Here is a 65892-nt window from a genome sequence, read left to right on the forward strand (position 1 = left end):
GTTCCACCGACCAGAGAAGGCAGCAAGGAGCGGGTGTGGGGACCAAGAGGTGGGGGCTGGGCCTCAGTTGCAGGAGCTAAGGAGGGGCGGGGGCGTTAGCCGCCGCTGGGGCTGACCTGGCTCTGCCTCTGGCACAGCGAGCCCAGCCCTGGCTGGACAAGGTGGCAGCTATAGGCTGGGGCCAGGAAGGAAGGAGCTAGCTGGGCTCTTGGACCCTCCCTCCTCTGTCACCTGCCCCTTAGGCTGTGCTCCCCACAACCATTTAGGCCCCGAAGGGGAAGAGCCAGCTGTCTGGTAGGAGACCCTGACTGTCGGGGACCGCAGACATAGGGGCACAACGAAGGTCCCCCAGGCGTCACCTAGAGCTCTCCATGTGGCGCCCACCCTGGCAGGGCCTTAGATCAACTCAGGGGGGTCTCAGCATTTTCTCAATTCAAACAGAACAGTCCATAGGGTAGGAAAGATATTTCCTACAACTGAGTTGATCAGAAAGTTCTAGTTGACTGCAGGACTGAGCAGGATCAGCCGATGGCAGAGCTGCCGGGGACGTGCGCTCGGGAGAGGGAGAGGGCCTGGGCAGAGCTCAGAGGCTGGGGGTGCGGAACTCAAAACCGACTGCGGAGAGCCCAGAGGGCTGGAGCTGGGGCGCACGGTGGGGCCCTGCCGAGGGGCGGGCAGGGCCCGGTGCCAGCCCCGGCACCGACGGGACGCCCTCCTCCCTCCGCAGGGCGGGTGGATGCCGCCGCCAGCGAAGGAGGGCGGGCGCAAGGGCCCGCGGGAGCGAAGCGGGAAGAGCGCGCCAGGTGCTGCGCGGGGTGAGGAGTGCGCCAAGGGGGCGCCCGCGACAGAGCCCCCCAAGCCGGGCTGGGCCCTGACGCCGCAGGAACTGGCGGCCATGCCCCCTGCGCAGCGTCACCGCCATCTGCTCTTCGGCGACTTGCTGGAGGACGTGGGAGCGGCGGCCTCCACCTTCCCGTGCGGGTCGGTGGAGCCGGGGTACCGCATGCCCGACCCGCGCCCGTGGACGCAGTCGCTCGAGCTGCCCGCCGAGCGCCAGAACCGGCTTCTCGGCGTCCTTAAGGCAGCGGAGGCCCGCGGGCGAGTCCGCGCCCTGCGTCTGCGCTACACCCGCATGCGGGTGAGGCGAGGGGGTCGGAGGGCGGAGGGGGCGCACGGGGAGCGTGGAGCGGCGCCGGCCGGGGCGGGGCGGGGCGCGGCGCGCGCTCAGCTACCCGGGCCCGGCAGGCCGAGGAGATCGCGCTGCTCATCCAGCGGCAGAAGTCCGCGTGCGCCGCCATCCGGCTGGAGCTGTTCCTGCCGCCGCAGCTGAAGCCCACGCGGATCCCGGACCCCCTGGACCGCCAAGAGGTGCCGACAAGCCCCGGTAGGGGCGGGGAAAGGGGAGGGGCCCCGCCCGCCTCCGCACACGCCGGGCCCCAGCCTCTCTCCCCCGCAGCGGAGGCGCTTGGAGACCATCCTGGGGGAGAACGTGGATGGCACCATCTTCCCGCGGTGACGGCGACTCAGAGTGTGCGACGCGCCCCAGCCTCCCACATAAAGTGATAATTCTCCGAAGCCTCGCTGGTCTTTCTGCTGCCACTCCCCAGGACCCCCGAGGGAAGCGGGGAGTATGGACGCTGCCTCTCCCATGCACCTCACAGACATCAGGGTACAGAGTGGGGCCTCTCCCAAAAAAGTGGGGAGACGCAAGTGGGTGAGTGTGAAAGTAACAGGTCAGGGACACGCCTACCCCTAATTCCGACCTGCCCCCCACTGGCAACCTGGCGTTCTGTGGATCTATGGGAGGTCCCCAGTCTTGGGGAGGACGGAGAAAGAGCCTGTCTCAGCAAAAGTCACACCCCTAGAAGTAAGGGTAGCCTCAGGCTGCAGCGGTCCCGAGTGCAGGTCATCCCACCAGGGGGCCAGGGAGAGGGCCGTGCTGTGGGCAGCGGAAGTGACCTAAGCTGGCCTTTGAAGAGGCAGCAGCTGTGCCCAGAGGACCAAGAGACTGGGAAAGGGGAACCCCTGCTGCCCCCAGACAAAAAACCCACCCTCTGGCCTTCCTTTCCATCCTGAATAGCCTCCCGTGACCCCTTTAATGCCCACGCCACACCCCCACACCTCCCCCCACACACACACCCCACACACATTCACGCATGGAGTAGGAAAGGGAACCACCGCGTCCCATTCTGACAAACAGGCCCACGACCTACAAAATCCCTGGACTCTGAAAAGACCCGAGGTTTCTGGGCAGACCTTCCTTTTCTCCCCGACATGAGCTCTTTGCAGAAGCTGGGGCTTCCCTAGGCCCCGCTTCCTTTTCCTCCCTCCCAGCCTCCCGCCCAGCAGGCTGCACAGAAGCAGGAACTACAGGAACTCAGACAAACTGCTTCTCCTGCTAGGGGGCTCCAGCTGACTGCCTGGAGCCTGAGAGCAGATCTGGAAGGAGGGGCAGAGGTCAGAACTGGGGTCCAGAAGGGATCCTGTTCAATGGCAGCCAGTGTTTCTCCCCAACTCCGGCCAGGGGATGGAGCCCTGCGCACTCGCCCCTCAGCCAGCCCTTCTCCCCGTGCACCAGGCTATTGCTGCCCTTGGCCTTGACCCAAGCCCAGACTATACAGAGCTCAGAAGTCAGCTGACAAGGAGGGGACAGAGAGATGGCAGGAGGGGTTTCAGGAAGGGAAGGGTAGGGAGGAAGGAGGCCAGGGAGAAGGGGCTTGAGCAGGGGCAGACAGACAGGGAACGGAGGCAGTCTGTCCAGGAGTGGCAGCCACTCACACCCTGATGTGCTTGTGACATGTGATGACAGCCAGCCCTGGTGTCCTCTGGCCAAACTCCCTGCAGCCTGGACCCCAGGATTCTGTGTCTTGGGGATTGACTGAGTGCCTAGAATGAGTTCATCTACTGGGAGAATCACGTATTATTTCATCATTTCTCTGAGACTCCATTTCTTCATCTTTAAAATGAGGGTCTTGGTGCAGTGCCCCACAGCAGCAAGTGCTCCGAAGGGGACGGGTCACTCTGCATCAGACAGGCGAGAGGGAAAAGGGGCAGAGACAGGCACAGCAGAGAAGGCCAGCAAGACAGTGACCTCAGTGACTGCACCAGGGCAGGCCGGCGCTCGGGCCCTTTGATCCCCATGAAAAGGCGCGGCGGCGGCGGGGGGGTGGGGCGGGGCTCGATGTTCAGAGGAGGCTGGGGAATGGGGCCTGGAGGGACGCCTGCCTGTAGAAAGCTCTATGGGAAGGAAGGCATGTGGTCCAAAGCCCAATATATTGAGGGCTGTGAGGGGGCAGAGGGTCCTGGGTTCAAATCCCAGCTCCACCATCAACTGCCCAGCTCACCTGGCTCCACCCATGGACTTCAGGGATGCTGTGTGCCGAGAGGCAGAAGCCAGGGGAGTGGAGAGCAGGCCCAAGGGGCCAGAGGAGACGGGGGAATGATTGCAGGGTTGTAGAGTGACCCGAGGGGGCAGGGAGGGCACTGACCTTCACCCCCTGCCAGCTGCCCACAGCTGCATTTTCCCACAGCAGAGACAACAGGCCGGCTCAGCGGGGTCAGCCTGGTGGTGTGTGGCCTGGGCCAGGTGCTGGCCCATCTTCGTTGAGCTTCCCTGACCTCACCTGTGCCCACCTCTCAGGAGTGTTATGTGGGCTGAATAAGCAGCAGCCTGCCTCTCGTCCCTGTGGGCTTCCTGGCCCCTGCCTTTCCTTGCCTGGCCTGACAACATGGCAGTCACAGGGTTCTGCAGCCAGGCCTCTGGGTACAGCTTCGAGAGGCAGCCTGTCCTCCAGGGCCCTCTGACCTCTGACCTCCCCCTTCAGGCCCTTGCCCCCCTCAGCAGCGCAACACCCTCCCCTCCGCAGCCCTCCCCCCTCTCACCCAGGCCTTCCCTGCCTGCTCCCCACAACTCACTCTGCACCCCCAGCATCAGATCCAGGCTGATCTATGTTGCTGGCTTCTGGTCCCACTGCCTGGCCCACAGGGGCACCCAGATACTGATATTTGGTTCATTGAATGAGGAACACAAGTAGAATCTCCAGCTCCCTTTGCACCCCTCAGAGTTCTGTGAAGGTGTAAGGTGTGCACCTGACCTGTGCAATTGGAAGGCATTTTACGAACAGGATCCCGACACTGGGAACTATCCGGGTCGAGTGCTTGTGCTGGGGAGGACAGGAGCTGCACACAGCCAGGCCCCAGGAGGGCGGGGGACACGGATGCTCTGCAGACACTTCCAGAGCAGGGTCAGGGCCACCCTGACACTGGGCCAAAGCATGCTGCGATGAGAAGCCTAACCCACGTCTGTACCGAGTCATAAAGGATGAGAAGAGTCGGCCAAAGGGACAGGGCGTTCGTGGCAAAGGGGACAGTGTGGCCTTAAGCTTTAGGACATCTTGGGACACATGGGTCAGCAGGGACTCTGCCAGGCCCCACAGGAGACATTCAGCATGACTCCGGATGCAAGAAACTCCGGATGCAAGAACCCGCACCCCCAGTTCTCCCTAGCCCCGCAGCACAGGAATCTCCCCCTTCCTTGGGAACCCCCCCACAGCACGACAGGCGGCTCTTAACCCAGTTTTACAGACGAGGCTCACAGAGGCGAGGGGTAGGCCGGGCTGGTGTACCCGTCGATCGGTCCTTTCCAGCAGCCTCCTCTTTCCCAAGCTGGGCAAGCAGCATATGGGGCCCAGCTCTCGTGCCTCCACTGTAGTGGAAGTCCCACACGGATGGCAAGGCAGGAATGGCCCCGCTGAGCAGAGTCCGGGGCCACGGCCACACCCCCATCTACTACCGTGCAGCTCCGTCCGCCCGGGAGCCAGGGCTCCACTATGAGCACCTCAGCTCTCCGGGCCACCCCCAGGCGACTGTGGGGGCCGACGCGCGGGCGGGGCGGGTAGGGTGCGGAGCCGGCCGAGCGCGGGGCGGGGCGCGGCGGGCGGGGCGGGCCCGGCGCCTGCCGGCGCGAGGAAGTCCCGGCCCCTGGCTTTGGGGAAGTGCTGCCGAGGCGCCTGCGCACTGCGCCCCCGCGCCCCCTCCCCGACTGTCGGGCCGGACCTTGGAGCGCGCGGGCCGGCGGCGGCGCGAGTGGCTCGGGAGCGCGGCTGGTGAGTGCGCGCGCGCGGCGCCGGGGACAGCGGCCCTGCCCCTCCCGGCCCGGCCCCGGGGACCGTGCTGGGCGGGAGCTTCGGGAGCCGGCGCACGGGACTCGAACCCCAAGGGCTCCCGCCGCCAGGTCCACGTGGACCCTGGGCCGCAGTGGAACTGGAGCCCGCCCCCCGCGCGTGGGGGAGGGGGCGCTGCAGTCGGGTTCCCCTTTTTCTGGAGCTCAAAGCCTGGGGAAGTGATTGCTCAAAGGTGGGGGCCGGAAGAACCCAGGTTTCCGCGTCTCCCTCCCCCTCTCAGCCCGGTGAGGAGGGGCCGGGGCGGGACACCCTGTCCGCCCCCGCCCCCACCCCGCTGGATCTGGCAGCCACTCAGCCCTTCGAGCTGTAGGGGAGGCGCTGCGCCCCCCGGCCCCAGCCGATCGGGGGCTCCTGGCGCTAGCTAGCCTCCCTCCAGAGCGCCGCAGGAGTCCCTCCTGCCGTCTGACTTGAGTCCCTGCTGCTGCAGTGCACGCCCCTTCGGCAGCCAGGGTGGGGCCCAGACCCAACCTGGCCCCTCCTGCCCCCACCCCGCCTTTGGGTCGCTGGTGAGTAGGGAGCCTTGAGGTAGGGGTGGGGGCGTCAGAGGCTGGAGAAAGAGGCACCTGGAGGAGGACACAGGCTCCTCCAGACTGGACCCTAACATCAAAGAGAGGAGCGTGGTGGGTGGGCCACCACCACCATTTCAGAGGTGGGGAGCGCTGGCCTCCCTTGGAGGGGCCAGGCCAGGGCTCGCCCACCAGCCAGATGTGGAGGGTGGCAGATGGGAAAGGCCCTGGGTAAGAGCTAAGAACTGAGAATGGAGCCCCTTTTCAACCCCCCTCCCAAAGGTTATGACATTTTTTTCTGGGATTGTCACATTTTCTTATTCTTTTTTTGGACTGGGCAGGCTCTGGGACGTTCTTTTTCCTTCTGTGGAGCAAAGCGGCAGCCACTCCCAAGGGAGCCTCTATCCCCAGAGACCAGACGTGCCGCCTGTCCAGCCTCTCCCATCCCAGACTGGGGGGCCAAAGTCTGGGAGGCTGGGGAAGGGGGTCCCCAATGCCAGGATGACAAGCAGGAGGACCCTAGTTGAGACTCTGTATCCCCCAGGAGAGATGGGGGGGTTGCCTGGGGACATGGGTTGCCCCAGTTGACCTGAGAAGGGTACAGGAAGCCAGGTCCAGGGACAGGTGACCAGGTCCAGGGCCTGCAACTGGGAAAGAAGGGGCTGGCTCCCTGCTCTGCAGCAAATGCAGCCCCTAGCACCCCGGCCCTGCACCCCTAAACACATCCCCTCCTACAGCTCAGAGCTGGGGTGGAGATGGTAGCCCAGGAGGACAGTCGCAGGGGTGCTAGAGTGTGGGGGAGGACCCTGGGTGGGGACAGAGAGGAGGAAGAAGTGCTGCATGGGGAAGCCACAGACAGCCCCGTCTGGGTACAGCTACCAAACCTCAGGTTGCCACGCCCCTTCCTTTCCCTAGAAACTTGACCCCTGAAAGAAAGCCCAGCTGCAGGGCTACTTTCTGTCTCATCTACTTGCTAGGAGCCCATGGGACCCCCAGTCTCAGAGGAAGCTGGGCCGGTGGTGAGGGGCCAAGGTCCCGGGGGATGCTGCACCTGCTCCAGACTTGGGCCAGGGCAGTGGCCTCTGCATGCCCAGGCCTCAGGGGTACTGGGGGCCCTAAGAGTGCAGGACTCCAGCACTGTCTCCTCTAAGGGCCATTCACACACCGTCCCAGGAGGCCAAGAGAGGCCAACCAGCCAGAAACAAGCATTCAAAGGCCAGGAGCTAGGGGAGGCGTGGCAGGGGGGATGAAGATTGAGAAAATAAAGTAGAACCAAGTTGTGAGCTTCCTGGCCAGGGAGGAGGGTGGCAGATGAGGCGGGTGGCGGATGTGCACGGAGGCCCCTCCCTGCCCTGGGCAGAAGTGGGCGCAGGTGTTCACAACTGCCTCCGGGGCACTGATTGGCCCCCCTGTGCCATCGCCCAAGGAGACTTGGGATTCAAAGTGGTATCTTAGGTGGCACGAGGGCTACTCACAGCTTTAGTGCTCCTGGTGCACCTCCCCTGCAGACGGTGCAACCAAACGCTAGGAGGGACATGCACCACACCACACCCCCACTCAGGGACTCCGAGGCTTCGACTGGGGAGCAGGGTGCCCCCACCCACTGCCACCCCCACTTCCCTGGCTGGCGCACCCTGTGGAAGGGCCTTGGTTCCACAGCGGTTTCACAGCCTAGAGGCAGTGGGCAAGGAGGGAGGGAAGTCTTGGGTGGGAGGTAGCAGGACCAAAGAACCATGTTTGGGGGGCATGTCCCTCCTCGCGGGGGCCCTGCCCCCCTTCCCACACCCTCAGGAAGTCCAGCCTGAGTCCCACTTAAATCCTCACTGCTGCAGGTCTAGCCTGCTGCCCCTGGCTGAGACCTCTGGGACCCACAGACAGACCTGGACTCTTGGTGGGAAGCCACTCTGCCCACTCCCCACCCCAGACACCCTAGAAGCAAGTCTGGCCACCACCCGCACGCACCAGTTGGTAGCCCCAGACTCTCGGGGCCCCTTTGGGAGGGGCTGGGAGCCGGAAACCAAGAAAGAGGAACCCAGGCTTCCGGCTTCCCAGGGAGTGAGCGGATGGGGGTGTCTCGGAACCTCCTGTGGGGGCCTCATCTGGGGCCCAGCCTGGGAGGAGGGACCAGAAGCTGCTGCAGCTCCCTCCTTGATGATCCTGGACCCCCTCCCAGCCCTGCTGTAAGCTTGGGGTTGGGGTAGAAGCCCTAGGCAGAGCCGGGTCCAGAGACAGGAGCAGGCCCCGCTAGGGAGACACCCTCTCAGGACCCCTCCTAAGGGGCAGGCAGGGACTGGGGTTTCAGGTTCTCAGTCAGAACCTTGGCCCCTCTCCCCAGACCCCCAGGCTGTGGTGAGGGTCTGAGAGCTGGTACCACGGAGCCTGGGCAACCTCCTCCGCCCACCCATGCCCACCCCGCATGAGGCTGAGAAGCAGGTATGCCACCTCCCCTTCTGCCTCTGCTCCCCTGGGGGGTGGGGCAAGCTGAGGGGCCACAAGGAGCTGGGAGATCCCTGAACACCCGGGAGGCCAGGAGGGTCATATGCCTGGGAACAGGCCCACCCATGGGAAGGTGGGGGAGAGGTGGCGGGTCTGGTGGGTTCTGACCTGAAGGCTGAGGTAGCCCCATTTTTCCCCAGATCACAGGGCCAGAGGAGGCGGACCGGCCCCCTTCAATGTCCAGTCATGATGCAGCCTCTCCAGCGGCCCCCAGCCGCAACCCCTGCTGCCTGTGCTGGTGCTGCTGCTGTAGCTGCTCCTGGTGAGTAGGGCCTGGGGTGCCCAGCTGGCGAGGGGGTCGAGGGCGTGGGGCCAAGCAGGCCCAGGAGGGGACCCAGTGGTGGCTTCTGAGGCATCCCCACAGGCAGGATACCCCTGCCACCTCACAGCACTGTCCTGTCCAGGGTCTGTTGGGCCCTGGTGATGAGTGGCCGGTGCCTTGGCCCCAGGGGGCTTATGTATGGCTCTTGTACCTGTCTTGCCAAGGGTGTGTCCGTGTGCTGTGTACATGCATGTGCCCGTTCACGCGGCATGTGCTTATCCATGCTGCTGTGAGCCAGCCCAGGCTGGGCCCTAGGGGCCTGCACTGGAGTAAGACAGGCACAGGCCGGGTGCAGTGGCTCACACCTGTAGTCCCAGCACTTTGGGAGGGCGAGGCAGGTGGATCACCTGAGGCTGGGAGTTCGAGATCAGCCTGACCAACATGGAGAAACCCTGTCTCTACTAAAAATACAAAATTAGCCAGGCGTGGTGGCGCATGCCTATAATCCCAGCTACTCAGGAGGCCGAGGCAGGAGAATGGCTTGAACCTGGGAGGCAGAGGTTGCGGTGAGCCGAGATCATGCCTTTGCACTCCAGCCTGGGCAACAAGAGCAAAACTCCGTCTCAAAAAAAAAAGAAAGAAAGAAAGAAGAAAGAAAGAAAGAAAGGAAGGAAGGAAGGAAGGAAGGAAGGAAGGAAGGAAGGAAGGAAGGAAGGAAGGAAGAAGAAGAAAGGAAAGGAAGAAAGAAAGAAAGAGAAAGAAAGAAAGAAGAGAGAGAGAGAGAGAGAGAGAAAGAAAGAAAGAAAGAAAGAAAGAAAGAAAGAAAGAAAGAAAGAAAGAAAGAAAGAAAGAAAGAAAGAAAAGAAAGAAAGACAGGCACAGACCCCATAGACTGTGTGGGGTGGAGGGACGTTTGAGCAGAGACCGGAATAAGGGAACTGCTGGCCCTGGGGTGATGGCCGAGAGCTTCCCGGACAGCATGCGTGGGGGAAGAAGAGCATGGGGCGGTGGCCGGGGGGTCTCTGGGCATCCCTGTGAGGGTGGGAGTGGGGCTCCCAGATGGTAACAGATTTCCTAGGAGGGTAGGGGAGCTGGTGGATGTTTTCACGCCTTGCAGAAGCCTGGCCCTATGCAGCCTTCAGGCCCTGGCTGATGAGAGGGCAGCACTTCTGGACCCACGGTGGGCTCAGCGGACCCACGGGCAAGCTGGGGGTGGCCAGGGGGCAGTCAGGAAAGGGGGTGGGAGGAGCCCAGGGGCCTAGTTCTATCAGGACGTTTGGGTGCACGATGTCTGCCAGCCGTCCAAGTGCGCTAGAGAGAGGTCAGCTGGGTATGGATTTGGGTCCAGCACTGACAGGGTGCTAGGAGCCAAGGCAAAGAAGCTGCTTCCCTTGACAGAACCAGGAATCAGTCTCCAGGACCCCAAGGAGTGTGGACACATGGGTTTGGGGCTCTCACCTGTGTCAGCCGACGAGACACACTGCTGACGTGCCAGACCTGCAGCGTGTGGCCCCATCGGTGGGACAGGGACAGGCCAAGATCAGGCCCAGGAGCAGGGTGGCCCTGTTCCCAGGCACATGACCCTCCTGGCCTCCCAGGTGTTCAGGGATCTCCCAGCTACTTGTGGCCCCTCATCTTGCCTCACCCCATCTCCCCCAGGGGAGCAGAGGCAGAAGGGGAGGTGGCATACCTGCCTGTCAACCTCATGTGGGGTGGGCACGGGTGGGCAGAGGAGGTTGCCCAGTGGGCCAGGGATGGGGAGGAGCACCAGGAGCCAAAGGGTCCCTCCTGGAAGGCCAGACACTCGCGGACACTGGGTCACACTGCTGGAATGGAAGAGGGCAGAGTCTGTGGTCTGGGCACTGTGGCAGGGACAATAACCTGGACTGCAGATTCCGTGGGGAATTTGGGAGCGACTGACAGGGAGCATGGACACCCTTTCCCAGGAGAGTGTGGGAGGAGCCAGCTCCAGAGGCTGCCCTCCTGCAGTGGGTGCCCATGTGTGTCAGGTGCCTGCCCATGTGCTGAGGGCCTGTGTGGCCGTGGAGGCGTGTGTGCCCACAGCAGTGCTGCTTCCTCTCTGCCACTAGGAACCAAGAGCGGCGGCGAGCGTGGCAGGCCTCCCGGGAGAGCAAGCTGCAGCCCCTCCCCAGCTGTGAAGTATGGTGAGTCCAGCCGGCTGGTGTGTGCGTGTTGGGGGGCCCCAGTCCAGGAGACCCGGGCCTGACGTAGCCTGGCCCCAATGCCTGCAGTGCCACGCCAAGTCCTGAGGAGGTGCAGAGCTGGGCGCAGTCTTTTGACAAGCTGATGCACAGCCCAGCGGGACGCAGCGTGTTCCGGGCGTTCCTGCGGACAGAGTACAGCGAGGAGAACATGCTCTTCTGGCTGGCCTGCGAGGAGCTGAAGGCCGAGGCCAACCAGCATGTGGTAGACGAGAAGGCGAGGCTCATCTACGAGGACTACGTGTCCATCCTGTCCCCCAAGGAGGTGCGCCAGACACCAGAACGGGCAGGGGGCCGCCTGCTCCAGGCACCAGGTGGGGAAGGCAGCTCCCGAGCCCCCTGACCTCAGTGCCTTGTCCTACAGGTGAGCCTGGACTCCCGTGTGCGGGAGGGCATCAACAAGAAGATGCAGGAGCCGTCTGCACACACGTTCGACGACGCGCAGCTGCAGATCTACACGCTCATGCACCGGGACTCCTACCCACGCTTCCTCAGCTCTCCCACCTACCGTGCCCTGCTGCTGCAGGGACCCTCACAGTCCTCCTCCGAGGCCTAGGCCGCCCCCAGCAGCACAGACTCCGCCGCCTCCTATGGCCGACTCTGGGTTCCCTTCAGGTGTTGGTGTCGGCAGGGCTGTCGGGGCGCACGCCTGGCTGGCTGGAGTCCCCACCCGCGGAGACGGTCCTAGACCCAGTGAGGAGCGCTGTGTCTCCTGGCTCTGCCCACCCGTGGCCAAGCAGGAACTCCAGGTGCAGGGCGGGCCAGAAGCCCCCTCATCGGCCCGCAGATGGCTGGCCCGGTGCTCCTGGCTGGGGGCTCTTGCGTGGTGAGAGTAGGGGTCCCCCCAGGAGCCTCGCTGGGGCCTCCTCCCCAGGCAGCCGATGGGCCCCAGACAAGCCTTTGGTGGGGAACAGAACCTCCGCATCGTGTAGTTTTGTGACATAAGGAGACCTCCTACTTGAGCTGTCTGTACCCCAAAATCAAACCCAGAACCTCAGAACCAGATGTAGGACCTCAGAATCCTGCACTCAAGGTGGCAGGACCCAACTTCTGTTTTATATGTTCATGAACTTTAAACTTGGAAACATGTCCTTACTAGGTGTTTTATCAAAAAGAGGTTTTCATATTTATCTCTATCCCTAACCCCCCAAAAATAGGATGTCTTATTATTGAAGATATTTTTAAAGCAAAAGTCTCTACTCATTTTTGTGCAAGTCTGGGGAGAGACTGGAGAATGAGGAGTGGCCCCAGACTCAGGGCTGGGGAGAAGTGTGCTTGTCCCAGGGCAGGGGCTCCAGTGCCCCTTGGAGGGGAGACACAGCCGTGTGCTTGCCCTCTTCCCACGCCCTGGCCTCCACCAGACCCCTCCTCGGAACAGTGGTCCCAGTGGGTGGCTGTGCTTAACCCTGCCCAGGGCATGAGCTCCCGGCCTCGGCCTCAGCCTCCTTCGCTGAAAGTGGGGCCAGAACAGTGCGACCCACAGCACCTCAGAAGTCGAGAGGTAACAGGAAGTGCCACCCAGGCCCAGCTGGATGGGGTCCCCAGAGGCAGGCTGGCTGGGGCAGGAGGGGCCGCTTGGTGCCAGGCACAATGTCATCTTTACCATCTCACAGGCCCCATGAGTTGAGTGCTCACCAGCCCATCCCCTGCATTTCTGGGAAGTTAAGTAAGTTGAAGCTGAAATTGGCTCAGGGTCCTGAGACCACAACTCCCATAAGAACAGTGGAGGCAGCATGGGGACAAGCTTCCCTGAAGTGCCAGGACCTGGGTCCCGAGCTGCCCATGCCGAGGCAGTGGGGAGGACATTACCCTGCACAGGACGCACACAGACCCGCTCCCCAGCTGCCCTCACAGGCAGAGCCGCCCCAAGTGATCTCTGAAGGTCAGCCAAGCTCCTCTCCTGGGGCTGACCCACCAGGGCCAAACCCAAGCACTGCCCGACCCCAGGGAGGGGCCTTATCCACAGCAGCAGGAACGGGTCAAACATGGGGGACGGGTCCACCAGGAGTAACGGCTGAGGAGAACAAGATGGCAAAAAGAAACATTTAATAACGAGGGGGAAAGGGCAGAAAGGTGCAATCCAGGCAGGCAGGTTGAGGGCAGGACATGCCGCCTTCTAGGGTCTCTAGAGAAGCTGTGTCAACGGAGGACGTGGGCAGGGGAGGGCCCAAGGCTGCAGCACATCTACACGAGGGCTCAGCAGAACTGCGAGAAAGGGGGTGAGGCCTCCAGCCTTGTGGCCACATGAGATCCCCCAGAGTGGAAGGCCGCACAGGCTCACCCACGGCTGGGGTCTCCACCCACCATGCCCGAGACTCCCAGGAAGCTGGTTGGGCAGGACCATCCCCAGTTCACACCACAGACCCCACAGAAGCTGAGACACCCCACCTCCAGAGAACGGAGCTGGGGGGCGCAGCCTGAGCCCGCTCACCCACCTTCCAGCGGTTTCCACACTCATTGCAGACAACAAAGGTGGTCATGGGCTCGTCAGAGCTGCGGGTCTGCACCTGTAAAGAGGGCTGGGTGAGCCCAGGGTCACCTCCATACTCTGCTGCAGATGGTAACCCCTCAACACGGGCAGTGCTGGCCTCGCAGCCACTGAGCTCCCACAGGTGACCTGATCTGAGGCCGCCTCGTGACTCCAACCTTCCAGAGCTGAGCCTCCAGGGGAGGGAGACAGAGTCTATCGGGGCAGAGGCCCTTGTGTGGGCCTGAAGCAGCTCACATTGGCTGGGGACCAGCAGGACCCAGACTTGGCTGAGGGCAAGAGGGTCCCAATGGTGGGGGGAACTAGCAGGGGTCCCCAGTGCCTGTGGCTGCCGTCCGGAAGGCCCAAGGGTGAGCCTCCGGCCACAGGCAGAGCCTGTTCTGACCAGCGGCTGGGAGCAGGAGAGAGGCAGGCTCTGCGCAGACCCAGGCCCCACGCAGCCTTCGAGGGGAAGGAAGGGCTGTCCTTGCAGCCTCTCACGAGTCCCATCTGCCAGGCACAGCGGCTGCCTCGACACACTCCCCTCTTTTTTTTTTTTTTAAGACAGAGTCTCGCTCTGTCGCCCAGGCTGGAGTGCAGTGGCGCAATCTCAACTCACTGCAACCTCCACCTTCCGGGTTCAACCAATTCTCCTGCCTCAGCCTCCTGAGTAGCTGGGATTACAGGCATGCGCCACCACGCCCGGCTAATTTTTGTATTTTTAGTAGAGACGGGGTTTCACCATGTTAGTCAGGCTGGTCTCCAACTCCTGACCTCATGATCCGCCTGCCTCGGCCTCCCAAAGTGCTGGGATTACAGATGTGAGCCACTGCGCCCAGCCGCACTCCCCTCTTAACAGGGTCGCTGCCATCTCATGGGATCCACAGTCTCCCCAGCACACTCAGTGTCCACCTCCATGGCAGGGACTGACGGTCCTGCAGTCACTGCCAGGCAGCAGGCAGCACGGCCCTCCCACCGACGTCAACACCTCGAGGGCCCTCTGTTCAGGCTGGGCTGGGCCAGGCCAGGCCCTCTGACTTGAGTACCCGCAACAAGTGGGCCCCACCACCCAAGACGCTGCCTCCTGGGGCCCAGAGGTCCTGGGTAGAGGGGAGTGGTCCCTGAAGGTGGCCATAATGCCTTAGCCTGGTCAGGGACTGAGAGGCTGGGGAAATTCATGCAGCAGAGGCGGGAACAGGCATGGGCTCCAAGGAGGGGCACTGGATGCCCTGAAGACACCGGACCCGGAGGAGGGTGCCCAGTGGCCGCCCACCTGTGTGTAGGTGCAGTTCTTCTTCCTGCACTTGCCGCAGGTAAACAGGTCTGTCTGCGTGCCGCCAGTGCGCGCCATCTGGTGCTCTCGGATGGCCTCCTTGGTCATGGTCTTACGGATCTCCTTCAGCTCGTCACTGGCCATCTCCTGGAGCACGGGGCCAGTGGCTTAGCCCACCACTCCGAGGGAGCAACCCTCCAGCCCCTCCAACGGGGGCTCACCTCTGAGGTCATCACGGCAATCTGCTGGGGTGTTATGGCCCCACACAGCACATTCCGCCGCAGGTCAGGGTTCTTGGCATCCTTCAGGTTGGAGATACGACTCCGTACACGGTTCTTATACTTCATGTCTGTGTTTCCAACGTCCCGGAAGATGCGTGCAAGTGTTTTAAGGACCCACCTGAGGACAACGTCGCTGCCCTCCAGCTACCACCTGCCCCGCTGCGGGCCATGTTGGGGTGGGGGCTGGAAAGCTTCTGCCCACCCACACCTGGTGGAGAGGTGAAGGGCTGCAGGGCCAAGCCTGCCCCAGGCCCATTCCTGACTGAGACCCAGCTTCAGGCTACAGCCCCAGGGGACCTAGGCCCCACCAGCAGGCAGAATCAGCCCCCCAGCTGGTCCGGGGGCCCTCCTGGGGTGAGACAGCCTGACCACCCAGGCAGGTGACCACCCAGGCAGGTGACCCCTAGACAGCTGGGCAGTGGCATCCAGCAGCCACCAGAGGGCGCCAGGCCAGGCAGCCTCCTGACCACCAGAAACCCAGGCCCACAGCCCCTACCCAAAGGATATATTCCTCGATCTGAGCCGACAGGCGCTCGCAGTCCGCACCGATGGCCACGTGGTCACCTGCAAGAGGGAGCCCTGACTAGTTGCCCCAATGGTTTCTCCACCTGCCACCCCTTCTGCCTGCAAAACACCCTGGCAGCTTAGAGGGGACATCCGGGTCCCTGCAAGAGGCCCATGATCCAGGCACAGGCCCCACGCCCCTGCCAGGGCCACAGCAGTGGGCTGGGGGAGGACAGTCGCCCCTCTAGAAGCAGGCCTCCGTGGGCAGGCAGGGACCCAGGCCACCCTGTGAACCCCAGCGGGTGTCAGGAGCCAGGGCCGGCCGCACTCACGGTCCGTCTGCAGGGCCTCCGTGGGCAGGCAGGGACCCGGGCCACCCTGTGAACCCCAGCGGGTGTCAGGAGCCAGGGCCGGCCGCACTCACGGTCCGTCTGCAGGCCTCCGTGGGCAGGCAGGGACCCGGGCCACCCTGTGAACCCCAGCGGGTGTCAGGAGCCAGGGCCGGCCGCACTCACGGTCCGTCTGCAGGGCAGCAGCCAGCATCTCACGGCACTTGCTGCGTACGGCATCACAGGTGACAGGCACCGGCGGAAACGTGGTGATCCTCGGAGTCGACGGTGCCCTGGGCAGCTCTGGCCTCTTGCGGCTGCAGAGAGCCAGGGCCAGCTGGGTTCAGACTCAAGGCTGCAGGCACCCCAGCGAGACGGTGGTCCCAGAAGCAGCAGATGCCACAGCATCACCCCCTCCAAACCCTGCTCGTCCTACTCTGCCAGAGTCCAACAGTGGCCTGTGGCCCTGCCTATCTTGAGTCCAGCCCAGATGTCCATGGGGTGTGCCCAGCAGCCAGGAGGGAGGGGGCCGTGAGGTCCCCAGTGGGTCAGGGTGTACTCCCCAGGTGTGAACAGGATCCCAGACCCAGCAGTCAGCATCTGGGCAGCATCACCAGTCAATCAGAAGGAACCTGGCAGTTCCTGCCACCCCTGGGGTGCCCACCCACTGGGCCGCAACACAAATACTCTGCTGAGGGCAGCTGCAGCTGCTGCCTGGTCAGGGAGAGGGCGAGACCCACAGCTGTCTAGCGGTGAGACAAGGCGGGGCCACCCAAGGCCAGGTTCTGCTGTCACAGATGACCCCCTGGGCACGTACGGAATGGGACAAGGATGCCCCTCAGGGCTGGACCCCAACATGGGGCTGCCCAACGACCAGGCTGCATCCACCTAGCCCTCCCCTCATCCCCTCTGTGGAAGTTGGCAGAAGCAGGCAGCTTCCTGGAGGAAAACCAACTTGCAAAGGTGTCCGTGAGCTCCTGGTGGCCCAGTCACCACAACCCAGTGTGGTCAAGGGCAATGCCATCTCTCCGCTATAGCCTGCCACAATAAGCACCCCCAGCTCCCAGCTGCAGGCCACAGAGCCCTCATCGGCCCCTGGCAGCGGTGACCACACGTGCACATGCAGGGCAGGAGAGGGGAGCTGGGCCCCCACCTTTGGTTCTGGGCAGAATTTTGCCAGAAGGAGGGGCCCTCGTTGAGTGAGGCTGAGGGGGAAGCAAGAACCAGACCCAGCAGGGGGCCTTGGGGGAAGAGGCCAGGGGGCTCCCACAGGCCCACTCAGGGTATACAGCAGCTCTTGGCAGAGGAAGAGGCCAAGGTGGCTGGCTAACAGCCAGGTGGACACAGACCCACATCTCAAGTGGTCAGTGCAGGCAGGACACACCACAAGGCCAGGGTCCAGCATGAGGCTGACTGACTCTGTGTAGGGCCTCAAAGCAGTGCCTAGGCACACGGAGACTGGCACCCTTTCTCTGGCAAGGAAACAGGCTGGGAAGCAGGAGTGTGTGCACCTGCCTTCCAGGTGTGCTACCTGGGATCCGGGGCCTCTGAGGCATCCCTTGAGGACGTGGGCAGAGGCGTGCCCCTCCCCCGCTCCCTGGCTTTGGCATCGGAAGCATCTGCAGGAAAGATCGGGGATGGGCTGATCAGGGGGAGGCAGAGAAGGGAGGGGCGCAGACCACCACCAAGGTACAGCCTCAGCCCGACCACCAACACGGACCCAGCCCCAGCCCCCAGCCCCCCACCCAGCCAGAGGAGCCAGGGGCCAGGAGGCTGCCCAGCCTCTGTGAACAGGTCCTCACCCTCCCCAGCAACCTGTCTGTCTCTGCAGTCCCAAGGCTGCCTCCCCAGAACCCTTTCCTGTACAAGCACCCACTCACAGAGACCACCTCTGGGGCCTCTCTGGGGCCCACCCTCCTGCCTGTCCTGGCCAGAGAGAACAAGCATGTCCCCAAGAAGGCTCTTCCTGAAAGCCCAGAGCCAGGCCCAAGGGCTGGGGACCAGAACATGCTTGTGCCATGCACGGCCTGAGGGCCACACAGGGCTGGAGAAAGACTGTTTCACAAGGGTGTGGACAGAGCTAGGAGGGCTGCCTCCATCCCAGACAGCAGCATCTTTGCAACCCCAGTCACCCCACTGTCTCCAGGAAGAGGCAGCCTTCAGCTCAGTCCAGCCCAGCCCAGCCCTTCCCTTCCCTGGCAGGGGGCTGCCCCTCTGTTCCCTGAGTAGCTGGGGCGGCCCGCCTTCTCCTCCCGCTTCCCCTCTCTCGGCACTTCCCAGCCTCCTGGCCATGACCTTCCCCTCTGTGTGACCTCCCCACTCACCCCAGTCTCTCAGTGCTGTCAGTTCAAGTCCTGGCCTCAACTCTTCTCTCCTCGTTCTACCTGGAACCCTGCCCCCAGCACACACCCTGGCCTCCTAGGCCACAGCTCCCAGCCAATGCTGACAGGCAGCCACTGATCCACTGCCAGCCCCAAGCTGGGCGCTTCATGGTCTGGGTTTGCCACTGCCCGACTCCCAAGTGACCTGGTTCAGAGTGGGCACTGCCAGCACCCTACACTGTGCTGACCAGCAAGAGGCAGCACTTCTCGGACCCCTGCCCCAGCACTCAGTGGGCACTGCCTGAGCCGCACCCAGGAGCTTCTTCCAGGACTTGATGAGGGACTTGGCCAGTGCAATGACCTCCTCGTCCGAGCTCTGCTTCCGAAGGGCGTTGACAGACATCCCGACTCGGGTGGACTACAAGGCAAGTGGTCTGCGTCGGGGGGAGGCAGGGGCCCACCCTAGAGGTCAGATCCTCCTGGCCCACCCTTAGTGGTTCCCACAGGACAGGAGCCTGGGACCTGCCAGGGAGGTGGATGCCTCTCCCAATGGCGACTGTCCCATCTGGAACCAGGAGCCTCAGCCACGGAGGACAAGATGGGTTATCCTCAGACCCCCTCCCTGTCCCACTGAGCCCAGAGAAAGGCAGAGACCCTCTCCTCAGGAACAGGCATTTGTGCCAACTAAGGCCCGGTGGGGAGGGTGGGGAAGCCCTGCCAGGTGCCCTCAGAACTGCCATCCCCTGGGCTGCACCCAGGAGCTGTCCTGGACCTGGGGCAGGTAGGGACCTACCTGGAGCAGGTGCAGCGTGATAGGCATGGCCTTCAGCTCCCGCAGCAGATCCATGGCTCCCTCCTGGAAGGACAAGGAGGACCTTCATAAAGGACTTTAGATCTCAACGGACAATATCACCTCCTTCTGCCTACTGGAGGGGAACACAAGGCAGTGACAATTTGGAGATTCAACCTGGGGTCAAAAAGAAACCAAAATTCCTCTACCTGGAGACACCCAGGGCTCTGCCCACGTGTTCCTGCACCACAGCAGGGAGCCCTTACTGCTCAGTCAAGAAGGGGAGGGGTTCTGCAGCCTCAAGCATTCCAGGTTGGAACCCACATCCGTGGCAATGACCTCACTGACTTCGCTCTAACCACCTCAGGTCACTGACCCAAACCAGAACAGAAATGCCAGCTCCCCTGGCCAATCAGGAGGCTTCAGAGCCATGGCCCCTCCCCAGCAGCCAGGGCCACACCCAGGTGAAAGTGCAGCCCCGGGTTCATTCACTCCCCTGTGTCTCGATGCCCTGATGTGCAGGGCAGCCTCTCCCCAAAGCACCCACCCCCCACCAGCTGTGAAGGGCCAAACCAGGAACATCAGTGTCCCGAGCTGAGGCCAAACTCTCAGGGTCCCTCCACTCCAGGCACGGCCACAGCCAACACCTACAAGGCCCACAGCCCCCCTCCTCGTCTATCCTCCAGGCCTCTGAGTTGCCCCCAAGCAGGCCAGCACCCCTTGCCTGGACAGTTCCAATGCACCCCGTTCTCTCTGCCTTGTCTCCCCACCCAAGCAAGATCTGCATTTCCTCCAGGTCCTCAACACTGATGAGGCCAGGCACAAACCGGTCACATTTCCACACCAGGCACAGCAACTCAGTGCTCCCCAAGGGCGCTGAGCCACCACTGAGGCCCTCTGCACCTGCAGCTCCACTGCCTGGGGCAGCCTCCCAGGACATCTCCCTCCCTCCCTCCCGGGCTTTATTTAAACAACACCTTCTCAGAAAGGCCTCTCCTGTTTAAAACCGCAACTGTGCCCTGCAACACCCCATCTCCTCTGTAACACATGCATCTGTTTCCACGTGTGTATCATTCCCTCTGCCCTAAGGTGACCTGATCAGAGTCCCACGACCCACAGGCCATGGGAGGAGCTTGTCCCATCCACCCCCCGCACAACCCCAGCAATCCAGGTGGCATGTCTGCTCACGCTGCAGCACCTCCTAAGCCCTCCCAGGCAGGCCCTGCCCCTTGGGCTGCACAGAATCCAGCCTTGAGGTGATAGCCAGAGCCAAGGCCACTGTCCCCTGAAAGCCCTGCACCAGCTTACGTGGCTCTCAGTGGGCTCAGGACCAGAGGCATAAAAACCCCCAAACCTGGTCCCCAGGTCCCCAAGGGGACCTCAGGCACTGGGACCCCCAGGAGGCTCTGCTGGCTCCCACTCCCCACTGCACAGCGCCCTCCTCCCTTCCTCATTCTCCCCTGGGACTTCTACTCAGGCTGTTCTTCCACCAGAAACCCCCCATCAGTTCTGCCCAGCCCCACCCAGCCCTCCCCTGGCTCCATGACCCATCTTTGCTTCTCCCACCTACAGCTCTTATCGTTTGTGTTTTGTCTCTTTTAAGAAGGGGACAGCTCCATTCTCGGGTCATCTCTGGAAACAGCTATGAATGGTTCGCAGACTCCTACTTTGTGCTGACCAGTTTTCTGGGGTGTGTGTGAACGCAATGATGGGGGTGCTGCACCCAACAGGAATGAGTGGGAGCCTACTCCTTCCCAGGGCAGACCCCAGTCCAGAACGCTGGTCACAGGAACCCAGACTCAACCCTGCTCAGCCCAAAAAGCTTCCCCCAAGCCCCCACTGCAGTCACACAGCCCTGGGGTGGCTGCACAAATCACCCCAAACCCATGACTCAGCCACCTTCACTGCCCTGGGCTGGCCTGGCAGACACACAGCTGGCCCTACCCTAGGGGTTCACAGTCTGGGTGGGAAAGCACAGGTCATGTTTATTGAGCCAGCCAGGAGCTCCAAATGACCTGCGGCCAGACCCCTCCCCGCCCCCCAGGAGGCAGGCGGCATCCTCTAAAGATGCTTCTGTGGGAGGGTGCAGAGGTTGCCAAGGTCATGACGCCGGAACTGGACCCCCACTGGCCTGGCCCCTTCAAAGTCCTCACACACAGCCTCCTCCAAAGTCTTGCTGTGGCCGCAAGACGACAGAGGCCCAGGCCGCAGCGAACAGAGCTGGCCAGAGGCTCCAGCGCCCAGACACTCCCAGAGGAGGCCTGCCCGACCTCCTAGGTCTTTTATAAGCACACTGGCTCTTTTCGGAGGGTGTCCACATAACTACCCACAACCCAAGTTGCTGCGGGCTAAGTCCTGGCTAAAGAAGGGAGAGAATTTATTAGAGAAACCTGGTTCTTGTGGGGTGGGGACAGACAGGGAAGAAAATGGGCCCACAGGCAAGACAGGTATCTATCTGGCTGGCCTGTGAAGGAGGATGACAAGGGCTGGGAAGAGGCAGGAGAGGCACGGAAGCTCCAGAAGAAAAGGGGATCCAACCTCAGATTCCAAACTGTTGCCGGCGACAAATGCTATGGGAGACGGAGGGTGACAAATGCTATGAGACAGAGCGTGGGAGAGGGCTGAGTTGGGGGGCGGGGCTCGGCCCGTGAGGATGCCCAGGCCGGGACGGAAGAAGGAAAGGGGCTGGGGCAGCCCGCAGAGGAGGCCCGAACACTCCGGGGGCTCCGAGAGGCGGGACGAGGCCAAGGAAGGAGTCGACGGGCCAGGCTGGGGGTCTGGAGTTAAGGGACAGGGAAGGGTGCGGAGCCTGTGACTGCGGGCGAGGGGGAGGTCTGAGTCCAGAGCGGGTGGCTCTCCGGGACAAGGTCCAGGCCTGATCGCGGCCTCTGCTGGGGTTGCGGGGTGAACGGCAGGGCTGGCCCGGGGCAGGGGTCTCGGCCACGGGTGGGGGTCTCCCCTGCGTCCCGGTTAGTCTCTGCCGGGAAGGGGTCTCGTCCTGCCCCTCAGGTCGTCTTCTGGCCCTAACGGGGGTCGGCGAGCTCGACGGGGTCTCGGCGGGGCGGGGTTCCCGGGGTCCTGGCGGCCCGCGCCCCTCACCGCGCTCTTCTTGGTCACCATCTTGTCCAGCCTCCGGGCGATCCGCGCAATCTCCTCCTCCTTGCCCATCATTGCCTCAGGAGCAGCGACCCCCGCGCCCCTCGCGCCTGCCTCCGCAGCCGGGCAGGGACCCCGGCCCCGGCCGTCGCCACCTCCCACACCCGCCGCAGCCGACGCAGCCCCGCCGCGGACGACAGACCCCCGGTTCAAACCCTCGGCCCCGCGGCCGCGCGCGGCATCCTAGGATACGTAGTCCACGCGCCCGCCCACCCCGCCCGCCGCGCCCGCCGCGCCAGAGCTCTGGACCACAACTCCCAGGCGCCACGCGGTGCGCACAACCTCCTGGGAAGTGTAGTCCTGACCCGCCGCCGCCAGCGACTCGTAGTCCCACAATACCCCGCGAGGGAGGCGCCCCGGGCACGCCCCTCCCGGAGCCCAGACATCCCGGAGCGGCCGGGTCCCAGGAGTCTGCTCCCTTCTCTCCTCCTGCTTCGGGCCTTGCTGTCCCCCGGCGTCCTTCGGTGGGTGGCTCAGGACCCAGCGCCCTCAGCCCTGCTCTTGGGCCCCGCTGAGCCCTGCGCGCGCCCCCCTTGGCCTGGAAGGCCATCCCCAGCCTCCCAGAGCCGAGTTTGGGTCATTCGGGCCTCTGAGTGGAGTTACCTCTTCAAGAGGCCCGCGCACACTGGGAGGCCTCTTGTGGAGCCCTGCATGTGTGAGCGCGCGGTGGCTGGACGTGGCGTCTGGAAGGGGCCACTGCTGGGGTTCGCGAGGTGCGGGGGGCCTCTGCAGAGGCTGCGTGGGCAAGGCCCCTGCCTGCAAAGTCAGCTACCAGGGAGCAGATTCTGGGCTCTGCACGTTGAGCACTCTGTGTCTCAGTCTCCCCACCTGTGAAACTGGAATAAGTGTCCACCTCACAGGGCTCCCGTCAAGATGATGTAAGCTGATTCACATCACATGCCTGAGAACAGAGAGGGGATGGAGCATGACAATTAGTGTTCATTGCCATTGTTGGAGGTCCCTAGGTAGGGCCAGACTGCAGGCAGCCAGAGAGATGGCCCAGGCCTAGGGAGGGTTGAGGACGGGGACAGGTGCAGGGCCAGCATCCCCACCACTGCCTGGCAGCTCCCCAGTAATGCAGATGCTGGGTGGTTTCCTGGAGAGGGCACAATCCTGGGGGAGGGTGTGGACCAAGGAGCCTGTAGTCATTCAAGTTCAGGCCAAGGAACTATGAGGCCAGGTGGGCATTTCTTGGGCTGTCTGTGGCACTAATCAGATATAACTGAGCTTCCCAGCAGCCAAAATGAAAAGGAACATATGGTCAGTTAAGAGATTCATCTTAGCCAGGCACAGTGGCTCACGCCTGTAATCCCAGCGCTTTGGGAGGCCCAGGCAGGTGGATCACCTGAGGTCAGGAGTTCAAGACCAGCCTGGTCAACATGGTGAATCCCCTTCTCTACAAAGAATACAAAAATTAGCCAGGTGTGGTGCCGGGCACCTGTAATCTCAGCTACTTGGGAGGCTGAAGCAGAATTGCTGGAACCCGGAAGGCGGAGGTTGCAGTGAGCCAAGATAGCACCATTGCACTCCAGCCCTGGCCGACAACAGCAAGACTCCGTCTCAAAAGAAAAAAAGAGAGAGAGAGAGAGAGACTCATCTTGGTCGGGCGCAGTGGCTCACACCTGTAATCCCAGCACTTTGGGAGGCTGAGGTGGGCGGATTATCTGAGGTCAGGAGTTCCAGACCAGCCTGGCCAACATGGTGAAACCCTGTCTCTGCTAAAAATACAAAAATTAGGCCAGGCACGGTGGCTCACGCCTGTAATCCCAGCACTTTGGGAGGCCAAGGCAGACAGATCACGAGGTCAGGAGATCGAGACCATCCTGGCTAACACGGTGAAACCCCATCTCTACTAAAAATACAAAAAATTAGCCGGGCGTGGTGGCGGGCGCCTGTAGTCCCAGCTACTCGGGAGGCTGAGGCAGGAGAATGGCGTGAACCTGGGAGGCGGAGCTTGCAGTGAGCGGAGATCACGCCACTGCACTCCAGCCTGGGTGACAGAGCGAGACTCCATCTCAAAAACAAACAAACAAAAAATTAGCCGGGCGTGGTGGCACATGCCTGTAGTCCCAGCTACTTGTGAGGCTGAGGCAGGAGAATCTCTTGAACCCAGGAGGCGGAGGTTGCAGTGAGCCCAGATTGTGCCACTGCACTCCAGCCTGGGTGACAGAGTGAGACTCTGTCTCAAAAAAAAAAAAAAAAAGACTCAGGCCGGGCGCAGTGGCTCATGCCTGTAATCCTAGCACTTTGGGAGGTGGACTACCTGAGCTCAGGAGTTTGAGACCAGCCTGGGCAATAGGGTGAAACCCCATCTCTACTAAAATACAAAAAAAAAAAATTAGCCAGGCGTGGCGGCATGCGCCTGTAGTCCCAACTACTCAGGAGGCTGAGGCAGGAGAATCGCTTGAATCCAGGAGGCAGAGCTGGCAGTGAGCCGAGATCATGCCACTGCACTCCAGCCTGGCAACAGAGTGAGACTCTGTCGCAAAAAAAAAAAAAAAAAAAAAAAAAAAAAAAAAAAAAAAAACTCAATCATAGGGGAAAAGCATAGAATTCCTTGTGAGGAGCAAAGCCTTTGTAAGACAGAGGCCCCGTGACATTATATTATTATATTATTATTAATAGACGAACACGGTTTCCATACTGACTGATTCTGCCCCTCACAGTGAGCTGGGGACATAGCTTCCCGCCTAGACCACCCAAGGAAGTCCTCGTGGTCAGAATCCCATGGTTTGGGCATATATGAAGACTTGAAGGGTCCAGCCTCATCAGAGGTACGAGGGGAGGCTAGAGCCACCCAGCCTTCAACCACTCTCAATGGCTGACAACCAGACCAAGGAGCTGGCCAGGGTTCTGTAGAAGCTGCACTGGAACCGTCCTTGTGCAGGAACCCCAGAAGGCATGGCTTCGGAGGTCTGGGCGGCCAGGGTTTCAAAGCTGGTTCCCACCATCCGTGAAGACACTGGACACATCCATGGAGCCTGCCCGGCCAGACACACAGGCTTCTCCAATGGCCGAGGGTGAGTTGATTTGAAGACCACCGAAGGGAAGCCAGCCCTCAAGCTGGGGGTGGGGGAGACCTCCAAGTATCAGGACTGCAGATCCTAAGATGCTGGTAAGGGCTGGAGCACAGAGAGGCCCCTCCTGGGCAGGAGGTGCAGCCCAGACAGCACAGAGGAGAACTAACCCCAGAGAGCTGCAAGTTCCTCAGAGTGGAGGCGGAAAGGACAGAGGGTCAACATCCCAGAAGCATCAAGGAGCCGTCAGAGGAGGCTGTGCAGTTGTGCATACGCCCCAGTCCCGGTTGAAGTGTTGGTGGGGCGGGATCTGGGGCATCAGCACGGACTCCTGGAGCAAGTCACCATCAAGGAGCCGGCAGTGAGGCCGCCCCCCACCTGATTTCTCCCTAGGATGGACCAGCGCAAGGTTCTGGGGAGAGAGTGCACACAGACGCCCCGGAAAAACAGACTAGAGACCCACCCTTGACCCTCCCCAGGGTGGCCCAACCAGTGGAGGGACTTTGCATGAGGGATGCTTTTAAATATCTGGTTCATCTGAATGTTTTCAGCCACAAAGATCACCTAGCACAGTAACTCTCAAAGCATTACCTAGGGAGCTGCTTGAGAACAAAGACTACTGCTCCCTTGTACTCCCCGCCCCCACCAAGGGCTGGGGCCCTGGGGTCTCTGTCCTCTGTGATAGCTGTGTGCAGATCAGAAGTACAGGCCACAGGCCAGCCAGGATGGATAAGGAACAAGGGGTGCCCAGAGGAAGGGAGAGGCTCAAGAAGGGCTGGGAGTTTTTTTCAGAGGTGCAGAGAGTGTCACAGAGTTGGGAGGGAGAGGGATGTGGTCTGGAGTGTGTATTGAAGCCCCAACAACCTTATCAAGCTGCAGGGAGGGACAGAACCCACTGCAGGACAGGGCCTATAGTGACGATGGGGTGGGACAGAGACATACTGGGCCTGGGAGCTGGTGGGGGGGATCGGGCAAGATGGGAGGGAACAGTGCAAGGCGTCTCAACAATCCAGGGGGTCAGAGACCAAACCTCTGACAGAAAATAAACTGGTGGGAAGAAACCATCACCTTTTTTTTTTGAGACGGAGTTTCACCCTTGTTGCCCAGGCTGGAGAGCAGTGGCACGATCTTGGCTCACTGCAACCTCCGCCTCCCGGGTTCAAGCGATTCTCTTGTCTCAGCCTCCCAAGTAGCTGGGATTACAGGCAGGCGCCACCACACCTGGCTAATATGTTTGTATTTTTAGTAGAGACGAGGTTACATCATATTGGTGAGGCTGGGGACATAGCTTCCAGCCTAGACCATCCAAGCAAGTCCTCGTGGTCAGAATCCCATGGTTTGGGCATATATGAAGACTTGAAGGGTCTCAAACTCCTGACCTCAGCTGATCCGCCCACCTCGGCCTCCCAAAGTGCTGGGATTACAGGCGTGAGCCACTGTGCCCGGCCCATCATCTCCTTTATACTGACCTCTGACCTCTAAAAGGTATCGTTTGTTCAGTTATGAACGAGGCCATGAACCAAATCTGGTCAGCTGGGCCCATGGCTGACCCGGCACAGATGGGAACTGCCTCGTACCCCCACACTCGCTGCTGCTGGAACTGCAGAGGCTGCTCAGTGGGTCACATCTTGTTCAGCAGATTGGTAAGGAAGCACTTGGGTTTTGATATCACACTTTAAGAAAATATTTGCGTGACTGTGCGTTGGTAGCACTGGCTTCCTTGATGATCCCATGAATTCTACCTTGTACACTGTGTAGGAGGAGCCTCAACTAGGACTCCGGGAACTGGGACTCAGCCCTTGCTGAGTCAGAGCGGAGGTCCCCCTCTGGGCCCTTTTCCTCCTCCAGGAGATGCCAGGTGCTCTTCTACCTCCTGGGTCCCTGGGCATGGCCACACAAGACAGAGCTCGTGAGGAGCCTGACATGTCTCAGTGGGTCCCAGTGGAGGCCCACAGAGGCCGCAGATGGGGGAGGTCAAGATGCTGTGGCATCTTAAGGCAATGGCTGGCAGGTCAGGGATTCCTCAGGAAGGGTGTCAGCCGTGGGCCCAGCCTACGGGGCTGCATTTGGGCACGTGGGGAGCCTGGTCGGACAGGTGTGGATGGGGTCACTGGTGGCCTGGTTCATGGCAGTGGCAGGTGATGGAGAGAAAGGAGTGGACGGCACAGGCAGGGAAGGGGGTTAGCAGAAGAGGTTGAGTGCCTCTGACCTGCGGGCCGCAGCCACTCCGCTATGACAGGAGTCCAGAACCCTGACATGCTCCAGTCCTGCGTGGAAGCAGCTACTGCAGGCGGAGAGGTATAGGCCCATCCTGGTGATCAGGGAGCCTGCAATCCGGTGGGATGGTCCCGTCCCCTGGGCAGAGGCAGGTGACTGGCCCCAGAGCCCGTGAGGAACAGCGGCCTCTAGGTGGCAGGAGTGAGCCACGGACGGGTGGGCCTCACTTCACCACCACCCCACCCCTAAGCCCCAGAGAGGTCCAGTTGGTTCCCAGCAAGAGCCACAGCTGCCCCCCAGGACTGTGAAGTGGCCGAGGTGAGAAGGTGGCCAGTCCTAGAGAGTGGCCTCGCTTGTGAGGGCTGTGGCAGCCACCAACCCCAAAACTCCCCAGTGCCCCTGGTCCCGGGTCCTTCAGGAGCTCTGGACTCCTGGGACCTTGCTCAGTGCATTCCTGCCCCCCAGCAGACCCCTCCTGGACCTTACCAACCTCGGGACTTCCTCCTCCACGGAGCTTCCCCAGCAAGCTGCTCAGGGCCGCCAGACGCTCCTGTGCCCTCAGAATTTGCACCCAGAGGCTGACAACATCAGAAGCGCCGATTCTCCTGTGGGGCGTCCCCGCAGGGTGCTGCTCCAGCCCCTACTCCCACCCTCGGCAGCTGAAGAACTTTCCTTGCCCTGTGTGCAGGCACACGTGCACACGCACACACGCAGGCCCGAGCCTCGCACACACGGGGAGCCACTGCAGACTGGTTAGCGAGTGTCTGTCTCTCACACGGCCCAGGGGACAAGGCCTGGGTCCTACTGAGCCGCGTTAGGGCTACGATTAACGTTCGGTTTCGGTTAAACCCTGAGGACAGTCGGAAATGCACGTAGCCTGAAGGGTGGCTCACAGCGGAGGCAGTGCCGGCGGAGGAGAGGGACGTTCACTCACCCACTCCAGGCGCTGGGCCTGTCTCGTCCTGGGAGCCACACGACATGCAGGTGGCGGGGAGAGGCCTCCTGATTAGGAGCTGCCACAGGGTGAGGAGTGCTTCACTCTCCTTCACAGACCCAGGGGCCGCACGACACCAGGCTAGGTCTCTGCGGTCACCTGCGGCCAGTCTCACCGGGGGCCGAGCCCCAGCAAACGGGGGTTCCGTCTCCTCCAGGGTGTCCTCCACACTCGATGTCTTTATGGACGGGGACATACGGATAGGCCTTTAGGAATTCTCTGTGGGCAACAGGGCCCTGTCCTGAGGGCTCTAAGGGGGAGATGTGACCCACCTTGGAGGTCTGAGGGGGCAGCCCTGGCCCCAACAGGCGTCTGGGGAGAAACCCCCGGTCCACCCCACAGGGCCGGCCGCACCTTTGGCCCAAAGGCCTGCCCCTCCCCCATCCTGAGTCCAGGAAACGTCGGAAACTCAGGCCATTTATTTTTCTATTTGTGTCCCCTGCCCCCTGCCCGCCCAAAGCCGGCCATGACCCCAGTGGCCGCTATCCATGCTTCCCCTCTGGCTGAGGCAGCGCGGCGGTGGGAAGGCTCCTGCTGCCAAACTCACACGGAGCCCCCCTTGCTTCCTGCAACCACAGAGCGGGGGCTGGGGGATCCTGCAGCCCCAGGAGCCCCCACCCCCTGCCACCCCATGGGCAGCCCTCCCACAGCCCAAGCACCTAGGCGCCGTCTCTGCGCCCCGTTCCATCAGACCCTCCAGCCCACCTTAGGGGCTCTGCTGAGCTGTGACCCCAGTGGACCCCACCCAGGCCTCCCTTGGATGCCCATAGTGCTCCCCTGTCCCATGCACCAGCAGATGAGGGCAGGGGATGGGGACTGCGCCCACTGATCCTGGCTATGCCACTGCAGCACCCAGCTCTCTGGACCTCAGTTGCCCAGTCTGTAGAATGGGAAGAGCCACCTGCCCAGGGCAGCGTCTCTCGGAAAGTCCCCAGCCCAGCCCATAGCCTTGGCCCAGTCCCAGCTCCCTCCCACAGAAGCAACGCTGGGGGAGGCAAGAGGCATCCCCAGAGGCCAGTGGCGGCCCTGGCGGCCTGCTCCAGGCTTGCTCTAACAATGCACTTCCCCCACACAATTCCCAGAAATGCTGCCCTGCCAGCCCGCCAGCCTGGCGGCCACTCCACCCTCCCCCTCCCCAGAGGCCCCAGGCAGCCTTGGGGTCCGGGCTATGGGTGAAGCCTGGAGACCTGACTCACAGGGCAGCAAAACCAGGGTTCCCCGAGGCAGCACCTCCCAGGGGCCCAGGCCTCCCAGAGAGAGACCAGGGAGACTTCTGGGGCAGCCAGATGGGGGCTGAGAGCCAACCTTGGCCAGGCTCCCCTGCAGAAGGAGAGCCCCCTGCCTTCTCCGCTGGTGGTGAGCCCGTCCCTCCTGCCCCACACAGCCCCGTCTTCACGTAGCAGCTGAGCTGAGGCAGATCACACTCCACTCAGAACCTCCCAAGGTCCCATCTCACTCAGAAAATGCAAGACCCTCCCAGACCCAATTCAGTCCTTGTTCCCTCTGAGCCTCATCCCTTCCTCTCTGCACCCCCTGCTCTGCTCACACCAGCAGACATCCCTGCCCCAGGGCCTTGGCACATGCTCCTCCCTCTGTGAAAAGACTCCTCCCATGGACCCCCAAGGGCAAAAGCCACTTATGGCCCTGACACAGCCCCCCTCCCTACACCTAGCACCCCAAGTTCTGGCTGGTTTGTGAATTTGTTTTTGGTTAGGTTTGTTTTGTTTCATTTTTGTTTTTTGAAACAGTCTTCCTCTGTCGCCCAGGCTGGAGTGCAGTGGTGCGATCTCGGCTCACTGCAACCTCCACCTCCCAGGTTCAAGCAGTTCATGTGCCTTAGCCTCCCTACTAGCTGGGATTACAAGCATGTGCCACCACTCCCAGCTAATTTTGTTTTTGTTTTTGTCTGGAAACGGAGTCTCACTCTGTCACCCAGGCTGGAGTGCAGTGGTGCCATCTTGGCTCACTGCAACCTCCGCCTCCCAGGTTCAAGCGATTCTCATGCCTCAGCCTCCGGGGTAGCTAGGATTACAGACATGCGCCACCACGCCTGGCTAATTTTTGTATTTTTTTTTTTTAAGTAGAGACCGCGGTTTCACTATATTGGCCAAGCTGGTCTCAAACTCCTGACCTCAGGTGATCCACCCGCCTTAGCCTCCCAAAGTGCTGGGATTACAGGCGTGAGCCACCACGCCTGTGTGTGGATTTGTTGATTGTCTCTTCTCACCAAAATGGAAGCTTCCCGCAGGCAGGGACCTGTCTGTTTTGTTCTCTGCCAAATTCCTAACCCCTAAAACAGGGTCTGCTACACAGCAGGTGCCCAATAACAAATGGATGGGTAGATGTTGCCCGTCCCTGAGATAGAAGGGGTGGATGAGCCCCCAGAACACAGGCCTGCCCCCTCCAGCCCGTGAAGCAGCCCCAGCTGGCTGTCACCAATGTCAGGACAAGCAACAAAAAGAAACACACAGCTTCAGGCATCCGGCCCTGCAGTGCCCCTCTGTGGCAGGGAGACAGATGACCCCTGGAGGGTGTTCTCCCTCTCCCCATTTACCAGCCTGGCAGGGGAGAAGGAGGCTGGGCCAGCCCAGGACAGGGCAGTCAGAGTGGACACTGCCCTCCGGGGACCCTGGGGACCAGAGTGTGCTAACACATGCCCCACTGTGCAGGGTACACTGAGAGCCCCATTTGGGCCTCTACAGAGCCACAAGCGGACCGGGGCCCACATAAGCACAGGACCAGGTCACCCACAGACCCAAGCCCGAGCCACCAAGGCCTGAATAGGCAGCCATACAAGCACAGAGGCGGAGACAAGGGTGGGGCCAGTGGGACTTGGGCAGGAGCTCCCAGCCAGTGGGGGCCGGGGCCGCAGGACAGAATGTCTGGCGCCTGCTCAGCCTAAGCTGGCCCCAGGCTCCCTCCTCCTGCAAGGCCAGCCTTCCTTCCTGAGCTGCAGTTTCCTGGCCCCTCCCTGCTGTTGCCTCAGAAACCCAGAGCAGCCCAGCCCCCCAGCCTGCTTCCCATGGAACCCCCCACCACACACACACAAACAGCACTGGGAAGGCCGCACAGCAGGCAGCAACACCCAGGGACACCAGTGGCCCTGCAGCCGCCCCCAGGGCAGGACACCCCGAGGGCCACACAATGCCCCCCCCAGAGCTCAAGCAGCTGCTCTGACACCCCGACTCTTGTCCAGTGACCCTAAAAGTGGGCACAGCCCTTGATAACACCCCAGGTACACGCCCACCACAGCACAACACCCCCGAATTTGAGAACAGGCTCCACATCACCAGGGCCCTGGGAGCACCTACAGAAGCCCCGCTCGCCACAGGTGACCCGACCCTGACTGTCCACAGCACATCTGCTGCCCGCAGCCCAGCATCACCCTGTGCCTTCAGCACTCCCACCCCCACCAGCCCCCTGTGGCCCTCGACCCAGAGAAGCCCCCACCCCTCTCGGTCCTGCTGGCCCTTAGCACCCAGAGTAGAAGAGACCCTGACACCACACGATGACTGGCACCTGACACCACACGATGACTGGCACATCACCCCTTAGACTACAAAAGCACCCCACTCGCACCGCACACCCCAGCTCTGCATGCAACTCTCGGGTCCACTGGCCTGTGGCAAATCGTCAGGTGAACCCTAACCCCACACCCGACAGTTGAGAGGTGCCGCCCAGGTGAGCAGGAAAACGTGCACCTCTCATGCCTGCTCATGCCCAGGAACGCACAGGCACCTCCTGCCGCCCCACCTGCCCTCTCCCAGAGTTGAGGCCGGCAGCTATCGGAAGCCCGGTGATGCTGTGCGGCAGGACTGAGAGCTGGAAGGCACGGAGCCAGGAGAAGCGTCTGTCCCTGGGCAAGGGCCACCTGAACCGGACCTGTCATTGGCCAAGAGGGACATGCACACAACTGTCCACCTGGTTCTGAGGCATCAGGCGGCCTCGTCATAGACCCAGCCTCGCATTCTCCCTGCTCTGGCCTCTGCCATGTCTCACTAGGCCTGGAGCCGCAACCCCAGGACGAGGCCCACTAAATACAGAGCTCCTGAGGAGCCAGACATGTCTCCGTGGGTCCCGAAGGAACCCTACCGAGGCTGCAGACAGAAGGAGACCAAAATGCTATGGCCTCTTGAGGACAGTGGCTGGGAGGTCGGGGGCTCCCTGTAGGAAGAGGTGTTAGCTGTGGGCAGAAGGTAGGATCTGAACTGGAGAGAGCCGAGGTTCGGAAGGCCAGAGAGCCCCCTCCACCTGAAACTGCATCCAACAAGAACCCCCACCTTCACCCTTGAGGAGCAGGAGGGTCCAGGCCCTGAAGGACTCAGTAATTGGTCCCAGCCTCGCTGCTCTTGCAGTCGCAGGGGCTGGGCTGGTGGGAGCCTGGGAGGTCTGTGCCCAGGCAGTGCCTGGGAGGTCCCGCCATCCCGGCCCGGAGCCGCGCCAAGCCAAGCCCCCACCCAGAGTCACGGAGGGGACTACCCAGCATCCTTTGCAGGCCTCACTCGGAGGCCAGGGTTCCTGTCCAGGCTGAGGGAGAGGGGCAGGTGGCAGGCAGGAGGACAGTGTCCACTCAGTGCCCAGGCCAGCCCCACCCTCATAGAGAAAGCTTGCCCCAAACTCTGCCTTTCTGACTGCGGTTTGGGGGCTACAGATAGGCTCCCTCCCAAGGGTGGGCTGGAGCCCACCTAGTCCGGGACAGACTGAGGTGGGGTTCCCGAGGCAGAGGGATCCCCCTAGACGCATGAACTGCCTGCCCTCTTTTGGAGAACGCTGGGGCCCAAGCTCAATGGCCAGAGAAGCCTCGGGGACCCTCCAAACTTCACGGAGCTGGACCCCTGGTCCTGGACCTATTATGGGTCCTCATCTCTTCCTGGGAGCGTCCAGCTTGCCTGGCTCCCAAGGCCCTGGGCAGCCTCTAGCACTAGAGTCCCCCTCACCCCACACCCAGGCAGACAGACAGACACAGGCCACACACAGACGCACAGACACACATCGGATGCCCCTCCCTCAGCACAGCTGGCCACACCCACACCATCCGCTGTACAGCCCTGGCGAGTCCCCCCAGCCCTGCGGCTCCAGATCACGCCACCCTGGCTGTGGTCCCTACCCCCACTTTGTCCCATCTGGACACTGGGCCAGGGCTGCCAGCCTCCTCCCTGCCACGCAGAGGGAAAGGAGCACCTCAGGAGGCTCCCCGCCCAGCCCCGGCTCACAGGACGTGACGGCCGGACACCTGAGTCCACAGCCCAGCCAAGAGGGTGGGTCATTGGCTGGCGCCAGGCAAGGCGGCTGCTGGTGGGTGCTGTGGGGGACGCGGAGGCGATGAGGTCATGCCGGACACTGCTTGCCACTATGTTTCGAGCAGCTCCAGTGACTCTGGGCTCTCAGGGGCGGCAGAGGACCAAGCAGGGCCCCCCAGGGAACTGCAAATCCTTCCCCACGTGTGAGGGCTGCTGCAGAGGACCCCGAGGACCTCTTTCCCAGGCCCCAGTGACCAGCCACTGCCCAGGCTGAGCCAGGCCCTGCTGACCCCAGACTGCATCCCTAAGGTTGTGAGTAGAGAGAGCTTCTGGAAGTGGTGGCCCTTTGGGGGTCTTCACACAGCTCTCCACCCCCCTGCACCCTCCTGCCAGCTGCCCAGGAGGCCCACCCACACTGAGACTTGGCCAAGGGTCCAGCCACCCACACGGAGATTAAAGGAGAACTGGCACCATCCGGCAGAAGCCTGTGAGCCCATCCATCCCTGTGGCCACAACCCTGCCTGCCTCCCCAGAAAAGCCAGAAGCCGCACCTCCTGGTGCCCCACGGGCCCCCCGTTAGCCAGCACGGGCTCAGTGTCTGTGAACGAGGTGCTAGGCCCGTGGGGCAAACTGGAGTGACAGGAGATCTGGAGACCAGACTGGGAGACCCAGCCCCGTATGCTGGGATGATGGGCGTCGAGACAGACTGTGATGTGGGGCTTTGGGGAGGGCTGGACACTGACCACGACAGCCCTCGGTGGGGGTGCCCCTGTGGGGGTGCTGGCCTCAGGGCAGGAGCGGCCCTGGGGACAGTTCAGGAACAGCCTCTAAGGGGCACTGCAAGGCCCACGTGGGGCCCACTCCATTCATAACACAGGCTGGATGTGGCCTAGCGAGGCTGGCAGGGACAGAAAACCAAGAGCTTCTGGCCACACAGGCTCAGGGTCACCAAGACCTGTGGCCTCTACCCATGGGGCTCCCTGCGCAGTGTGGGGGGCGGGGGAGCTGGGGAGCCTCCAGGCTATGAGGAGATGTGCCGCGAGGTGGGGAGATTCTGACCCTGCCTGGAGGGCTGCTGGGGACACCCAACCCTTCTCCAGTAGAACATCCGTGGCAGTGGGAGGGGAGGACCTCCAGAGGGAGACCCTCAGCTCTGGAGCCCAGATCCCCTCCTGATGGGGTGGGAAGGGGACAGTGAAAATTCAGGAAGCTGGACGCTCCTCTGGAACCCGCCCCCCCACCCCAGGTCAGAGGGTCCCGGGAGGGGCCAGCGGGAAGGGCTCAGGTCGGCCCTGCCTCTTGCTGCAGTGGTGGCCTGGGCTGGGGAGGGGAGCCAGCCAGCCACTGCGAGTCCGAGCCCCTTCCCCAAGGGCCTGGGGGGCCAGGGAGGACGCCACAGCCTCTGCATCCCTGCTCCCCCTTCTCTTTGTGGGCTGCGTCCAGGGCCTCTGTTCTCTCCCTCCCTGTGTCAGCTTTGCCTTGTGCCAGAGTTGGTTTGGGAGTGAGGACAGAAACACGAAGACCATCTTGTCCCATAAAGGCATTCAAATTCCCTGGTGCTGACGGTTACACACGGGTGTGGAGTTTGCAGCATGGGCGCCCCTGGGTACTCAGAGCGCCTCCCCAAAGACGGGGGCTTTTCTGAAGGCGCTGCACTCCAGGAAGGACTTACCGGCTGTTGGGAAGGCAGCCTGCCCAGAACTTGGTGTGAAAAGGAGCCCTCTCCTCCCCACGGAGCCTCCTACGGAGTGCGGGGAACGGCAACCAGCGGGACACTGCCGCCCTCCCAGTTACTGCCCGGGGGTCCGACTCCGTGGGTGGGTGGCAGCTCGCCTCTGAAAGTCTGGCAGCACCGGCCCACATCAGCAGTCCTTTCTTTCCCACCCGGGGTCTCTCCTTCTGAGAGGTTGCGGGGGAGGTGGGGGGGGGCTGTGCGCGGGGGAGGCCTCGGTGGAATCCCGCCCGGCCTGAGAAGAAAGGGAGCCCCCGGGGAGGAGGCGGCCCCGACCCGCCCCGGCCCGCCCGCCCCGCCGCCGATTGGCCCTGAGCCGCTATATCTGGGCGCCCGCCCGGCCCGAGGCCACCGCCGTCCCCACTGCCATCCGCCCTCCCGGCCTGGCCCGCCCTTGCGCCCGGCTCCGCAGTGCCCGCCGCCCGCCCGCCGCGCTCCCGCGCTCCGTTCCGCCCAGGCCGCGCCCAGCTGGAATGCAGAGATCGCCGCCCGGCTACGGCGCACAGGACGACCCGCCCGCCCGCCGCGACTGTGCATGGGCCCCGGGACACGGGGCCGCCGCTGACACGCGCGGCCTCGCCGCCGTCCCCGCCGCCCTCGCCGCGCCCGCCGCGCCCGCCTCGCCGCCCAGCCCGCAGCGCAGTCCGCCGCGCAGCCCCGAGCCGGGGCGCTATGGCCTCAGCCCGGCCGGCCGCGGGGAACGCCAGGCGGCAGACGAGTCACGCATCCGGCGGCCCATGAACGCCTTCATGGTGTGGGCAAAGGACGAGCGCAAGCGGCTGGCTCAGCAGAACCCGGACCTGCACAACGCGGTGCTCAGCAAGATGCTGGGTGAGCGGCGGGAGGGCGGCAGAGAAGGGGGAGCGGGAGGGGGGGCTCGGGCCGCGGCGGGGCGGGGGAGGCAGGGGTCCCGGGCCGCGGCGTACTGGGGCTGCGCCAAACCCTCGCGGGGCGTCCCAGGCGCACGGAGGGCTCGGCGCCCACCCGCCCGACGACGTTGCACTCACTGGCGCCCGCGGCCCGCAGGCAAAGCGTGGAAGGAGCTGAACGCGGCGGAGAAGCGGCCCTTCGTGGAGGAAGCCGAACGGCTGCGCGTGCAGCACTTGCGCGACCACCCCAACTACAAGTACCGGCCGCGGCGCAAGAAGCAGGCGCGCAAGGCCCGGCGGCTGGAGCCCGGCCTCCTGCTCCCGGGATTAGCGCCCCCGCAGCCACCGCCCGAGCCTTTCCCCGCGGCGCCTGGCTCGGCTCGCGCCTTCCGCGAGCTGCCCCCGCTGGGCGCCGAGTTCGACGGCCTGGGGCTGCCCACGCCCGAGCGCTCGCCTCTGGACGGCCTGGAGCCCGGCGAGGCTGCCTTCTTCCCGCCGCCCGCGGCGCCCGAGGACTGTGCGCTGCGGGCCTTCCGCGCGCCCTACGCGCCCACCGAGTTGTCCCGGGACCCCGGCGGTTGCTACGGGGCTCCCCTGGCGGAGGCGCTCAGGACCGCGCCCCCCGCGGCGCCGCTCGCTGGCCTGTACTACGGCACCCTGGGCACGCCCGGCCCGTACCCCGGCCCGCTGTCGCCGCCGCCCGAGGCCCCGCCGCTGGAGAGCGCTGAGCCGCTGGGGCCCGCCGCCGATCTGTGGGCCGACGTGGACCTCACCGAGTTCGACCAGTACCTCAACTGCAGCCGGACTCGGCCCGACGCCCCCGGGCTCCCGTACCACGTGGCACTGGCCAAACTGGGCCCGCGCGCCATGTCCTGCCCCGAGGAGAGCAGCCTGATCTCCGCGCTGTCGGACGCCAGCAGCGCGGTCTATTACAGCGCGTGCATCTCCGGCTAAGCCGCCGGCGCTGCCCGGGTCCCTGCAGCGCTTCCTCCCGCAGCCCCCGCGACCGCTCCGACCGCGTCGCTGCCGCTCTGCTCTCTCATACGCGTGTATGTTTGGCTCCATGTCACAGCCCCCTAGGAGCCAGTGATGCTCCGCCTTGCGCCCGTTCCGCCTCCCAGGCCACCCTTCCTGGGCTTCTGGGCCACCTGCCCTCAGGGGGCCCCTGCGAGGGTGCCTGGAGTTCCCACGTGTCCTGGGGCTTTTCCAGGAAGCCCGAGCCCAGGACCTGTTGGCAGAGTTGCCAGGGTTACATTTTTGAAGCACCTGTTCCTTTTCTTGCAGTGTATTTTCTACAACCAGATTGTATTAATATTTTTTACTTTGCCTTTTTTAAAAAATATACCTAATACAATATATTTAATTTTTAATTAAACTCTTAAGCTTTTCTTTCAAGAAGTTTCAGTGATCAGAAGCGTCACTGTGGTAAAGGCTTTTGAAATGTGAGGAATACAGATGTTTGCTTGCTGTAAAGGAGGAGCCTGGAGCTGGGTCCCCGGGCGGAGGGGCCACAATAAATCCTCGGGCCTTTCCTCTGCACACTGACATCTGTGGTGTTTGCAGGGAGGGAAAAGCAGTTCCCCAAATAGTCCTGGACGCCCCTTCCCTCCGAATCGCCCGCAGGGAGCCTGACTCCTAGCTTGAACCCCATAGCACTCCTTCCTCCTTCCGTGACACATCCCAGAAAGCTGGGTAGCAGACATGGGGTCCACACTCCCCGAAGCCCTCCGCTCCCCTCCTGTCCCACCCCCCATGTTAAGCCTATTGGAGGTCAGACTATACCAGCAATCCCGTCACACCCCCGACAGGGTTTCATCACCCTTGCCTCCGCCTTAAACTTCCATGCCCGAGGACTGCCCAGTACGGCCCCCTTGCTGAGGGAGGCTGGCAGGTTGGCAGCCCACGTGCAGACACAGATTCCAGGGTCTCCATCAGCTGTTCTAACTCACCCCAGGGAGGGCAGCACCATGCTACACCCGCAGCGCTCCCCCCCACCTAGGTGACCTGTCCAGCTCTGCCCAGAGACGGGGCCCATGGCCAAGGCAGGAGAGCCCAGGCCTCACATCCCAAGACCCCCAACTCTGGAGCCGTATCTCACTAGCCCCCAGGAGGACTGGATGCCCTCTTTCTTTTTCTTTCTTTCTTTCTTTTTTTTTGAGACGGAGTCTTGCTCTGTCGCCCAGGCTGGAGTGCAGTGGAGCAATCTCGGCTCACTGCAAGCTCCGCCCCCTGGGTTCACACCATTCTCCTGCTCAGCCTCCTGAATAGCTGGGACTACAGGCGCCCGCCACCACACGTGGCTAATTTGTATTTTTAGTAGAGACGGGGTTTCGCCGTGTTGGCCAGGATGGTCTCGATCTCCTGACCTCGTGATCCGCCCGCCTCGGCCTCCCAAAGTGCTGGGATTACAGGCGTGAACCACCGCGCCCGGCCTGGACACCGTCTTTCCGTGCTGACCTCTTGGTCCTCTCGACCTCGAACCCATGTGTTCAGGGAAGGTTGGAGTAATCACCCCCACAAGTGAACACCCAGACACAGACACACTCCCTAGGGCCTGGCAGGTATAAGCCAAGAGGAGGGGCATGTACCTCCCTCCTGGGGGAAGGGCATATCCTGCCCCAGCACCCCCTCTGCATAGGTGGGGAGTTGGTGGGGAGAGCTGAACCCTGACCGCCCTGGTGTGGAAGCTCACTCACGGCTCAGCCTTCCAGGTACGGGGGAGCACACGCCTCTGACAGTGTGTCTGTGTGGTTCTGCATGTGTGGGAATGAGACTCCCAGTGTGGCCCTTCATGCAGGTGACAGCGTGTGTCTGGCACGTGGATGTGCAGCAGGCCTGGGCGGGATGGACATGTGCCTGCTGCCTGAGTGTGTGTTGGGGGGGGTGGGATGGGGCTATTTTACAGGTACCCTCCCCCTCGAGCAGGGCATGTCACCTCTATGTTAATCAGCATGAGCACCACCCCTCAGATGGGCCCCCAGTAGGGGCTGCACCTGGGGCCCCTTCCCCACCCCATTGGCAGCAGAGCACACAGAACTCAAAGATAAAGGGACAGAGAGAGACACGCAGAGGGGACAGAAACAGACACGCTGAAGAGGGCAGGAGACAGGCTCGGAGGCAGAGAGAGATGCACCAGGCAGGCACAGACACAGCCCACAGGACACCCAGGTCATCGCCCATGTCTTCCAAGCACTGTCTGCCAGCACACAGCAGGAAGGCAGAGACAGTGAGACCCAAAGGGACACAAGCCACATCTGTCTTTTGGCGGAGGGGGAGGGGGGTCTCTGAGGCACCAACGTGGACTCTTCCTGGGATCATACCATGAGATAAATGCTCACACCGGGCCGGGTGCGGTGGCTCACGCTTGTAATCCCAGCACTTTGAGAGGCCGAGGTGGGCAGATCATGAGGTCAGGAGATCGAGACCACGGTGAAACCCCGTCTCTACTAAAAATACAAAAAAAATTAGCTGGGCGTGGTGGTGGGCGCCTGTAGTCCCAGCTACTTGGAGACGCTGAGGCAGGAGAATGGCGTGAACCCGGGAGGCGGAGCTTGCAGTGAGCCGAGATTGCGCCACTGCACTCCAGCCTGGGCGACAGAGTGAGACTCCGTCTCAAAAAAAAAAAAAAAAAAAAAAGAGATAAATGCTCACACTGGTGAGAGTGCTAGCCACACCCAGCTCTCATGGCCACCAACTCCTGCTCTGCCCATCCCCTGGAGCCCTGGGGTCAGCAGACCCAAGATGCACCCCCTTCCATGGGGACCTCAGCCAGAGGGTGACCCAGCAGCCAGAGTCTGCAAGTGGCTGACCCAGGCATGAGACCACCCACCCCTCCCCCAACCCCCAATCAGGGCAGGAGAGAGACAACAGACCCAGCCTGTCCTGCTGCCTAAATTCATGTGAACAGCGCCTGCCCCCGGCCTCCAGTACCTCCCTGTTTGGGCTGGGCATCTCCCCGGCCACTCCCACAGACAGAAACAGACAGCCTGGTGGAGGCCACAGTGGCAGTCTCACGGCCAGCACGCATCCCCTATTCTGGACTCCTCACCCCCAGTGCACCCCCTCTAGGCCAATGGGGTGGAGAGCTTGGAAGATACCTTGGGTGGCAACACAGCCCCATGGTCTGTGCGAGGAGGGGACAGAGTGGGTACCTGTGAGAAGCCCCTCCCCCAAGTGCCAGGGTTGGGGGATAGTGAGGGGCCCGAGCTGAAGCAAGTCCCAGCCCAGAAGCTGGACATGCCCAGGAGAAGGATCAGAAGGGGACATGAAAGAGGCTTCCACTGAGGGCACCTGGTTCCAATAGGGCTCCTTGGCAGCGGTGGGTGGGGTCTCTTTACAGGGCCTCTCCCAGGGCCTGGCCCAGGGATCTCCCCTCTACCTATCGAAGGCTGAACAGCCCTCCTAGGCGGGACCACCGCCCCAGGGCCTGGGTGCTCCAGCCCTGGCACCAGCTGCACACCCCTCCCACTCCTGGCCCTGTCTGCCTTCTTCCCTGAGGCTCCAAGGGAGTCTCCACCCTCCTCCGGCTGAGTCAGGCCTTAGCTCCTGGCGAGAAGTTCCAGCAGCCCTGCCTGGCACTGGCCACAGCTCCCCTCCCATCTCCCATGCCCAGGACCCAGCTTGTCCCTAGAGTGAGCTGAGTGAGGTGTTGAACTCTCCCCAGCAGGCAGCCCAGGGGCAGAGTCAGAGAAAATGGGGGCTGAGAGCAGCTATGGTGCACTCCTCTCCCAGCAGATACAGTCAACACTTTGCACACCCTTGGGAACACCACACAGACACACACACACACCCAGCCACACACCAGACGAAGAGCACACTTGACCCCAGCAAGGTCCTGCTGGGGCAGGCAAGGAGGGCACATGTGAAGACCTGAGCCCCCCACCACTCAGCCCCCACCACTCAGCAGGAAAAGCACCCCAGAAAACCCAACCGCTCCACTTACGTTCTACAAAACCTACGCAAAATTTAAGTATACAATGGAGTGGTTTTGTTGTAGTCACGAGGCTGGAAACCATCTCCACTGTCTTATTTTAGAGCATTCTGTCTATTGCAATCAAATGCTCCACCTCGGAGCTATGCTCCTTGTTGGTTTGCTGTACAGACTCCTATGTTTCCCAGGCTGGTCTTGAACACCTGGCCTCCCAAAGTGCTGCAGTTATAGACATGAGCTACCACACCTGGCCTGCCTGCCTGCCTGCCTGCCTGCCTTTCTTTCTTTCTTTCTTTCTTTCTTTCTTTCTTTCTTTCTTTCTTTCTTTCTTTCTTTCTTTCTCTCCTTCCTTCCTTCTTTCCCTCCCTTCCTTCCTTCCTTCCTTCCTTCCGTTCGTTCGTTCGTTCGTTCTTTCTTTCTTCTTTCTTTCTTTCGAGATGGGGTCTTGCTATGTTGCCCAGGCTGCTGGAGTGCAGGGGCTATTCATAGAAATGATCTTAGCGCCTGCAGCCTCGAAAAGTGATCTTCCCTGCCTTGCTGGAACTGCAGGCGTGCGCCCCCACACCCACCTTTAATTTTAGAGCTTTTCATTACCCTCAAGAGAAACCCATTACTCCGTATTCTTTCCTGCCCCCTGCCCCTGATAAACACTAAACTGCTTTTGGTCTCTGTGGATTTGCAGCGTCTGGCCTGGACATTTCGTGTAAGTGGGATAATATACTATATGTGGCCTTTCGTGTCTGGCTTGGCTGGCTTGGGTCACCCTGCACGCTTTCGAGGTTTCCACCCATGCTGTGGCCTGTCAGCGTTCCATTCCTTTAGTGGCTGAGTAACATCCCCTTCTTGTATGAATATACCACATTTTATTTATTCAGCAACTGATGGACACTGATGGTTTTTACTTTTCGGCTATCATGAAAAGTGATAATGTTATTGATAATGATAATGAATAATGAGTAATGTTGCTATGAACATTTGTGTACAATGTTTTGTGTAAATGTGTTTTTATTAAAATTACAAAAATGCGTATCTCTAATAACAAAGTCTGAACAATATGTTAAGTACCTGGAACCCATGCTAGAACAGATGCCTGGAAAGAAGGGTCCAGAACTGCAGACCTCCAATCCCAAACAGGCCACCTCAAAACTAAGGCCCTACAGGGACTGGCTCAACCCTCCATCCAGCCCATCCACCACTTCTGCCCCAGGCCAGGTAGGGAGCCCGAGGAGCCAGCTCCAGGCGAGCAGAAGGAGCAGGGTCTCACCTAGGTTCCTTTTTTTTTTTTTTTTTTTTTTTTTTTTTTTTTTTTGAGACGGAGTCTCGCCCTGTCGCCCAAGCTGGAGTGCAGTGGTGTGATCTTGGCTCACTGCAAGCTCCGCCTCCCGGGTTCAAGCGATTCTCCTGCCTCAGCCTCCCTAGGAGCTAGGACTACAGACGCACACCACCACGCCCGGCTAATTTGTGTATTATTAAGTAGAGAAGAGGTTTCACCATGTTGGCCAGGCTGGTCTCGAACTCCCAACCTCATGATCTGCCCGCCTTGGCCTCCCAAAGTGCTGGGATTACAGGCGTGAGCCACGGCGCCCGGCCAGGTTCATTCTTACTGAGACTCCTCTGGCCTGCTCCCGCTCCCCGCAACTCCTGTTTCCCGGGACCCCACCCCATCCTCCCCGACCCTGCTCCCTCTCCCACGACCCCTGTCCCATCCCCCTGACCCCCGCCCCGTCTACTATGACCCCGCCGCGTCCCCCACGACCCCTGTCCCGTCCCCCACGACCCCTGTCCCGTCCCCCACGACCCCACCCCGTCCCCCACGACCCCACCCCGTCTCCCACGACCCCGCCCGCCAGCGCGAGAAAACAGGAAGTGGCGGCGCTGGAAGTGCAGGAAGCGGCGGCGGGCGCGGCGCTTATCTCGGGCCGCAGCCCGGACCCCTGGCCTCAAGCCGGGCAGGGGGCGCCAGGGGCGGCCCAAGGACAGGGACCGCCCACCTGGTGGGGAGCCCTGGCCGCCTCTTCCCCCGACCGCAGCTGTCAAAATCGGGCCAGGCCAGGCGGGGAGGCTGCGAGGAAGCCCGTGTCGGGACCTCCCGACGGGAGCGAGGCCGGAAGGCGACCCGGGAACCCGCGTCCAGCCCCAGGGCTGCCCACCGCCCCAGCGCACGCGGCTCTGCCCTGCCCCCAGAGGCCTGACCTCCTCATTTCCCCCAAAACAAGGACTCACTTCCCCCAGCAGGTGCGACCTCCCGCTGGCTCTTCCGGATTTTAATGGGGAGGGGGAAGAGTGGGGAGGGAGCGATGGTTGTTTCTGTGTTTACCAAGCTGCGTTTTTTCCTGGGGAGGGGGCAGGATGGGGGCTGTCGCTGGGCCTCCCCTAGGGTCCTGAAGGCACTGGCAGAGACAATGGGCCCCAGCACCTGGCATCCCCCCACCAGTGAGTATGTGTTTCCTGGAGTTGGGGGGACTTGTTTCCGAGTCAGCCACAGCTGGAGCAGGGGGGCCTCCCTGCACACCTGCAGGGCTCAGAGCTCACACAAGGCCAGGCACCTCCCAGGTCGGGGTGCAGCTGTTTCCTCCGAGGACCACTCACACTGCCCCCCCGCCATCTCCAGCCACGGTGTGGTCTGTCCTGTCTGCTCACAGGGCCTGGGTATGGCAGGTACACAGACAACATCCATCTTTCCCACCACCTCCCTCTAGTCAGCTTCAGCAAAATTCCCAGGCTGGGGTGGGGGCCGGTGGCGGTGGTGGGGGAAGGTGCTTTGGGAGACCATGAGAGGCTGCACCCCCCCCCCCCCCCACCGCTGAAGAGGTGGCGGTGGGGTAGGGAGAGAGAGGAGCTTGGGGGCAGGGATGGGGAACACACAAGAGGCAAAGTCAGGATTAACTTTTGGTTTTGCAAATCCAGAGACTAGTTAGCCAGTTGCCTGAGTTCCAGATGTTCTTTCAAAGCCTCCTAGTCTGGGGAGGCCTCGGGACCCAGGCCCCCTTCAAAGCCTGCCTGGCCCCCTCCTCCCAGTGCGGCACATGGAGGGGCCTGGCTCCTGGGCTGTGGGAAGTTGCACAACCCCAGCCAGTGCCCTGCAGGCCCCATCTGTTACCCTGGCACAGCCCCCACCTCCCTGGAGCAGCCAAGCCCTGAGAAGGCATGAGGGTGGGACGGGACAATACTGTATGCAGCCCCAACCCAGAAACAGTATTTTACAAAGAACCGGGCTCAGGCCACCTGCCCTGGGCCTCTGTGAGGAAGGCACCACCAGTCGGTCTATGGACATACAGGGCCAGTCATGGGATCTGCCCTCAGTGGTTCCGTGGCCAATGGCTCTGTCCCTATCAGCCGTGGGGCCAGTGAGTCTCTTTCCATCTCTGGGTTGGTTCTGGTCAGTTCCGGCTAACAAACATTTGTTGAGCAGCTCGTGTGTTAGCCTGGGCCGGGTGCTGGTGTATCATTGCTGACAGAGACATGCCTCTATCCTCATGGAGCTACAGAGGAGCTACGGTCCCAGTGCTGAGCCCAAAGAGGACCTCAGCCTCTCAGGTCTGAGCAGGCACCTGCGGCTTCTCTCCTAGTCTCTGTGGCTCTCGGTAGCTCTGGGCCTCTTCGTGTAGCTCCACACATGCCCCTAGACCTAGTCTGGTTGGGCTGTCTCCACCCTGGACAAGTGAACTTTCTCCCAGAGGCCCAAAGCCCGCCCTGCTCCCATTCTGCATGAGGGAGAGGAGCCACGGGCCAGGACGCAGGACTTCTCACCCACCCGTGTGGTCGTGGTCCAGGACGAGGCATGGACATGTGTCCCCAAAATCCTGAGGCCTCTGTTCCTCCTCCTGCCCCCAAGAGGCTGTGGTTTGTTGGAACCTTTCTCAGTCAGGGTAGAGGGAGCTGTTTCTGTTGCCCACCCACATCCCCAGCCTCTGATTGCTCTGAAGAGCAGAATGGGAGCACTGTGGGTGGGCAGGAGCCAAGGGGCAGCCCAGGAGGTCATGCATGGACAGGAGAGGAGTGCCCTCCCCATGGCCCAAGGGTTGGGGGCAGGTCCAAGTGCAAGAAGTCAGCTGCCCCTGGGGCAATGTGACAGTGGGAGCCTTCATGGAGGGCCTGTCCCCACCCTGTCCCTGAGCCCAGCGCAGAACCCTGGACTCTTTCTCCAGGCCCCAGCTCAGCTGCCTCCTAGCCATGCTCTGCTGTCCATACCTTATGCTCCACACCCCAGCACGCCCAGCTGAGCCCAGCCACATCCACAGTTCCCCAGCTCCCTCAGGGCCCTCAAACAGACCCACTCCCCCTTTAGTGCTTCCCATGTTCAGGCTCCCCACAGACCCACCCAGGTACTCCAGCCAGGACCCTGGGCAGCCTTGACCTCTCTCCACCCCTTCACCCTCACCAGCCCTCCACACAAGCCACGGGGATCTTTCTAGATTCCAACTCTAACATCCCTCTTTCACCAAAGACCTTCCGCTGCCTCGGGGTAAGTCCGAGTGCCTCCCTCAAGTGCTTTGGCTCCAGCTGGGGCTCCTGCACCCTGCATCTCCCCCTCATCTCTCCCACACTTGCCCCCACTGGCCCCCACGGAGCAGGCAATGCAGAACTAGGGCTGGGAACGCTTGCTAGGTGTTTGTGCTCAGAGCATGGCCAGGGACTCTGTCAGAAGTGCTAACTCTGCAGGGGAGTCCAAGGCTCTGAAGTCCAGGAAGCTTGGCCCCCAGCCTCCAGGCAGGGGACTTGTGGCAGATCCCGTGCCCTGGGCCTAGGTCTGAGGCCAGCTCTTACACTGCTGGCTGTGATTTGGGGCAAGTCTCACAGCCTCCTCGTTCTTCAGTTTCCCCATCTATAAAACAGACAGTAGCTCCCGTTGCACAGACTAAATACATGAACACAGAGTGTGGGGCTGGGCCAGGGTCAGCTGGGGAGGTTACTTCTTTCTTCTGCTGCTGCCCCTGATCCCACAGAATGCCAGAGGCACAGCCTGCTCGCTGCCTTTCCGGGAAGGGGAGGGTAACAGGTGTCAGGTACTTCACCTCCCCTGCTCCTCCTTGGGCCAAGATTAGGGACGGGGGTGCGGGGGGGGGGGTGACAGACTCCCAGACCTGCGCATCAGGTGGGGGAACCAGGGGACAGTCCCCCAGCAAATGGAGGGTTCCAGGGGCCAGAAAGCAGGCCCCAGCCTGACCAGTGCCGCAGAGGGGGCTGGGCAGTCTCCGAGCCCGGCCCGTGGCCACCCCTCCGGAGGCAGCAGGAAATAGCCTGGCCAAGCTCACAGCCAGGGCCCGCAGCTCCCGCTTCCCTTCGGGCCCGTTTCCTTTATCCGGTTGTTTTGCTCCGAATTCACCAAGTCCAGCCTTCCCCTCCCCTCAATTTCCACCCCCGGCCCCGGTCCAAAGTGGAGCAGGACGGATACGTGACGTTTTAGGGGCCCCAGGAGTCCCCCGCTCTGCCCTCCGCCCAGCCGGGAGCCGCTGACGGAGCCGGAGCGCGCCCAGCGTCCCGCGCCCGCCCTCTGCTGCCCGAGGCTGGGAGCGGCGGCTCCGCCCCGTCCAGGTGTCACAGGAAGTGCCGGTCCCCGCATTCCCCCTCCACCGCCCCCCGCCACTGAAGCGCAGATCCCGGGGCGGTCCTAGGCCCACAGAGAGGCAGGCGAAGGGAGTGCCGGACCCGCAGCACCAGCTCCGTTTATTGAGGCCTTCGGCGCGTGGAGGGCGGGCCTCTTCCGAGACCCAGCGGCGGCCAGGCGCGCTCCCTTCTCCAAGTCCTGGGCCCTCCGGGGAGCGCAGGCTGCGTCGAGCGAGGGGCCGAGGTCACCAACAAGTCGACAAAACGAGGCGCGTCTCCAGGCTCTGCCGCGGCCCCGCTGGTTCTCCCGGCGCAGGGCGCTGGAAGCAGGGCCAGGACGGGCCGCGCTAGGAGCCCCTGGAGGCCGGGGCGCGCAGCGCGAAGAGCTTCTCCCAGCAGGTGGCGACGGCGTCCAGGGCGCGCAGCAGGAGCTGCCTTCGGCCGCCGCGACGCCGGGCAGGGCGCATCTTGGGCCGCCGGCTCCGCTGTCGGGGACAGGGCGGTCAGCGAATGCGCACGGCCCCCGCGCCCGGCCCGGCCCGGCCAGGCCCGGGAAGGGAGGCGCGGCCCAGCCCGACCTCAGCCTAGGGCCGTGGAGCCCCGGGAAGCGCGGCGGCCCTGCGGGGGTTAAGGGAGGTCTGGCCCCGGGTGCACTCAGGGACGCACACCTGGCGCAGCGTCCTGCAGTGGCGCCGCATCACCGCCTCGGTGCGCACAGCCACGGTCCAAGCAGCTCTCTCCAGGGCCCCGCGGCGGCCCCCGGCCACCGCCCCGCGCAGGGTCCGACCCAGGGACGAGATGGACAGGAGGATACTGTGCTCCTGGGGAGGGAAGGGAGGAAGGCGGGGTGGGGGTGGGGGTAAACTGAGAGAGGAGCAGGCCAGCGAGCTTGGGTAGGGGCGCCTCCTCCATACCTTCTGGGCGCCACAGGAGGCCCGAGGCCGTCCCCGCCGTCCCGAGCTCCCGGGTCTAGTCAGGTTTTTCTGTATGAAATGAAAGTGTCTGGAGCCTGGCCTGGTCTTTTCGGCCCCCGCCCCGCCCCACTTCACGGCGGCCTGCAGATCCTCGAAGATGATGGCGCGGTAGTGGCGGAGCACGTCGGGGACGCTGCAGGCCGGGGAATAGGCGCGGCTTGGCGCGGTCCCCAGCAGCGCCAGCAGGAGCGCCCAGAGTGCAGGCTTGGGGGGTACCTGGAGGAGACAGCAGGTTGGGGTTAGGCCTGGGGGGTGTTCCCAGCACAGGGGGCAGCCAGCCCACCTGCACTTTGTTTCCGTAGAAGCCCCACCCCCTGCCCCACCCCACGGGGTCTCTGAGCGAATGAAATGGACATGTCACCAATCAAGAAAGGCTGTAGGCACGGGCCTGGCGGGATAAATCAGGAGAGACAACAGATAGGTCTGCAAACCAGACAGCTCTATGCTCCCTGCAAAGATGTGAAAGGGGTGAGTGATGTGGGCTGGGAGGCGATGTCACTGAGCCCTGAAGAACCCAGCAGGAGACAGAGGGGGCAGGCCCAGAGGCAGGAGAGCCTGGCTCTGTGGTCCATGTGGGAGTGGGGCCAGCAAGGCGTGGAGCAGCCTCAGGACCGCACAGAGCAGGGCCCCCCTGGCCCTGCACAGCTCGAGTGGGGCTGGTCTGCAGGCTCTTGGGGGTACAGTAGGAAGTTGTCCCATTACAGCCTGTCTCACTCATGGCCATGCCCACTCAACTCCACACCTCCCACACTGGCACCCTCTGGGTTAGCTCACAGAGACGTGGGAACTGGGGACTCCTTGTACCCCCAACCCAACTGGGGCAGGGGCTCAGAGCTCCAAGCCACACCCTATTGGAAGGGGAAAGCTGGGGGGACTCCCAGAAGCTACAGAGGAGGAAGGAGCCACCACATCCAGCCCCAACCAACAGTTGCAAAAGGCCCCTCTGCCTGTACCAGCCGCTCCACGCCATCCCTCCAGGCAGCCTGTGCCACAGGCCTCCCAAAGTGGAGGGCCTGCTCCCGCGGCGATAAAGCCCAAACGTCAAGGAGACAGCTGACGGCCCCCAGGTTCCCAGCCGCCCAAAAGGGGCCAGCCCCAAACCTTCCCCTGGGCCCCCAGGATGGAGTCAGACAGCAGATCTAGGGCTGGAAATTAATCATGCGAACCCGACCAAGATAACAGGACTCGACTCGGCTTCCCAGCCCTGGCAGGGGAGGCTGACCAAGCAGCACCCCAACCCTCGCATAGAGCTGGGGGCCTGGCGGGGGGTGGCAGCTCCTGCTCGGAGCACAAAGCAGCAATGCCTGAAGAGCAGATGGCTTGCTGTGGCCCCTTCCTGAAACCTGACCCCCCAACCACACATGCCACAGCCAACTTGGTGGCTCAGAATTGCCACGTCATCCCCTCTGCCTGCTCTAGGTCAGAGGTCATAGCGAGAACCAGAGCCTGACCCCTGAGCAGGCCAGCTGGAGCTGCAAGGATGTCCAGCACCTGCTGTGTCCCACCCAGGTGGGGCCGACTGGCTGCCCTGGGAGTCCCACCTGGCCTGTTGGTACCACTTCCGGGCTCAAGCCTCGGCCCAGCTTAGAACAGGGTGGCCCGGCACCCAGGAGCCCCCTTCCTCCAACTACCAGAAGCCAGGGCACATGCACCCACTGCCACCCACAGTGACACAGTGACCAGAGCCGACCGGAGATTTCCTGGTGGGGCTCAGGGCAACAAGCAGTGTCTCCTGAGCTGTGTGTACCCCCAGACCCTCCACCCAAGTGAGCCCCCTCCCTAGAGGAGGCCCACAGCTGCTCACCATGGGCCTTTCAGGGTCTTGCCCTCCCTCACTCCCGCCAGCAGGCCACACACATGATCCTGGGGTCCTCGGATGGGGTGTGCACTGCCGCACCAGGTCCAACACCAGCCAACCGCTTCCCTGGACAGGCTGCCTGGACGACTGCAGAGGGGCAGGCCAGGCGGAGGCTTTTGAAGTTGGCTCCTCCAAGCTGAGGGAGGGAGCAGGAGAGGGAAGGAGAGGCCACACAATCCCAGCCCTGCCCCCCTCCCTCTCCCCACTCCCTATCACTTCAATTAACCTGGCCCTGGAGCTGAGCAGCCACCTCTCCCAGGGGATCCAGGGCTACTGTGGGTCTTGGATTAACTTGTCAGTCCCAGAGATACTGCTCTGTCAAGGAGACGTGAGGCGCAGCGTGGGCTGGGGCGGTACAGGGCCCAGCTGGTGGGGGAGGGGAGCCAGGTGAGACTGGGGCCGATTGTGGCCAGCAAGTGCTGCCTCTCCCAGGGATCTGGCTGATGGGCAGAACTGGGGGGAGGCCCTCATCCCCTCCCCAGCTGCCGGACCTGTAGCCTGACATCCAGGGGGCCCTGCCCCAGCAGGTCCCAAGACATGGGGCTTCCCGGGCCCCCGCCTCTGGCCCGGCCTCACTCCTCCTGGGCTGAGGGGTCTCTGGCTGGGGAGGTCAAGTCTGAGGCTGTTACTCTGCTGCCTGCCGTAAAGATACCTGGGAGCAGGGTGGGCTCCCCCGATCCTTGGCTGCTGTCGCTTCTGCTGTGGTCTGGGGCAGGCACTCTGGTTAGCAGCCTGACAGGCAGTGGTGAAGAGACACCTCAGAATAAGAGCAACCTCTGAGGCACAACTCATCCTTGCAGGCTGAAAAAATTTCAGTTGAAGACAAGGTAGTTTCCCAGGGGGAAGAGTCAGTGACTCACCCAATAGTCAAGAACAGACCACACAGGTGACAGGAGTCCCCTAGGATTCTAACACTGCATCTTTACGTTTTTGCCTTTTCCGTGTTTGGATGATTAAATGCTGTGACAGGCTGTGCAGGTCTGCAGCCCAGGAGCCCCAGGCTCTGGCACCAGGGCACACAGCCTGCGGGTGCAGGAGGCCGTGCCTGCCAGCCTTGTGTAAATGCACTCTTTAATATTTGCAAGACAACATCGCCTAACGAGGTGTTTCTCAGAACGTATCCCTACCGTCAAGTGGCGCACAACTGTGGTTTGGCCAACTCAAAGCATCTGAGAAAACCCCACACAGGCAAGAAAGAGGAGACACTCACACATGGACAATGTAAGGGCTCTGGAACTTTCCAAGGGCCCTGCAGGAAGTCTCCCCTGAACATGGCCTGACACATTCTTTTCTGTGTGACCCCTCAATGCCCACCAAGCACTGGCCATGTTCAGCTCTGAAGTCAGAGAAGTGCTTCCTTCCTAGGCCTCGGTTTCCACATCTGTACAGGGCCGGGCTGACTCAGAAACTTCTAGGCCTGTTTCCACATCTGTACAGGGCCGGGCTGACTTACAAACTTCTAGGCCTCGGTTTCCACATCTGTACAGGGCTGGGCTGACTTTACAAACTCCAAAAAGCCGCAGGACTCTCTTCATCTTCAGAATAAATTTTGAAGGCTCCCTCATGCTTCCATCTCTCCACGAGAGATCAAAGGAAACTCCTCCGTAAGTTTTAGTGAAAACACTCATGAAGCTCCTGCAGCTGCTCCTCAGGACAGGGCAAGAGGAAAGACTTCCAGATTCCAACAATTTGAGCTGGACCCCAGGTTGCCTGCCGAGCAGAGACCAACCAGCAGTTCCTGACCCCACACGGGGGTGGCAGGTCCCTTGCCCGGGATTGACCATGTCCTCAAGGTCCCCAGAACCACAGGAAAGGGGGACCCACACCCACATTCTGGTCTACCAGGACCACCCCACGTGCAGGCAGGGATCTCCCACCTCAGCCATTCTCGCTCGTCAGGAGCAGGGCAGGCAGACCACAAGGCCTAGCACAGGCCCCATGTGCAGGTGGGCAGAGCTGTGGGTCAGTGACTGACCACCACCACAGGCCCTGCCATTGGTACCACAAGACAGGCTGGGACCCTCCAGGGCTCCCCTCTCACAAGGAACATCCAGGGACAGCTGCTCTCCAGCAGCCTTCGCGGCCCACGTGACAGCACCCTCGTCCTCCTCCGCAGGCCTGAACGACTGTCCACCCACACCCTCTGCGCCAGCCATGACCTCCAGCCAGATGTCTCTAGCTCCGGCCTACACAAGAGCCAGCTGGCTCCCAACTGAATGCACACACATGATCCCAGGCCTGAGGACGTCCTTTATCCTTACACAGCTAAGGCTGAAGAGAATCCAAGTCTCTCAGGTGATCAACGTTCAACCTAGAGATGAGAACCATTACAAGGGCTTTAGGGTTAAACTGCGAATGATAAATTAGCAGAAATAAACTCACGGCCGGGTGCGGTGGCTCACGCCTGCAATCCCAGCACTTTGGGAAGCTGGGGCAGATGGATCTCCTGAGGTCAGGAGTTTGGCAGTGGGCGCCTGTAGTCCCAGCTACTCGGGAGGCTGAGACAGGAGAATTGCTTGAACCCAGGAGGCAGGGGTTGCAGTGAGCCGAGATCGCGCCACTGCACTCCAGCCTGGGTGACAGAGCGAGACTCTGTCTCAAAAATAAATAAACTCACCTCCAAAAGAAAGAACACCTCTTACTGGTGACACTGTCACTCAGCACGTGCCTGAGGGGCCCAGGAGGCTGTGTGGAGAGGCCTTGAGCAGAGCTGAGTTCTCCTGTTTGCACTCAGACCCCAGGGAGGCCCCAGCTGTCCCCTGACCAAGACCCTTGCAGGCAGCTGCCAGGCTCCTGCAAGCACCTGTGTCCCGCATGCAGCTCGGTCCCCACTGTCTCCAGCTGTCCTCACACAGGGCTTTCGGCCAGAACATCTGCACCCCCACCATCTTCTCCACAGTCTTGGGGAACCCGGGCACCTCCACAGTGCCTCCTCTGTGAGACACCGGCTGTCTGCAAGAGGCTTCTGTCCAAGCAAGGGCAATCACAGCCACCCCAGGACAGCGTGGGACAGGCCAGGACAGGCCAGACTGGGGCAGCAGAAGCAGGAGCCAGGGAAGGGCCCCAGAGAAAACCAGCAGGCTGCCTGTTCTGACACGAGACATAAAAACTTTTAATGAAGGACGACACAGCTCAGAGCCCTTCCACACGCGGCCCAACCCTGCCCCACGGAGACCGGCCACGGCGACTGGTCAATCAGAAGGTGTTCTTGATGCGGCCGGCCACCAGCCTAAGGATGTCCCCGATCTTCTTCTGCCAGTTGGCAATGTCCTTGGACACGGCGCACCACAGCTCCCCATGCCGAGGCTCTGCACTCTCACAGCGCTTCCTCACCTCCTCCTGCTGCTCCTGGGGGGACCACAGGGCACGTCAGGCAGGGGTCCTCCATGCTACTCCCCGGACCTCGCCTGCTTCTCTGCCCCCTGCAGACCTGGCTCTGGCAGCACCAACCCCAACTGGTGGGCGAGAGGGCACAGGCCCTGCACCAGAAGGCAAGGCTCTTTCAGGTGTGTTCCTCAAAGGAGCCCCACCTCCTGAGGAGCATGGACCCCACCAGCCTCAGCACACAGATGAGGAACTGAGCCAGGCTCCCCATGTCTGTGCCTCACACGAGTGCTCACATCTGCCTTCTCCAAACAAGGAGTTAGGGTTCACATGGGCTGGCAACACTTTCCAGGGAGGACCAGGACAGCCTGACTGCCTCCAGCACAGCTCTGACAATGCCTGGCTCTAGGGGGGCGGGTGGGAGCAGAGGGGCTGTGGTCCAGGCTCTCCTAGAAAGCCACATCCAGGATCAGGCCCAAGAAAAAGGCCAACTCCATTCCCATTCCTAAAGTGAGCCCAGGCCCCAGCCAGCAAATAACTCATTAAAATACGCCAGCAGATAGGCCACTCTAATGGACAGGGCGCCCCAATTCCAGGGTGTGGAGCTGTGAGGCTATAAGCAGAAAACGCATGTGGAGGAAGAGACCGCCTTGTGGGGAGGTGTCGAGGATTCCGTGCCCCACACACCCGGTCCATCCTCCCGACCCCAGGCATAGTCGCGCTGGCCGTGGCCACCTCCTAGAGCCCCCAGGGCTGGCGGAACTCCGCGCCACAGTCCCAGAAGGCACTGAGCAGCGGTCTGTCGAGGGGCCTCACCTCAGTGCCATGCTGCAGCTCAAACTTGTAGAAGAAGGCCCAGGCATCCCCCAGGTCCGAGTCAATCTTCACAGTACGGTGGAACCACTCCCTGGCCTTGGTGATCTTCCGCTGACTCCAAAACAGCCTGTTCCGGAAGAAGGACGTGAACCCAGAGTGAGTGGCTGCAGGACGGTGTTCTGGGGCAGGGGAACGGCTTCAGGGCCATCAGCTTCATCCCTGACCCACAGCCCTGGTGCTCCCCTCAAGAAGGCCCGAGGAGCAGGGCCTGGGCTCATCCAGAAATTACCCCAGATCATTAACTTGAAGCTGCTCTTCTCGTGTCTAACCAAATTGTTTCTTTTTTTTTTTTTTTTTTTTTTCTTTGAGACGGAGTCTTGCTCTGTCACCCAGGCTGGAGTGCAGTGGTGTGATTTCAGCTCACTGCGAGCTCCACCTCCCGGGTTCACGCCATTCTCCTGCCTCAGCCTCCTGAGTAGCTGGGATTACAGGCATGCGCCACCACGCTTGGCTAATTTTTGTATTTTTAGTAGGGACGGGGTTTCACTGTGTTGGTCAGGGTGGTCTCAAACTCCTGACCTCATGATCCACCTGCCTCAGCCTCCCAGTGCTGGTATTATAGGCATGAGCCACTGCACCTGTCCCAAATTGTTTCTTAAAAAGTTCACATGCAGGGAAAGATCTTCCAACTCCGTAAAATTAAGGTCAAATACAAGGAGATGAAACTAAACCTGACACAAAATTAAGTTGCAACTTTGATGAGGAAAAGTTATGCAGTTTCTGCTCCTCAATGAGACACCTGCTGGGATCATCCTGCCCCACCTGGCCTCCAGCAGCAACCCCAGTGAACACTGAGAAGGTGGGCTCCGGGCAGCACCAGGGCCTAGGCCTGCAGCCCACAGCCCTCAGGCCACAGGAGTCACACCACCGTGCCCGCCAGACACACGGACACCTGAAAACCAGGCCTGAAGAGGTCCACGCTGACTGTTAGGGGCCAGGTGAGGGTGTGCATGGCACCCCCACCCACTGCTGGAGAAAGGATGGCGGGCGCTGGCTGCTGAGCATGCTGGCAGGCCCCGGACTCTGCGTTGCTGCCACCCTCTCCTCAGGGTCACCTCCCCCTGGAGCCAGAGGCACCACAGTCAAGAGACAACACAAGGAATCCTCCACTCCAGGCAGCTGTTCGGGTTCGTCTCAGTTGCCAAACGGAATAATTTCACACTGTGATAACCTGATTGTTTTTTAAGCCTTGTGGTATTCTTAATTGCCTGGTGTTAGATAAACTGTGATTTAAAGAGCACAAACCCTGATAGCAGACACACAAGACACTGGCTTGGGAATAGCAAGGAGTGACTTATTTACTTTACCAAAGCCTTTTATAAGGTTTTATGGCTGCACTATCAGAATGCCATCCAGAAGTCACTCTGGGAGGTGGACGTACAGGGCAGGACCAAGGGAGCACCAGGCAGACACAAGCCTCCCTGTGGGGAGCCTCTCTCATCTGTCGGGGACCTGCGGGCAGGGGAGAGGAGGTGCCCTACAGGCAAGCCTGCAGGGGCGGCACCCAGACCTCTGGAGACCAAGCACCACTGCCAGCAGTGCTGGGGAGAAGGGATGGAGAGAACCAAGAGCCAGCACTAGGAAGGCTGTTGTCTCTGCATGACCCATGGCGGGGCAGGTGGAGGGGAAGCCAGCACACGAGAGCTCCTGGGGCCAGACACGCCACCTCTGCCAGGTGAGCCCACGTCCTGAGCTGCAGCCTCAGGAACCCAGGGTTCCTCCGACAACTCCCTTCACCCCCACATGGTCACTTCCCAGCCTCCTGACCCACACTCAGGCCCAGCTCCTTCTCAGACTGTCATCCTCTTTCTAGAAGGAAACAGGGACCCTGTGGGTCGGGGATGGCCCCGAACTCCCTGCTGTGCCCCACACCTGGCAGGCCTTTGCCCACATGTGCCTAGAGTCTGCATGCTCTGCTGCCTGCGAGGTTCCAGAGTCACGTCCCCGGTGAGTCTCTGACCCAGCAGCCAGCGCACCAGTGTGAATCACATGCGTCCCCAGTGAGTCTCTGACCACAGTACCCTCAGGTTTGTCTCTGCCAGGAGAGGCGCCTGCCCCAGACCACAGCAGGAGCGATGGCAGCCAAGGATCGGGGAGCCCACCCTGCTGCCGGGCATCTTTACAATGACCAGGGAGAGGCAGACAGACTCTGGAAAAAGAGCCCATTAGGACCCCGAGGTTCAGCAATCCTGTGGGGGCCCCACTCACTTGGCCACGGCCAGGAGCACATGGGGGTCATGCTCACACTTCTTCAGGGCATCCACGCTCTTGGTCCTCCTCTGGGGCCTCGCCTCGAGGAAGATGGCCTCAGACCACAGGATACCTACAATTCAGAAACAAAGAACAAAGATCTGCGCTCCAGCCTCCGGTTCTGGAAAGGTGCCCAGCCTACAGATTGTAACCCGGGACGTCCTCAGACCATGACAGGGGCCTCCCACACACAGCTCGCAGAACTTGTGCAAGGAGAACCACAAAGGATGAGCGCTCTGGCCCACCCAAAACCATGGCAGCCCTGAGGGCACAGAGGAGACACGCTGCAGAGTCTCACTCTGTCGTTCAGGCTGGAGTGCAATGGTGCAATCTCGGCTTACTGCAACCTCCCACTCCCGGGCTCAAGCAATTCTCCTGCCTCAGCCTCCCGAGTAGCTGGGATTACAGGCGCACGCCACCATACCCAGCTCATTTTTGTATTTTAGTAGAGGCGAGGTTTCACCATGTTGGCCAGGCTGGTCTCGAACTCCTGACCTCAGGTGATCCGCCCACCTCGGCCTCCCAAAGTGCTGGGATTACAGGCGTGAGCCACCCCTCTTGACCTATTTATTTATTTTTTGAGACAGGGTTTCACTCCTGTTGCCCAGGCTGGAGGGCAGTGGCATGATCTTGGCTCACCGCAACCTCTGTTTCCCAGGTTCAAGTGATTCTCGTGCCTCAGTCTCCCAAGTAGCTGGGGCCACAGGCACATGCCACTGTGCCTGGCTAATTTTTGTATTTTTTGTAGAGACAGGGTTTCACCATGTTGCCCAGGCTGGTCTCAAGCGACGGACTCCTGGACTCAAGTGATCCTCCTGCCTCAGTCTCTCAAAGTGCTGAGATTACAGGCATGAGCCACTACACCTGGCCAATTTCTTTTAAATTTTAAAAGAAAAAGAAATGATAACACTTCAGAACATGAAATCAAATTCTCCCATTTTGAGGCCAAGAATTTCATTAAAATGTCTTAATCGCCAAGTATAGCTGAAACTTTTGACTGATTCACACAAACAACACATTTTAATAAAGTCCGTCTGAAGCCTGAGCCCCCACTCCCTCAGGAAGCGCCAGCCCTGCTGAGTCTGGGAAGCCAGGAAGCACCCCCTTACCGGAGTCAGGGCACCCCCTTACCGAGTCAGGGCACCCCCTTACCGGAGTCAGGGCACCCCCTTACCGGAGTCCGGAGTCAGGGCACCCCCTTACCGGAGTCCGGAGTCAGGGCACCCCCTTACCGGAGTTAGGGCACTCCTGCAGCGCCTTGGCCATGAGCGTATTTGCGATGTTCTTCAGCCCTGCACGGTACTCCAGCCGCACGGACTCCAACCTGAGGAGACAGGTTGGAGGAGGTCCCACAGCCGTCTACCAACAGCACATATTCTGGTAGCTTCTGGGAAGCCTTGTCTGAAGGGCTCTCCACACAGTCACAGCAGCAAAAACTCCATTCCCTGCACAGCAGAGCTCATCCACCACAGAAGCAAGGCACTGGTGCCCACATCCCTGCCAGCCCCACTGGCAACCGCCCCAAGGCAAGACCTCAGATCCTGACGCTGTCCAGATGCAGGTGAAGGCATCCAGAACAAGCAAGACCAGCCTGGGAGAGCCAGGGCCGCACAAGGCACCCAGGAGCTGCCTGTCTGCGGCAGTGCCCATGCAGTGCTCCAGCCCTGTCATCCTGAGCTGGACGCAGCACCTCCATGAACAGAGCCTGCACCTAGCAGACTCCTGCCCACCTCCAGGGCCCTCCACGCCACCTGCTCTGTGGAGCTGGCTCTCCGGGGTCCATCCTTCCCTCATCCCAGCCATCATTAACCCCTCCCTCTCCCAGGCACCCTCCATCAGAACACAAATTAAACTGCATCAAACCATCTACAGCCTGTCACAGTATCTAGGCTGAACTCTCCCCAGGCAGGGACCGTGATTTCTCATGGCCAGCACCTACCGCCCCCCAAGCCCCTGAGCCTGGAAGCACTGCACAAGTGACTCCACACAAGCAGCTGGGTGAGGGCGGCCCACCTGATGGGAAAGCTGTGCCCAGAGGCCGGGCTGCCCCCACCAGGACTCACCACAGCCCAGGGTTCTTTGGGTTCTTCAGACGAGACTTTTCCAAAATGGCCCGTGCCCGAGTAAGCTGCCCAATCTTCTCCTCCAGCCGAGAGAGTAAAAGCCACAGGGGTGTGGAGTGGGGACACTTCTTCAACTGCAACCAACAGTAAGAGAGCAGCTCAGGTGGTGTCTATGAAGAACTGGGACAGAGCCATGCCCAGCTTCTCATCTGCAGTGGGTGAGCAAGTGCCTCAGGGCTGCCATGTCCATGGAAAAACACCCCTCACACTCTGCATTTGTGGGTTTACAGGTGTGCGGTGGTGCTGTGGACCTGTGTACACAGGTCTGTATGTACCAGCCTTTACTGCAGGTGTGCCACACTCTGCACTTCTGAGCAGTGTGTGCAGCTTCATATAAGGAAAAGCACAGAACTCAGTGAGGGGACCAGGGTTTGGGTCCTGAGTCTGCAGCTGCATCAGCTGTAACCCCAGCCCTCCACATCTCCTCAGAGGTGAAGGGCAACGACCCTGCACCAGGGGGCTGAGTTTTGTGAATGCCGGGTCAGCTGCAGCCCCAGGGTGCAGGCAGAGACGTACCCCCTGGTTATAGGCTTCCCGCGCCCTCTCCATCATCTCCTTCTGCTCCTCGATCTGCCCCTTCATCATCCACAGCTTGGGGAAGTCCTCATAGTGCCGCAGGGCCTCCTCGCACAGATCCTGGGCTGCCCTGATGTTGTCTTGCACCCACTCCAGCTTCACAGACTTCATGAACACCTGTGGGGCAGACATGCACTGTCATGCAGGGCATTGGCTCCAGGGTACGTACTTCATGGTACGCTCATCCTCAACACTGTTACCTGCAGTATCGTGTGTACTTCTGTAAGCTTTTCATAGCCTGTTTGTGTACACAAAAGGTGGGGATAAATATATGTTTTGTTTTGTTTTTTTGAGATAGAGTCTCGCTCTGTCACCCAGGCTGGAGTGTAGTGGCGCGATCTCGGCTCACTGCAAGCTCCACCTGCCAGGTTCAAGCAGTTCTCCTGCCTCAGCCTCCCAAGTAGCTGGAACTACAGGCGCCCGCCACCACACCCATCTAATTTTGTATTTTTAGCAGAGTTGGTCAGGCTGGTGTCGAACTCCTGATCTCGTGATCTACCTGCCTTGGCCTCCCAAAGTGCTGGGATTACAGGTGTGAGCCACCGCACCCAGCCGTATGAACTTTCTTGTTGTTGTTGTTGAGACAGTTTCCCTCTTGCTGCCCAGGCTGGAGCGTAATGGTGTGATCTCGCTCACCACAAACTCTGCCCCCGGGTTCAAGCGATTCTCCTGCCTCAGCCTCCCGAGTAGCTGGGATTACAGGCATGCACCACCACGCCCGGCTAATTTTGTATTTTTAGTAGAGACAGGGTTTCTCCATGTTGGTCGAGCTGGTCTCAAACTCCCACCCTCAGGTGATCCGTCCGCCTTGGCCTCCCAAAGTGTTGAGATTACAGGCATAAGCCACCAAGCCCAGCCATATGAATGTTTTAAAGTCACATCACAAAGATGAGTGTGCTGTGGTCTCGTCCGCCTGCCGTCATCTCACTCCCATCACCACCCGAGGCAGGCGTGGGGCCCGCGTGTGCACACCATGCAGCCCAGATGGCCCAGCCCTGCCTGTCACTGCATACCCGGGCGGTGGGGGCACTGCTCCGCGCCTTGGCCAGCAGCCTCCGGGCCCGCTCGTACTCATCATTCTCGGACTCCAGCTTCACGGCTGCCAGCCATATCTCCTCACTGTTGGGGTTGGCCTGGAGGGCAAGTACAGCAGCGTCAAGAGGGGTCAGAACACAGGGACCAGCGCCTGATCACACTTAATCAAAAGCAGGCAGGCAGGAACCGAGCCAGGCCTTGCTCTGCTGCAGGATTAGTCTGGTCCAAGCCCTTCCCAGGGAGATGACAGAGCAGACTCCAGTGCAAGAATCCGGACTCACCTGGAAACACACAGGCCCATGTTCACTCTGGTACAGTGAGGACAGCGAGGAGGCCGCCAAAACACTCGAGCAATAATGGGGGTGGGTGCAGGGCCATCATATCCAGGATCCACCCACACCCTCTCAAAGCCCCTGAATGGGTCACTCACATCCTATACTGGCAGACTCACCACACGCAATCTCGCTCTTTCCCTTGAGCTTGATGAAAGGAAGCCAGCTGTCCTGTCCTCATGAGCCCACATGGGCAGGAGAGAGGACTCCCAGGGTGCCACTGGCATGTGGAGAAGGTGTCCACATGCCAAGGAGGCTCACACAGCCCAGAGCCCACTGGACACACAGGCTCTGCCCTCAAAGCCTCCCCAGGGCTGGTGCCCAGGGCTGTCTGAACGCATCCTAATCAGCACAGCCGCCTAAGAGAGCGGGTGGAAGGAAAGCCACCTGACAGGCAGAGAGCGGGCAGGTGGAGGGGACGCTGCAGTTACTCACAGGAGTGATGCCATCTCAAACAGGCAGCTGAGAGCAAAAGGTTAAACCCAGGCCAGTCCCCTCTCATGGTATTTGCTCAAAGAAGGGCACACTCTATGACAGCCTGAGCTACAGTAACAGACTTTTATATAGCATTCTATAGCTTATTAAAAAGTATGTCATAAAGTATTAGGATGTTATATGTGAAAATAAAGACAAGGTACTTAAAAAAAAACACACGCACACCCCTCATGACGACCAGGCACCCTCAGGCCTGGCTCAGTGAGGCTGTCTGAATGCGTCCATTCACCTAAGGGCGCCCTCAGCCCGTGTGACCCCGTGCTCCATGTTCTGAAACATTTACCCGTGGTCACAGTGAGTGGGGGGACCGAGAGGGAAGGATCTGCCAGGTGGGCTGCTTTCCTGCTCTCGGGCCCCTTCACGGCCCCTGCTCCTGTGGAGCAGCCCCTGGACTCCAGTGCACCCCAACCACAACACGTGCCACGTTGTATGTGGGAGATTTTCAGGCCCCAGTCAGGCCCCAGGTCAGGCCCTGTGTGCACAGGCCCCTCACCGCACAGGCGACCCTCACCCACCTGGAAGGCCAAGGCCAGGATGCTCCTTGCTGCAGGCACATCCCCTGCCAGCCACTTGGACTTGGCGCCCATGAGCCACAGCACCTCCGCTTTGGGGCAGTGGGCCACAGCCCTCTGCAGGAGTGCTTCCAGGGACTCCCTGCAAGATAGAGGCCACGGTCACCAGAGTCAGGGCCATAAACCAGAACACACACCACACTCAGCCATGGCGTGGGCGCGCCAGAAAGACAGTTACTGCTCCAAAGTTCGATGCTATAAATGATTGACCAGATTTTACGATGGGGAGAGTGTGGGGAAATCTTTCCTCTCCATAAAGGTTCTAAAATCAACTACTGAAGAGGGTTCTACAAAGCAATGTATTGTTTAAATAGCAGAGCTGGAGAGACAAACTTCACAAGAGAGCCTTTTACAGCCGTGTGTCCTGGAAGCAGCAGTAACTTCAGTCTGTGACAGGGGAGGCCTTTTCATCTCGAACCACAGAGCACAAGCACACCCCGGACCCCCTGATAAAGATTATGATCCCAGGTTGACTCTCCTGGCATCCAAAAGAATTATCTCATAGGAAGAAAGTGTTTTCAGGTCACTATTGGGCAAAACTGCCAGCCTTGGGCATCAGGTCTGACGCTCCTGGACTCTCACGTGGCCCACCACCCTCAGTCACATCAATGACCCCTTTGGGCCTCAGTGAGTGCGACAGCAAGACAAAGTGACCACACACAATCACACTGTGTGGAGCAAGGGCCAGCAATCCAACCGTGCTCTCCAGAGGACCAGCTCCCAGCACTGCTGCCTCCCCTCATCCCTGCAAGCTCATCCCTGTGAGCGTGCACTGGGGAGAAGGCAGGGCAGCCGTAGGGCACTGCCCACTGTGCCCAGGGGTCAAGGGCAGCAGTTCATATTCAGGTCACGGGCCGAGAGACCTCAGCCTACACCTGGCACTGCCCTGTTCTTCACTCAAACTGCCCCAGGTGACCTTCTACAGAGGGCCACCATGAAAGCCATTCCAAAACGTCCCCAGAGGAGATCACTCCGAAACACCAGACCAGCTGGTGGGCATGGGGAGGGGGCCAGGACTTCAGGAGGACACATGGAAAGACGTCCTGAAGAGGTTGAGATTAAATCACACCAGAAAAGGAAAGAAACAATGGCTCAACATTCTCAGCTGTGGCCCCAGTGAAACCAGCAGGGCCAGTCCTCACCTGGTACAGGGAGCATCACCCGAGGACCTGGGAGAGGACGGACAGAGGGTGCGTGGGGACACGAGCCCAATGCCCTCGAGAGCTACCCGTTTAAAACAATAAACTGCAACGCCAAATTTAATCAGCATTTACAGCCAATAAAGCAAACCTGAAAGATGTTTTCAATTAAATAGTACAGTTAAATAAAATTGTCAAGGACCTCCTCTGAGCACAAAAACCAGTCAAAACCCAAAGCCAGCACAGCTTAAATGGAAAACATGCCTGCCTGAGCCCAGATGCTGCCCCACCCACCGCTGCAGCCAGTGCTCGGCCGTGGGCTACGCGGGCTCCAGCCTCAAGTCTACACCCAGGCCACTCCTCAGGCTACAGGACACCTAGCGGGACGGGCCCCCTGGGTTCCTTGGTATCTCAACTAGAAAGCAGTATTATCGCTGTCCCAGAAGGGGCTATAAAGATGGGTCCAGTTGCAAAGTCCCAAGTGCCATAAAATCCTTCATCACGACCAGAGGGCCAGACCTCAAATGGGCACAAGACTGGATGAGCAGACATGAGAGTTTTAAATTCAGGGCTACACAAATGGAGCTGAAGGTGTCATTAGCGCCCTGGGGCCGGCGGGTCCCACCACATACCGAGTGCCATGGTTCTTCTCGAAGTACGCGGCACGCAGCCACACACTCTTCTTGCTGGGGAACACCTGCAGGGCGTAGGCGTAGATGGCTCGTGCACACTCCAGGGCATTGTGGGCTACACACTAGAGCAGAGAGACAGACATGAGAATGGGCAGCCCAGCACTGGACACAGAACAAGTGGCCTGATGCCCTCCCCAGCCTCATACGATTCTCAAAGATGACATCTGCTAGAAGGTGTACCACAGGGTTTTATCTAGTTCGAACCACAATCCAGGCCAATTGCGGTGGCTCACGCCTGTAATCCCAGCACTTTGGGAGGCCAAGGCGGGTGGATCATCTGAAGTCAGGAGTTTGAGACCAGTCTAACCTACATGGTGAAACCCTATCTCTACTAAAAATACAAAAATTAACCAGACGCAGTGGCATGCGCCTGTAATCCCGGCTATTCGGCAGTCTGAGGCAGGAGATTCGCTTGAACCCAGAAGGCAAAGGTTGCAGTGAGCCGAGATCACGCCACTGCACTCCAGGCTGGGCGGCAGAGTCACACTCTGTCCTCTCCCCCAGAAAGAAAGTAGAACCACAATCCAGGACTGGGAAACCTACTTCTGGGCACAGAAAACACTGTGGTTCTTACTCCAGCATTACAAGCACTTTGAAAAACAGCTGTGCTTACTCCAGTGTACATGAAAGAGACAAGCCTAAGGATGAGGACGAGAAACAAGAACACTGAAAAAGGGGCACATGGGGCTGCCTGCTGCTTCCTTGGCCTGCGAGAGGTGCACGAGTCACTAGCTGCAGGTGATGGAGGTGTGCACACACACACACACACACACAGGGCTGTGGCCGAGGCATATGCATATGTGCACGCACACACACACACACACAGACACGGGGCTGTGGCTGAGCCCTATGCACATGCACGTGCACACACACATGGGGCTGTGGCCCAGGCATATGTACGTGTGCACATACACACACATGCTGCAACTGCAGATCAAACATATTGGTTTCTTTTTTAAAAATCAGGTGTAGTGGCCATGGCGGTGGCTCACGCCTGTAATCCCAGCACCCTAGGAGGCCAAGCCAGGTGGATCACCTGAGGTCAGGAGTTCGAGATCAGCTTGACCAACATGGTAAAACCCTGTCTCTACTAAAAATACAAAAACTAGCTGGGCATGGTGGTGCATGCCTGTAATCCCAGCTACTTGGGAGGCTGAGGCATGAAAATTGCTTGAACCCAGGAGGCGGAGGTTGCAGTGCGCCAAGATTGTGCCATTGCACTCCAGCCTGGGCGACAGAGAGAGACCTTGTCTCAAAAAAAAAAAATTAGGTATAGTATATATTTACCATGATAAAAAGTTACATTCATTAGAAACCTGTAAAAGACAAGTGAAAACAAAGAGAAAAAACCCAACCACTCCAACAGAACTACAGTAAACACAGTTCTATTTTCTTCAGGCTTTTTTTCCCCTATACTCAAGAATGATTTTATCTCTTGGTTAGCATCAACAACAAAAGAAAACAAAAAAGCCAGTCACCATTTGCAGAGCTAAAGCCTCTGGGGGTTCGTCTGACTGGCGATCACGTCACCTGGAGACTCACTGGGCCGGGTTCAGACATTTCCCACTCAGCCTCACACAGGGACAAGTCACCGTCCTCTGCGCCCTACAGATGCTGAAAGGATTTTTTTTTTTTAAGACAGAGTCTCGCTTTGTCACCCAGGCTGGAGTGCAGTGGTGCGATCTCGGCTCCCTGAAACCTCCACCTTCCCAGGTTCAAGCAGTTCTCCTGCCTCAGCCTCCCAAGTAGCTGGGATTACAAGCGCCTGCCACCACACCCGGCTAATTTCTGTATTTTTAGTAGAGACGAGGTTTCACCATGTTGGCCAGGCTGGTCTTGAACTCCTGACCTCAAGTGATCCACCCACCTCGGCCTCCCAAATGTGCTGGGATTCCAGGCATGAGCCACCGCGCCCGGCCACTGAAAGGATTCTTGTACCAAGAAGGAGTTTGTTGCTGAAGGTAAGTGAGAGGCCACCAGGAATTGGGTCAGGAACAAAGTTTTGCAACTGTGAACATGACAATGGCGAAGATCTGGACTGACAGCTCAAAGCTGTCCAAGTCCCCACACAGGGGCACCGAAGAACACTTCCCAGAGGAACAGCTGCCTTCTACGAGAGGAAGGGACAACAGTGAGCCTCCCAGCGTTAAGGACTCCCAGCATGAAAACGGGTAAGGAGAAAGAAAAGGAGTGGGGATGTCACTGAGATTTCTTCACTCAGACCTGATGCCTCCCAAGTCACATGGCTTCAGTCTGACTCAACCAGCACAGAAACCAGCAAGGGCCCTGCCTCAGGCACTGTGTCCTGACCAGGAGCATCTGACAGGTCAGGGAGGATGCCAGTGAGGGTCAGGCCCTGGATAGAGCACTCTGGTCTATGCCCCTCTCTATGATTTCTGATCCAAGTCCTGAGGGTTGGTGACAAAGCATTTCAGACTCTCCATCGCCTCCTCGGACCTTCACGAGCAACCCAAGAGTGGCCTGAACACCCACAGGATCAAGTGATGCTGTGCCCCAGGCCCTGGTGTCCGGGAGGGAAGTAGCACCATAGCACACTTCTGGGCACAGAAAACACTGTCCTTACTCCAGCATCACGAGCACTTTGAAAAACAGCTGTGCTTACTCCAGTGTATGTGAAAGAGATGACAAAATAATAAGAGAAAAACAGGCCAGGAGCGGTGGCTCACACCTGTAATCCCAGCACTTTGGGAGGCTGAGGCAGGTGGATGGCCTGAGGTCAGGAGTTTGAGACCAGCCTGGCCAACATGGCAAAACCTCATCTCTATAAAAAATATAAAAATTGGCCAGGCGCGGTGGCTCACACCTGTAATCCCAGCACTTTGGGAGGCCGAGGCGGGCGGATCACAAGGTCAGGAGATCGAGACCATGGTGAAACCCCGTCTCTACTAAAAATGCAAAAAATTTAGCCAGGCGTGGTGGCGGGCGCCTGTAGTCCCAGCTACTCAGAGAGGCTGAGGCAGGAGAATGACGTGAACCCGGGAGGCGGAGCTTGCAGTGAGCCGAGATTGCACCACTGCACTCCAGCCTGGGCGACAGAGCAAGACTCCGTCTCAAAAAAATAAAAAAATAAATAAAATAAAAGGACGCAGAGACAACAGGTGAGACTGGGTCTTGCTGTCACTCAGGCTGGAGTGCAGTGGCACAATCACAGCTCACTATGGCCTCGAACTCCTGAGCTCAGGTGATCCTCCCACCTCAGCCTCCTGAGTAGCTAGGACTACAAGCGTGCACCACCATGCCTGGCTTTTGTTTCTGTAAAGACGGTGTTCTGTCATGTTGCCCAGGCTGG

The 65892-nt window shown here is 60.7% G+C and overlaps 6 protein-coding genes across 19 annotated transcripts in view; 3 read left to right on the top strand and 3 right to left on the bottom strand.

The window, feature by feature from the left end:
• Positions 1 to 530: 530 nt before the first annotated feature.
• LKAAEAR1 (LKAAEAR motif containing 1) lies at positions 531 to 1575 on the top strand. Of its 3 annotated transcripts, none has more exons than XM_030826635.1 (3): positions 531 to 596; positions 728 to 1138; positions 1246 to 1575. In XM_030826635.1, the coding sequence occupies exons 2-3, from the start codon at positions 737 to 739 to the stop codon at positions 1561 to 1563; spliced, it is 720 nt and encodes a 239-aa protein (XP_030682495.1). In that variant the 5' UTR covers positions 531 to 596; positions 728 to 736; the 3' UTR covers positions 1564 to 1575. The 3 variants fall into 3 exon arrangements, with proteins under 3 accessions (XP_030682495.1, XP_030682497.1, XP_030682498.1); XM_030826637.1 differs by lacking the exon at positions 531 to 596 and having other exon boundaries at positions 603 to 1138; positions 1246 to 1384; positions 1457 to 1575; XM_030826638.1 differs by lacking the exon at positions 531 to 596 and having other exon boundaries at positions 603 to 1138; positions 1246 to 1368; positions 1457 to 1575.
• An 88-nt stretch (positions 1576 to 1663) lies between these two features.
• Positions 1664 to 11861, top strand: RGS19 (regulator of G protein signaling 19). 6 transcript variants are annotated; one of them, XM_030826640.1, is made up of 6 exons: positions 1664 to 1714; positions 8025 to 8122; positions 8326 to 8447; positions 10538 to 10612; positions 10700 to 10934; positions 11034 to 11861. In XM_030826640.1, the coding sequence occupies exons 2-6, from the start codon at positions 8093 to 8095 to the stop codon at positions 11223 to 11225; spliced, it is 654 nt and encodes a 217-aa protein (XP_030682500.1). In that variant the 5' UTR covers positions 1664 to 1714; positions 8025 to 8092; the 3' UTR covers positions 11226 to 11861. The 6 variants fall into 6 exon arrangements, with proteins under 6 accessions (XP_030682500.1, XP_003280222.1, XP_012367324.1 ...); XM_003280174.3 differs by lacking the exon at positions 1664 to 1714 and adding an exon at positions 4980 to 5105; XM_003280173.4 differs by lacking the exon at positions 1664 to 1714 and adding an exon at positions 5170 to 5689.
• An 837-nt stretch (positions 11862 to 12698) lies between these two features.
• On the bottom strand, positions 12699 to 21991 carry TCEA2 (transcription elongation factor A2). Of its 3 annotated transcripts, XM_030826643.1 has the most exons (10): positions 21734 to 21991; positions 18638 to 18700; positions 18157 to 18262; positions 17055 to 17142; positions 15710 to 15840; positions 15198 to 15254; positions 14631 to 14785; positions 14410 to 14556; positions 13105 to 13176; positions 12699 to 12874 (listed from the first exon to the last, which is right to left on the bottom strand). In XM_030826643.1, the coding sequence occupies exons 1-10, from the start codon at positions 21803 to 21805 to the stop codon at positions 12866 to 12868; spliced, it is 900 nt and encodes a 299-aa protein (XP_030682503.1). In that variant the 5' UTR covers positions 21806 to 21991; the 3' UTR covers positions 12699 to 12865. The 3 variants fall into 3 exon arrangements, with proteins under 3 accessions (XP_030682503.1, XP_030682502.1, XP_030682504.1); XM_030826642.1 differs by having other exon boundaries at positions 12699 to 13176; XM_030826644.1 differs by having other exon boundaries at positions 12699 to 13176; positions 18638 to 18770; positions 21734 to 21972.
• Positions 21992 to 35341: 13350 nt separating this feature from the next.
• SOX18 (SRY-box transcription factor 18) lies at positions 35342 to 37398 on the top strand. Its single transcript, XM_030826641.1, has 2 exons — positions 35342 to 35821; positions 36017 to 37398. The coding sequence occupies exons 1-2, from the start codon at positions 35464 to 35466 to the stop codon at positions 36811 to 36813; spliced, it is 1155 nt and encodes a 384-aa protein (XP_030682501.1). The 5' UTR covers positions 35342 to 35463; the 3' UTR covers positions 36814 to 37398.
• A 6278-nt stretch (positions 37399 to 43676) lies between these two features.
• C13H20orf204 (chromosome 13 C20orf204 homolog) lies at positions 43677 to 51599 on the bottom strand. Of its 5 annotated transcripts, none has more exons than XM_030826647.1 (7): positions 51430 to 51599; positions 50634 to 50878; positions 50483 to 50535; positions 49821 to 49969; positions 49115 to 49304; positions 47005 to 47526; positions 46431 to 46821 (listed from the first exon to the last, which is right to left on the bottom strand). In XM_030826647.1, the coding sequence occupies exons 2-7, from the start codon at positions 50794 to 50796 to the stop codon at positions 46684 to 46686; spliced, it is 1215 nt and encodes a 404-aa protein (XP_030682507.1). In that variant the 5' UTR covers positions 50797 to 50878; positions 51430 to 51599; the 3' UTR covers positions 46431 to 46683. The 5 variants fall into 5 exon arrangements, with proteins under 5 accessions (XP_030682508.1, XP_030682507.1, XP_030682506.1 ...); XM_030826646.1 differs by having other exon boundaries at positions 47005 to 47157; positions 47251 to 47526; positions 50634 to 51599; XM_030826648.1 differs by having other exon boundaries at positions 43677 to 46821; positions 47251 to 47526; positions 50634 to 51599.
• Positions 51600 to 52256: 657 nt separating this feature from the next.
• PRPF6 (pre-mRNA processing factor 6) overlaps positions 52257 to 65892 on the bottom strand; it is a 49436-nt gene continuing 35800 nt past the window's right edge. Inside the window, exons 13-21 of the mRNA XM_003280170.4 lie at positions 62523 to 62644; positions 60695 to 60833; positions 59331 to 59450; positions 58258 to 58434; positions 57682 to 57815; positions 56851 to 56942; positions 55577 to 55691; positions 53309 to 53435; positions 52257 to 52516 (exon numbers count right to left, since the gene is read on the bottom strand). Coding sequence (XP_003280218.1) covers positions 52364 to 52516; positions 53309 to 53435; positions 55577 to 55691; positions 56851 to 56942; positions 57682 to 57815; positions 58258 to 58434; positions 59331 to 59450; positions 60695 to 60833; positions 62523 to 62644 — 1179 coding nt within the window. The 3' untranslated portion in view covers positions 52257 to 52363. The remainder of the gene's footprint in view (positions 52517 to 53308; positions 53436 to 55576; positions 55692 to 56850; positions 56943 to 57681; positions 57816 to 58257; positions 58435 to 59330; positions 59451 to 60694; positions 60834 to 62522; positions 62645 to 65892) is intronic.

The sequence above is a fragment of the Nomascus leucogenys genome, chromosome 13 (genome assembly GCF_006542625.1).
Source record: "Nomascus leucogenys isolate Asia chromosome 13, Asia_NLE_v1, whole genome shotgun sequence".
Taxonomy (NCBI): Eukaryota; Metazoa; Chordata; class Mammalia; order Primates; family Hylobatidae; genus Nomascus; species Nomascus leucogenys.

Coding starts and splice junctions, on each gene's coding strand:
- LKAAEAR1 (XM_030826635.1), top strand. CDS start 737: ATGCCGCCGCCAGCGAAGGAGGGCGGGCGCAAGGGCCCGCGGGAGCGA. Junction 1,139..1,245: donor TGCGCTACACCCGCATGCGG/GTGAGGCGAGGG, acceptor CGGGCCCGGCAG/GCCGAGGAGATCGCGCTGCT.
- TCEA2 (XM_030826642.1), bottom strand. CDS start 21,805: ATGATGGGCAAGGAGGAGGAGATTGCGCGGATCGCCCGGAGGCTGGAC. Junction 18,701..21,733: donor TGGTGACCAAGAAGAGCGCG/GTGAGGGGCGCG, acceptor TTGTCCTTCCAG/GAGGGAGCCATGGATCTGCT. Junction 15,255..15,709: donor TGCTGCCCTGCAGACGGACC/GTGAGTGCGGCC, acceptor TCCCTCTTGCAG/GTGACCACGTGGCCATCGGT.
- RGS19 (XM_030826640.1), top strand. CDS start 8,093: ATGCCCACCCCGCATGAGGCTGAGAAGCAG. Junction 10,613..10,699: donor CTCCCCAGCTGTGAAGTATG/GTGAGTCCAGCC, acceptor CAATGCCTGCAG/TGCCACGCCAAGTCCTGAGG. Junction 10,935..11,033: donor CCATCCTGTCCCCCAAGGAG/GTGCGCCAGACA, acceptor CTTGTCCTACAG/GTGAGCCTGGACTCCCGTGT.
- SOX18 (XM_030826641.1), top strand. CDS start 35,464: ATGCAGAGATCGCCGCCCGGCTACGGCGCACAGGACGACCCGCCCGCC. Junction 35,822..36,016: donor GGTGCTCAGCAAGATGCTGG/GTGAGCGGCGGG, acceptor CGCGGCCCGCAG/GCAAAGCGTGGAAGGAGCTG.
- C13H20orf204 (XM_030826645.1), bottom strand. CDS start 51,000: ATGTGGGTGTGGGTCCCCCTTTCCTGTGGTTCTGGGGACCTTGAGGAC. Junction 50,536..50,633: donor GTACAGATGTGGAAACCGAG/GCCTAGAAGTTT, acceptor GTGGAAACCGAG/GCCTAGGAAGGAAGCACTTC. Junction 47,527..49,114: donor AAGACCCTGAAAGGCCCATG/GTGAGCAGCTGT, acceptor TGTCTCCTCCAG/GTACCCCCCAAGCCTGCACT.